This window comes from Protomyctophum parallelum (assembly GCF_964188405.1).
Source record: "Protomyctophum parallelum genome assembly, chromosome: 1".
Classification (NCBI taxonomy): domain Eukaryota; kingdom Metazoa; phylum Chordata; class Actinopteri; order Myctophiformes; family Myctophidae; genus Protomyctophum; species Protomyctophum parallelum.
Window position 1 is genome coordinate 92,589,709 of NC_139697.1, and position 72,089 is coordinate 92,661,797.

At 41.3% G+C, this 72,089-nt stretch overlaps 4 protein-coding genes across 8 annotated transcripts in view; all 4 read left to right on the forward strand.

Annotated features, from left to right (window-relative positions):
- Window positions 1-3,565, forward strand: part of cux1a (cut-like homeobox 1a) — a 282,358-nt gene extending 278,793 nt beyond the window's left edge. Inside the window, 1 exon segment of the mRNA XM_083781531.1 lies at window positions 45-3,565. Within this exon segment, the coding sequence (XP_083637657.1) occupies window positions 45-705 (661 nt within the window). The 3' untranslated portion in view covers window positions 706-3,565.
- A 7,377-nt stretch (window positions 3,566-10,942) lies between these two features.
- LOC310872512 (uncharacterized protein) lies at window positions 10,943-16,988 on the forward strand. Of its 2 annotated transcripts, XM_083784427.1 has the most exons (7): window positions 10,943-11,044; window positions 11,891-12,019; window positions 12,760-12,855; window positions 13,377-13,485; window positions 13,534-13,625; window positions 13,778-13,924; window positions 15,004-16,988. In XM_083784427.1, exons 2-7 carry the CDS (start codon window positions 11,902-11,904, stop codon window positions 15,840-15,842), a joined length of 1,401 nt encoding a protein of 466 aa, XP_083640553.1. In that variant the 5' UTR covers window positions 10,943-11,044; window positions 11,891-11,901; the 3' UTR covers window positions 15,843-16,988. The 2 variants fall into 2 exon arrangements, with proteins under 2 accessions (XP_083640553.1, XP_083640552.1); XM_083784426.1 differs by having other exon boundaries at window positions 13,377-13,625.
- Window positions 16,989-19,305: 2,317 nt separating this feature from the next.
- LOC310855520 (uncharacterized protein) lies at window positions 19,306-20,742 on the forward strand (the record flags this gene model as incomplete). Its single annotated transcript, XM_083760551.1, has 3 exons — window positions 19,306-19,360; window positions 19,508-20,374; window positions 20,722-20,742. The coding sequence occupies exons 2-3, from the start codon at window positions 19,526-19,528 to the stop codon at window positions 20,740-20,742; spliced, it is 870 nt and encodes a 289-aa protein (XP_083616677.1). The 5' UTR covers window positions 19,306-19,360; window positions 19,508-19,525.
- Window positions 20,743-21,362: 620 nt separating this feature from the next.
- On the forward strand, window positions 21,363-36,669 carry LOC310875566 (uncharacterized protein). 4 transcript variants are annotated; one of them, XM_083788843.1, is made up of 9 exons: window positions 24,358-24,601; window positions 25,406-25,502; window positions 25,696-25,820; window positions 26,196-26,362; window positions 29,636-29,747; window positions 32,658-32,766; window positions 32,917-33,044; window positions 33,609-33,902; window positions 34,795-36,669. In XM_083788843.1, exons 1-9 carry the CDS (start codon window positions 24,409-24,411, stop codon window positions 35,700-35,702), a joined length of 2,133 nt encoding a protein of 710 aa, XP_083644969.1. In that variant the 5' UTR covers window positions 24,358-24,408; the 3' UTR covers window positions 35,703-36,669. The 4 variants fall into 4 exon arrangements, with proteins under 4 accessions (XP_083644972.1, XP_083644969.1, XP_083644970.1 ...); XM_083788844.1 differs by having other exon boundaries at window positions 26,199-26,362; XM_083788845.1 differs by lacking the exon at window positions 25,406-25,502.
- Window positions 36,670-72,089: the final 35,420 nt, after the last annotated feature.

The following is a 72,089-nucleotide window of genomic DNA, read 5'->3' on the forward strand; positions in this document are numbered from 1 at the left end:
GTAGCAGCACTGTAGCAGTCACGCCGCCGTCTCTCCCTCTCCAGGTCTCGGATCCGACGCGAGCTGTTCATCGAGGAAATCCAGGCGGCGGCCGGCGAGGGCGGCCGCTCTCCGTCGAGCCGCGTGGCCAAGGCCAGCGAGGGGGACAGCTGCGACGGCACAGAGTCTGAAGGCACGCTGGAGAACCGCACCGGCCTGGAGCTCAACGCCGCGGGCGGGTTGTCGTTGGAGTCTGACCAAATGGAGGAAGGCTCCGCGGGAGCCAGCAGCAGCCTCCTGGCCGGCCTGTTCAACACTCCCGACGGCGGTGGCCACACCTCGACGTCCACGGTGGTGGCCCGCAACCCCCGCGACAGTAGCCTGCGCAAGAAGAAGGCCGCCAACCTCAACAACATCATACACCGCCTGGAGAAAGTCGCCAGCAAGGACGAGCCTCACGAATGGGAGTTTGGATGCGTGTCCCCCTCCCCCCCCTCCTTAACAGCCACAACAGCAGCGGAAATAAGAGATCCCTATTTTTCTAGTGCCCTGACTGCACAGTTGAAGGCCAAGCCTGGTGCAGCGCTGCTGGGTGAGAACCGGCGTCTTCTAAAGACCCTTTCAGAGCACGGCGGCGTGGACGAAATGGTCCGGTCTCGCAGCCCACAGCAACCAGGTTTGGTTCCAGACATAATAAAGGAAGGAAAAAATGAAAATAGCACTTAGAACGCAGAGCCCTGCTGGCCACAGGGCCTTAACACCGTCGGCCAAAGGTGCGCAAGAGACGTAGAGACACTGCACTACTTGCAAAGAAGTGTCACTCCACAGGAGGAGAGGTTTTAAGCAATTTTATGAGTGTGTGTGTGTGTGTGTGTGTGTGTATGTATGTGTGTGTGTGTGTGTGTGTGTGTGTGTGTGTGTGTGTGTGTGTGTGTGTGTGTGTGTGTGTGTGTGTGTGTGTGTGTGTGCGTGTGCGTGTGTGTGTGCGTGCATGTTTCTTTGAAAGATTCATTCGCCACCTCAAACTTTGTTCACTCCGTGTGTTTTCACCGTTTAAACTTCAATATAACAATGTCCTCCCTTCCCTCCCCCCAACTGGTTTTCAAATGTATATTTTCTTTCTTTTTCTTCTTACAGTTGCAGGTGTTTGACTGTTATTAGTGATTACCATCAAGAAATTAAGCTTAACAATAGTGACAAGCCAAGAATCAAGACAAGAGGAGTGACATGCAGACATTGAACCACAAGTCCATCCTATAACTCGCCATCTAATGGCTTTGGAATTCTCATCAAACTATTGACTCGGTCGAGACGGAATCCACATTCATATCAAATTCTTTCTCTCCTGCGAGAAAGGAGAAGAGAGAGACTTCTAATGCAATCGGGTTGCCACTGAGAGATTGCACAGTCGTTTGACTCTAAACAATACTAGTTTTGACTCCTGAATCTTTGAGAAAGCAAAAAAAAAGAAAAAGTGAGAATACTAATCACCTGTTTTTTTTAAGGAATGGTAAAACAAAATATCACTTTAAATTCACCTTTCTTTTAATGCATAACATAGAATGCAATGGTCACGTCAGGAAAGGGCAAAAAAGAAAACCTTTTCTTAAGTGTTCTTTCTTATGAGTAGAAGCTCTTTGTTAAGTAGTGCATATTTCTGTCATAGCTTTAACGGTTGCCTCGGGTGCCATTTTTTTGGGTGCCGTCTGTGGCAGGTTAATTTAATACTCCGCATTTTAGGCCAAATTCAGGTTTGAGGGGGAAAAAATAACAGAAAAAAAAATAACAAAAAAAATAAACCTTAGTTGGCATATTTTAAAATCAAAGGCAATGGACATTGCTTTTTAACCTCTTTTAACTACGGAATAGCAAAACTTCCACACACTATTCAGACCTCAGAACCCGCGGGTGTGCGGCGGGGGGCCCGAGGCCCCCGCGAGTCACGGCTTCGGCCCCAAGGAGAAACAGAGGCATTTCATTGGATGAAAAGGCCAGGAGATGCACAGCTCACTTTACGGAGGTTTCCAAGTTTCAGGCTCTATCTGCTCTCAACTGTGTCCGTCGCAGTTGTGTGTTTGTGAGTGTCCATTGTTTAGGAGAAAAGAAAAGATGGACAGAAAGGAAAGTAATTCCCGAGTTCCTCTTAAACCATGTTTATACGTTGTCGTACGATGGTGTATAAATGAAGCGTTACTCATTGGTCCTGATATGCAACATACAAGGAGACGAACAGGCCTGCAGCAGAGCTGTCCGCGTACCTGACGTGTCCTCGTTTAAAAACCCTTCCAGATACACTCACCAATTGTGATTTTTTTTCTTTTGCACCTCTTAACAGAGGTTTCAGAGGTCTTTACCTACCAAAATGATGCCAAGATTGTTCACAACAGCCTGGACTATGAATTTAGAAAAGAAAACCAAAGTATCGTCCAAGGAGACATTGTCATTTGTCATCGAATGAAAGTTCAACTGAACCCCGAACCTCGGATGAGTGTTTAGCCTGACCTCAAAAGAACAAGCCCTGCTTTTCAACATGAATGTCCGGCTTAACACAGATTTGGGTTTGGGGTTTAGTTTAAGAATTGAGTCCCATGTCAATTGATGTTGTCACTTCTCAAACATGGCCATGTGGAGTTATTTATTTTTATTAAATTTTTAAATGCATGCCGGTTGAGTACTTACCGTGTGTATCGGCCGCAGTCGCATCGCAAAGCGATTTTTATCTCAAAGGGTGGAAGACAAATTGACACGAATTGAAGTCACAAATAGACGTTTACCAAGAGCCCCTCTCCTGCCATTTATAGGTCAAGAAGATTGAACCGTTTAAGCCCTCTATACTTTGTCATAATGACAAATGGCAAAAAAATACATTAGTTTTAGTTTTTTGAAAGATGTTAAAAAGTTTCCCAAAACAGGAATGCCAGGGTTAATGTGGTTACACAAAACCCTTCCTCCTTCACTCCTCTCCCTCCCCTTGTCCTTCTAAGCCACAAGCTCACAGTGCCTGCCTGCCCACTGCCTCTCTCCCTCATGGATTTACATGTTTGTGTGAGATTTCTCTTTTAATATGCACACCGAGTCTATTGCCCTATACCGCATCCTGCGTTCCCTTGAGAAAATGTGTTTGTGTGTGAGTTTTCTAAACGTGTCTTTCTTTTTCTACATGCACAACTCTCACCCTGTTTCCTCCTTCGTAGTGGCATCGCCCCCCCCCCCCCCCCCCCCAAGCAGAAACATGGCACAGTAGGTCTCGTTTTTTGCCATAATAATACTCACGTTAGTTGTCTTCATCAAATTATTTATTATTTTTTCTTTTCTTTTTAACAGTTTGGCTCTGGTTATTTATAGGTGCTCTATTTTACATTTTAATGTCTCATATTTCATTTCTGTTTTCTCTTTATTATTATTATTTCAATTATTATTATTATTATTATTGTATGGAAGGGATTATAAGGGGTGTCGTTACATTTTTGTTGTTGTTAGACTGATAGACTGCCGGCAGTATTTGGGTCATATGTACAAGATGTAGGTGTCATACATGTATATTAAAGAGCTAGACTATTTCATATTTCATAGTGTCCTTTAGGTCAGTGTTAAACGTTCGGCCATGTATGGATTTAGCAATCAAGGTGTCCTTGCATGGTTTCACTCCCCCCCCCCCCCCCCACACACACACACAAACAGCACACATAATATAACTCTCAGTGTTAATTTAAGCCTGAGAGTGTCCGTAAGGGTCCATTTGCTTCCATTTGGACACTCTCAGGGTTAAATTAACCCATAATTTTTTACTGTGTTCTGTACGCTTAGCATACCAGACCTCCCTCACAGCCAAAAGTCTGGCAAGGAGGGACTTCAAATGCCATTTGCACCTGATCATATTTCACTCAGAGCTTGAGTTTTATGACTAAACCGGTCAAATATTTAAATGGAGATGACAGCAGCTGTGCAGTGGAGAATGAGAGCATCCAATCGATGCACTGACTGACTCCCTCGTTCTTGGCTGTAGAGAAAGCAGGGACCAGACTCTGAGCTTAGAATAACGTTCTTGTCGCCGGGCAGAAACCTCTTATCTCCACATTCTAACCGTTTATGTTTTTTTCCGTAAATTAACGCCCTGCTTGTCACAGAAACGTGTCAAAAATAGCAGATGTTCAAGCTTGAAACCGCGACGCACTTTGAGCTCGAATTTGAATGTTTTGGACACATGAGACTTCCATGCGACAATCATTTGACGATTTATAGCCTCCGAGCAGACTAGCCGATGGTGTGGGGCTACATCCAGATGTTTCACTGTAGTTAGATCCAGATGTTCCACTGCAGCTGCTGGACGCTCACTGTGGCCACCTACTCTTTCTTAACGCAGTGCTTCTCACACGTGTCAAGGACCCCCAGAAGAGACGATGTTTGTTAAAAACATTACGATGTCGGTATTATTCAAATATTTTAAGCTTGTAGATCTGCTATTTTTTTTGATTGGCCAACATTTAAATGGACAAAGTGGTTACAATGATTGTGATGCTATGTTACCTAGACCCCCTGAACCCTCCGCCATGATTCTCAAACCTTTTCATTTCTAGGACCCTCATTCGATACAAATGTTAATCTCTGGGACCCCAGTTTACCATGTGCAAAATCATCAGTGTTAACTTAACTCTGAGGGTGTACAAAGTGTTGTACACTGCACTCAGAGTTATAGACCTACTGTATAAGGGTCCTATGTGGACTCCCTTGGCAGTCCCCAGACCCAACCTTGAGAAGCACTAATCTCTATAAGCAGACATCTGCGTATAGAGAGAAATCGGCTACTTAATTGGTATGTCCCGTCATAAATTCCGTGTGTCAACTCCAACTTCGTCTGTGGCCACAGCGAGCAGCCAAGCGCTGGAAGCAGAATTTCCAGAACTAGCCCAATTTATATCATTTATTATTCTCCTCAGAGGATAAATCGTCATCCATAAGAAAAATAACGAAAGAAAGATCTGAATTCAGTCGAAACACAGTCAGAATTTGTTCCTAATAGTTTATTGTGATTTCTTTTACGCATTTTGTACTCTTCTGCAGTAGCTCTGTTTTAAATAAGACATTCAGATCAGAAAATGATTATGGACAGAATGTTGTGATCTATAATTATGGCAAGTCATTCTATAAGCGGCTATGTCGATGTTTCCGCGTAGTTTGGGGCACCACCTGTGTGGTCACCTGTTTAGTTCACGTGATAGAAAGATAGCAGGTAGGACTGCTTAGTAACTGCCAATCCAACCCAATACATCAAAAATGCAAATGAGACAGTAAGAAGCACACCCCACACCCACAGCAAAATATATATAATTGGGTGATTGGCACCTTGCAAAAGTTAGTTATTTGCACAGTCGCTGCACATTTGCTTCCTTTCTTTACGTGATGGTGACACAGGCAGATGTCAAAGACACAGTGTACCATTCACTTTTAAATTGTGATTAATTTTTTTCTTTTTCTTTATCATGTTGCTTGCTATATATTGTTGTTGTCTGGTGGAAACCTTTTATGTCCCAAAACCGGTCCTTTTTTAAACAGTGAAAATAGCCGATCTACAAGCACACGCCTCGCAATGCTTGTAGATGCTTTTCACTATTTTTGTGCGACACTCTTGTGTGATGAAGTACGGCCTAAATCTTACAAAAGAAAAAAGAAAGTAGAAATTTGAAACTTGGGCGATATGAGGTTTCTGCCCGATTTAGTAACAACTAAAATGACACGGATGCTTTCCCGCATTGAAAGGTATAACAAGTTAACAACATATAGGCTTTCCAGGTCTTGTGATTCTGCACTGGGGTGGTCTCAAGGCAATGAAGATGCCATCATACCTACAGTACTATGGGCTAAAAGCTCAGCAGACCCATGCTGCGACAACTGAGTCTTGAAGCAGATCAGTGACCTTGAGAGGCTTTTGGGCAGGAGCTGTAGCGATGGAGGTCGCTCCTCTGCTGTTCAAGACACTTCTAGAAACCCCCAATGCCTCCCATGCCCTATTATTAAGCCCATTTGAATTGGTGCCTACTTTGCTTTCGGTACACTGCATAATACGAAGGATTCATTTAACTCCCAAAATGTAAACGTTTTACACGTTCAGAGTTAAATTGGCACTCCCACGTTACTTTGCAGTCACCATTGTGTCCAGTCCGGTTCCAAACCAGGCTTTCTTAAGTGCCATGCCGCAAAGCAGGCCGAGCCACGGCAGTCCCTTCCAACTGGCCTTCATTTCCCCCATTCATTGATTTTAGACTGAAAAACAGAATTGTATTTTGATAAAAGCACAAAGTTCAATCCATTTGACATAAACTGTAATTGATTGTCATCGTAACATTATCGTTCAGAGAGCTCTTCCAACTATAAAAGAAAACTACGCTTATTCGTGTGTAGGAGTTCTTTCCTCCAGATGACCTTACACTCCCCAGAGTGCCTTTGTGTGCCATGCTGATAGTGTTAAGACATTGCCAATTATCTAGCGCAGTGAAGATTGCCTGATTATATGCGTCTTTCCTTTTTGGAAATTTAATTCAGTCTCCAGGCTTGCGACTTCCCTTGCTTAATTCTGGCCCCTCCCAAACGTCAATTGTCAGATAGATGTTTTCATCTGTCTGCTCATTTTGTTGTAGCGGCCATGCGGTGTAGCCTGTTGCTCTATATCCGTCTGTCCCTCTGTCTGATGTTGTAGAGCTCAGTGTAGTCCTGCAACCATAGCTGAGTGGGTAAAAAGGCCGTCAATTGAAAAGTCGCCGGTTCGACCCTCATCTCACCAAGTATGTATAATGTGTCACAGTGTCCACAAAACAATACATTTTACCCATAGACACTTAGCAGCTCCATGCAGCTATCTGCTGGGTTAATGCAGAAAAGTAATATTCCCTAAAACTCTCTTTCCTTCCCCTTTAAAGGTTTCAGTAACAAAGGTGTGAGAGAAGGTGAGAGAGGAAGTGTAGGAACTGCCTCCATATTGAAAACCCTAGCGATGCAAATCATCTCTCAGTAGGCCTACTCAGTGTGTTGATCGTGTGCGTGATTACCCTGTTTTTGCCCGTAAAATATACTAGTAGATTAAGGCTTTTGCATAAGCTACATTTTACCATGACTACTCTTGACTCCTTTTAAGATTAGAGTGTTGTTGTGCATGATGCCACGTTTTTAGAAGACTGTATCCCTCGCAAGGGATCACATCCAGCCTCAGTAGAAGAGTCTACGATGACTGATGGGAAAAAAAGATAAGACGTTACACTCCCGATAGAGCAATAATATTCATAGTGGACCAAAATAAGGCTTGATTTCCTTGTTTGCATTATTATTATTATTATTATTTTTGTCTAGCATCTTCTTGTGTCCATTAATTATGTTGTGAGGCATTAGAGAGCGAAGAGGTTGATCCTCTTTTTCTGTTGCTTGCATCAGTGCGAGTGTCTCATGCTGCGCCGTCGACAGGGAAGGGTTATCGTTTCGTTTTCGTCTGCTTTGTCGACATGCCACCGTCTGCCAGTGCCTGGTATAGCTTCCTGAGCGAACGGGTTATGGCTATGAGTGTCATGAAGGACAGAGGGGACAGGATGTATCCGGGTCAACCCTGGAGCAAGCACCCAAAGCAACACTGGTTTATACAAAGGGCATTTTGCATGTGTTTGTGCAGGCTTTCAAGCTTTTCATTCTGTTTCCTTCTGTGTTATAAGGTTTGTTTGTTTTTGCTGTTGTTGGAAAAAGAAAAAAAGACAAAAAGAAGAAAAAAAAAGGATGTTCCATTCAAGTCTGACGTTCAGTTAAATCGGTTGGAAATTCTATTGTAGAATCTTTGTGATTCTTTGGACAAATTTCAGGAATTTGCCTTTTGCAAATATTTTTCTAAATAACTAAAGCAGATTGCTATCAATATTATATACACTGTCATATAAAATTGTACAGATGAATTATATCCTCATAGCGAGTTGTTAAGCATTAATATGTTTTTTGTTTTGTTTTTGGTATTCATGTTCAAAGTATTGGTAGTATTTCTCTAGTCGATGTGTTCACAGCTTTTTGGTTTTTCTGTCCCATTTCAAAACTAAGGAAACCTCACGCATTTTTAAAGGTCATTTGTAAAGAAAACCTGCAGAAGTAGTAAAGAGTTTTAGCTCTAGTTCCAGCGCTTGTCTCACGATACCGTGTGTATGTCATGGATTCACGTTTCTTATACGATCCACCCTTTCATTTTACACCTTACTATTGTTAAGAAAAAGCTACACATGAAGACCTATGCCTTGATTTACATAGAATCGTTACATGTTGGTGTAGCACGTCAAGCCACGTCACGTCATGTCACCCTCCAGTCTTTAAAGACTAGCTGTTTTTGCCACAATGTGTGATGAACATTTTACTTGGTGCCCTGGCTGTTGTTACTGTCTAATCACCACAGTAAAATCTGTCGTTTAAACTGTGTGTATACAAGTGGACTCTGGTCCATTTTTTACACTTTCTGACTTAACTACTTAAACCCCGTTTAAAATCTTAGATCTACAAGCTCAAATGGTAGATCTGCAATTTTTTTGAACATTTCTGAAATGTTTTCAAAATGTTGAAAGTGGCTAAATAAGCGGTACAGATTTTGCTGTGCAGGACTCTGTCGGGTATGAAAGGCATCTCAAAGATTAAAAAAAGGGGACATTTTGGTTGATATCTTTTTGGAAGTTGAAGTCGGGTGCCAAGACTTGACTTTCATTCCAACATCTACCATAAATGTCTGATAGGCATTGTGCAATGTCTACATTAAGAATGTCTGTTATACCTACCAGACATCATTGAGATGCCAGTCATTGAGGTTTGCTTTGTTTTCTTTGTAAATGAATGAAATATGAGGAAAGATTTTATACCAAATATAGATCATTTTAGATACTCTTTCATTGGTTTATTTTATTTTTTTGCGTCCAATAAATAACTTTATTCATAACGTCTTTTTTTTTTTTGGCAAGGGCCATTACGCCTGACCATATTTGTACAGCTATAAAGTAGCTTCCATGAGAATTAAATTTGTGCAATGATATTTCTTGTAAACGCTAAGAAATGATTTATTTTAAACTAAACTTCACATTGAAGTTCCCCTAAATGTTACAAAGGAAAACCACCTTTGACCAAGAACAAGTGTCCCTGATGATGAAAAGTTTGCTAAGTTTTAATTCACCTTTTGACTTTTTTTTTTTAACTTTTGATTGGTACCATTGGTGAAGGCGCCCAGTGTGGTTTTATGGAATTTCACGATGGCATTGTGTGTTTTTGTTTTGTGTGTTACAGAGCATTGTACAGTTCCTTGGTAGTTTCGGAGGACTCTGTCCTTTCTAATTTTTTGTGTGTTCTTTTCATTTGTACTTACTGACCCGGGTGACCCCCCCTTTTTTTTTAAGTGAGGACTCATCCACCACGTCCGCTATGGTTCTTAAAGTCGTATCTCTCAAAGCTCAGGTGGAAATCGCTTTTTGGAAGATATTCCTTGCGTCACTAACGATAAGGCTGCCACCTCGCCTCCCCTCTAGAACCGAGCAAGGTGTCAGCTGGTCTATTTTTTATATTCAGATATTGTAGACCATATCGTGGTCATCAGCAATGAGAGGTTGATTCCTCCTTCACAGACCTAAAAATAAGTTCTCTTGTAATCCTTACGAAGAGTGTCTTTTTTTTTAAACGTCTCTGGTCATTTTAAAGTCATTTTCACAAGCTCTGTTCTCAGCACTGTACAACAGACCCTTATACAATATGGAGAAGCAATATCACTGTATGAAACTCACTATGTATTATTATTGTTATTATTATTATTATTATTGTTATTATTATTCACTAGCACCCTAGGTGTGATAATTGAAGTAAATATCTTTTTTACAAACAGTGTTGCTGTGTGGTGTTTTTTTCCTTTTTTTATGCCTTTTTCCACATTAATTGACTCAAAGCACTTACTGTAGGTCTCTCTCTTAGAATGTCAACACAAAAAAAACTATAAATAGAACATTTCAAAACCAAAACTAGCGACGGCTCCAGAAAAGAAAATTGTCAGTCAAAGTCAGTCAATTGTGTGTGTGTGTGTGTGTGTGTGTGTGTGTGTGTGTGTGTGTGTGTGTGTGTGTGTGTGTGTGTGTGTGTGTGTGTGTGTGTGTGTGTGTGTGTGTGTGTGTGTGTGGTGTGTGTGTGTGGGTGGGTGGGGGTAGTAACGTACCGTATCATAATGGTTTAGGACTTTTTTCATTGACACAAATGAATAAGCCCATTGTTAATAACAGTGACAAGGAACGTGTGTGTCACTGTTATTCACTGTTACTTTTTGGGGGGGGGGGGGCCTGAGCTTGAGCCTGTTCAGTGAACGGAGCCCAAATATGGAAATGGCTGATGTCATTGTAGTGAGTGATGTCATAGACTGGCACGATGCATAAGTACACAAACCTACAGCAAGACATCATTGAAAGAAGGAGATGCCAGCACACAACAAATGTCCTTTTTCACATTGTTTATTTATTACCTCTGGCGAGATGAGGTAATAAACCATGTGAAAGGGACATTTGTTGTGTGCTGCCATCTCTTTCTTTCAATTTTGTATTTTTGAGCCTTGCACGGTGCACCTACAAGAATATACTCTTTCTTCTAATTTGGAGTGTTGCGGGTTGTCTTTTTTCCTCTCAGTAGTAGTAGTCAGACAGTAGTCGACCTACTATTTAATGTTAGTATTAAGGACAATTTATAGCCTCCCATACACTACAAGAGTTCTGTCATTAAGATTTTGGAAAGATTTCTAAAATACTATAAACTAGTATACTAGAATGTAGTCTTTTAAAAAAGATTTCCAAAATCTTGTGTTCTTGTCAGAAATCTTAAACCAGCAAGCTCAGTACATACTCCCGTACAGTAGGTGACGGCATGCAGCTAAAAGTATTCCATAAAAGTAAAGGAAGAAGAAGCCACTTCCTGGCCTCTATGGTAACAATAACAACAACACAACCACCACACAATGCAGCTCTCACTAAACAAATTAGACCAGAAGCCTATTACATTCCAGTTGGAACAAGACTTTTTCATGGTGGTATCAGAGGTATGTAGCAAATCATTAACTCGTCTCTAATGTTTGTCTCCCCAGTGTAAAGATGTAGCATTTTGATGCTAAACTCATAAAGTCCTCAGTCGCCACGACTGATTTCAGTCATTTGGATTCTGGAGATATGCCAGCATTTCTTCTAAGCCAAAGTACGGTAGTCTATTCTACAAGCTCTCAATTGAGAGCTTGTAGAATAAACTACTTTGGCTTATTTAATTAGATCCTACGTTTGAAGTGGTCAGACTAGCATTATGTGCAGATTGCAGAAACATCTTCCATAAATTAAAATCCTAATCGTCAGTCTCAGTGGGTCCTAATTGGTTCCCAGCTAAATCATTTTTCTGCTGTGCTGTCTCTCCTTTTTCTGTATTATTAATCCACATTATGTCCTTATTTACTGCTGTAGCTGCATGACGATTGAATTTAACCCTTTTGTTCATTCTTTTTAATACATCAAGGAATCAACACGAAAAAATAAATAAAAATAATACATTTATTTGATTATATAAATAATCAAATAAATTAAAGTCTGATAACTCTGATTAAGTACTTTAGTCCCGTGTTCTTTGTACAACGGTGTCCAAAGCTTGCTGCTGCCTTTGAGTTACCTTTCTTTTTTATTTTTCTTTATCTTTTGCATTGTAATTGTACTTGTTATTTTTTACTTAATTAATGTTATGCATCCTAATGTCATCGCCTTGCCTGGGCTGGCCTAGGATGAAGTTGTAGCGCCGCCAGTGCATAGTAGTCAAGTAGAGAGTTGTGAGAATGGAAACAAAAAATGGACATTAAACATAAAACCTACAATGATGATTTTGTTCCTTCCTTATTGCCAATCTACAGCCCCTAGAGTTATGCTACTGAAGGCAATAATAAGGCATCAGAAATGTGAAGAGATCTTCGAGGGAGATGATGAGAAATACAAAGCCGTTGGCCCGTTTCCATCAGCAGAGAACCTCCAGTGCACCTCAGGTAAGTTCTACCTCCTCTGTAGTTTCTCCAAAGCCTGCAGTAGGGTCGCTTTGCCTAAAAAATGGCAACTAAAAAATACGGGGAAGCAGCTTTTTGCTTCTACGGGCCATCGGCATGGAACAAGCTCCCACTGTACCTTCGTCAGGCAGCCTCTGTAGACATTTTTAAAGCTCAGCTCAAGACCCACCTCTACAACATTGCTTTTAAATTATCTTTTATTTTTTGTTATTCACGTCCTCACTGTATTGTATTGTATTTTTTAATGTCGTTGACTTAGTCTATCTGTTCTTATCTTTGTACCACTGCCTTCTCCTGATTTGACACTGCGTTATTGTCCTATTGTTTTAACTGCATGCCTGTTTTAATGCTGTTTTGTTTTGCTTTTGTTTTTATTATCTTTTTTGCTCTGTAAAGCACTTTGAGCTACATTTAGGTGCTATATAAATAAAGTTTATTATTATTATTATTATTATTATTAGGACTTAGGACCTTATAAGACAAAATCGAATATCGCAGTATGTTGGACCAAATGCATCTATCGATATTGTGACGATAATTTATTTATTTTGTAGATGGGATAGCTATTTTTTTTTTTCAAATAGTGTAGGACCCTGGGGGACCCCAGTCAACTAAGTACAGTATATAGCTTTTAAGTGTCTAAATTAAAGGTGTATATTAAAAGTTATTTTAAATGTGACTGCTCCATTTCTTCCTTAGCTTTGACGATGATGACCCTCCAGTGAACCATGAGAATCTCTCCCAAACAGAAGTGCTGCACCCCATTCATCTAGACATGGAGATGGATGGACACAAACCCTTCACATGGAATATGAACAGTATAATTAAACACTCACAACAGCCTCTACTGGGGAGCTTCAAAATACTGATTTATTCTTAGTTGCACGTCAGTTCCGTGCACTGAAAACAGCTTGTTGCTTGTTGGATAAAGTAACACAATATATCAATTGTACTATTCCAATCTGTATTTTGAGCTGAGAAGTTTTCTTGATAAAACTTTGAAGCCTGATGTCTTAGGGCCGATTCATACTCCTATTTTAGAGCCGAATAAAAGTCGGTTCGGCGCTGAAGAGCCTACAATTTGACGTCATTTGAGGTTCGGGGGGGCGGGTACCGTCCTAAAGTCGGCTCTTCGGTGCTACTGAAAATTTCTGACGAGCCGAAATCATTTCGGCACTACAGCGCCGAAACAGCGGTAAAATAGGAGTATGAATCGGCCCTTAGAACGTCAGCTCTCAGAAACACCTGCGATTCCTCATTGTGTACATGGAACATGGAAATAATGTATTTACATTTTAAGAATCCAGTGTTCATTATCATGTTATTTTTCTGCTTCTAGACACCCAGCACATGGTTGTGTGTAAAGAGGAGGATTCAACTGAACAGGAGAGGAGCCCCAGTCTGGTCAAGGAGGAACCAGAGTCTCCACACATTAAAGAGGAACCTGATGGGTCAATGTTACTAGCAGTGAAAAGTGAAGATGATGATGAAATCTCTTCACACTGTTCTGAAGTTGAAATTGAAGTTGAACTTGACTCTGACACTGAAGTCACTGAAGACAGTGATGAGTGGGAGGAGACCAGTGGAGGTCAGTCAGTAAATGTGGAAGGACACATACTGTCATTGAGCAACAAGTCAAACAATCTATTTGACAGACACAACTGATTTCCTTGATATGATCCAAGTGATGTCATGTAATATATTCATAGTATAATATGTTCAAACGTTGCTCCTTCCTAGGTGATGCATCTTATTCTGCTGTGGCATCTAGCATTCCTACTGCCAAGTCACAACACCCACAGACCAGCAGGGCTCAGGAACACCCACTGCAGCGTGATGAACCTTCCATTTTCCTTCTTGTTGGTGTTGTTCCAGCCAGCACCAACGGTAACTAACCACTAACTAACTCACTGTATTGAAAATGGTTCAACATCACGGAATCTAGTTGGAAAGAAAGTTTGTCACAAATGTATCACAGACAGAAATGATAAGATATTACAAGGAATCCATGATTTTTTCCCTGATACTTAGGCAATGAGACACGAGAGGGATCGTTATAAGCATCATAAGCATCACCCTACTTTTATACAACGTTTACCAACTGAATGTAACATAAATTTATTCATATTGTAGGGTAAGTCACGTTATGCTAGTGTCATCTTCATTTCCTTATAAATACATGGGGTCTGAGCCAACCAGCCAACTTGAGCTAATGGAGCTAAATGGAGATTGTGATTTCACAAACTAATAATAATAATGTGTCGTGGTGTGTGTGTGGCACAAGGTTAAAGGGTCTACTGTAGGAGGAGATGTACAGTATGCATCACTGGCTGCTACTGTATGTATAAATGTGCATTACACCTCGAGCAGACGGTAACGACCAAAGCTTTTAATTAAGTGGTTGGTTCAGACTTTTGTTTCAAAAGTGGCACGTTAATCTTGTGACCCTCACCACAGGATTTGAAAATCCCCAGCTCAAATGATTAGTATTACCACCGCTACCAATAATAATGATAGGAAGAGCCACAACAGTAGTGATGTAATCATCCTGCCTGTTGAAGATCAAACATATTTAATACTTATCGGGGTGATCCTGATCGACTGTGAGCAAATCAGGAGGTTTAAGATTGGATCTTTGACCCGCTCACATGTGACTAGGATGATAATCTTGCAATATAATCTCTGTCGATCAGCTGCGAACAGGGAAAATGGAGCTGACGAAGATTATCTTGCAGTGTGATCCTAGCTTTAGCCAATAGACTATAGAGAAGCTACAGTTAAATGCTTCCCTTCAAATCGTCTACTCTGCTCTGATTTTGATGTGGAACACATCATTATAATAATTTGTTGTTTATTCCTTTCATGTCATTGTAATTAATCTGTTGCACAGATCATGGAGTGTGAAGTACTCCACATGTTTAATCTCTCTCTCTCTCTCTCTCTCTCTCTCTCTCTCTCTCTCTCAGGAGTGGGGTCCCAGTCTGCCCAGACTCAGGTCTTCTCCTGTTCAGAGTGTTCGTACGCCTTCACATCTCAGGTCTTCCTCTATAGACACATGAAGAGGAACCACAATGACCTCTACTGCCAAATGCTGAGGAATGGACAGATCACCTCAGCAGCCTGTCAGCAGATCATCAGCTCTGTAACCACCAGTCAGCAACAAGGAGACACAGATGAACCAATATCTTACAGTCAACAACAGTTTACCAAGACTTTAAGTCAGCCAGGAGGAGTGAAGACTTACACGGACTCTATGAATCGCACGGGAAAGAAACCCCACATCTGTAAACATTGTGGCAAGGGTTTCCTTCGGTTCTCTAACCTGAAGACACACGAACACGTTCACACTGGAGAAAAACTTTTCCACTGTAAACAGTGCGACAAGAGTTTCAGTTGGTCGGGGGACCTGAACAGACACCGGCTTGTCCACACAAGAGCAAAACCTTTTCACTGTAAACACTGTGACAAGAGTTTCAACGAGGCAGGCTGTCTGAAGAAGCACCAGCGTGTCCACACTGGAGAAAGGCCTTTCCACTGTACATGCTGTGACAAGCGTTTCAAGTTGTCCGGTCATCTGAAGTCACACCAGCTCATCCACACTGGAGAAAGACCTTTCCACTGTAAACTTTGTGACAAGAGTTTCGGTCACTCAAGTGGCCTGAGCAGGCACCTGCGTATTCACACTGGAGAAAAGCCTTTCCAGTGTAAACACTGTGACAAACGTTTCATTGAGACAGGCGCTCTGAAGACGCATCAGCGCGTCCATGCTGCGTCCGCGGTAAATGCCGTGGCAGACTGTCAGTGACTCAGGTATATGCGTGCTGGGCCCTCACCTCTACTCCGCTGTTTCCCCAAACACTGGGTCTGGACCCATTTGTGGGTCGAGGACACATTTGGGGGGGGTCCCTACATTTTTGTTTTTGATTATTTTTGAATTGAAAACTATTTCAGAGATTTTTTTCAGGAAGTAATACTTACCGGTACTTAGAAATGGCCTAAGTAAGTAGTAACCACTTACTTATTTATTCAATTGGGGTAATCTGTTCATTATACTTTTCATTATCTCTTCACATTCATTTTGTAATGTCATCATTAATCATAATGTTTTTGTTCATTGAGGTTTGGCCTTATACTGTAAATGGAAATGTGGCTTTTTACTTTGTGTTTCCTTAATTATTTTTAGACTAGTCGTGTAGTCTGTTACAAAATAAATTTGTAAATGTTTCAAAAATACAGACATCCTCAGGCCTTACTACAACAGCACCATATCGATTGATATGATAGAATACTTTATTAGTCAGAATAGAAATTGTAAAATGGTACACCTTCCTTCCTTCTTTTTTACTATGTCAACACTCGGCAATAGTGGAAGTTAACCTTTTTGTGGACTATGTGGTTGAACCTGACAATGCGCTGATATTCTTTTCCCAACTTAATGTATAATATCATGGTAAATAAATGGTGCATCCAAGGCGCTTTACATACATTGTGCATTACATTCACCCATTCACACACGCATTCATACACCGATGGCGGAAGAAACCATGCAAGGCACCAACCAGGTTCAGTGTCTTCGACTCTTCAACTCTGGGGGAGCCCGGGTTCGAACTGGCAACCTTGTGGTTACCATCCAGTCACTCTACCTCTGAGCCACCGCCACCCCATGCTCAGTATCTTTTCCCTCCTTAATGTCTAATATCATGCTCAGTATTACATGCTAAGTATGTTAGCAGCATCTTATGTCTTGTACAAATTTAATTTAAATGATTAAGTCACACTGACTATCAAGGAAAAGAAAAATCATGGCACTTCATGTGAAAAAGGTTGCCTATCCCTGCTGTAAACTTAAGCTAAGCTATGCAGCCTGTGTGTCTTTTTGTTGATTTCTTTATTTCCCCCTTGCTGCCCCTGTGTCCCCCCTCGCCCGGAACATGTACAAAAACCCTGTTCCACCTGTAGATCTGTGATGTGACAATAAAACCGATTCTGGAGAACAAGTTGACAACATTTCATTACACCTGGCTACTGATCTAAATCGCTATTTTATCCCCAATATAAAGTGCTTTGCAGTAATCCAGTGTTAATAAATGCATCACTAATGCATAAAGTAAAGTAACAGCTGCCATGGCATTTTGTGGATGTATATAATTTTTAGCTGGTGTCACACCAAATAGAGCCACAGGGGGGCATCATTTGCTTTGTTTCAAAAATATTTCAGTTATTTCTCCACGGTACCAAACATTATGAAAAAAGTGTTGCAGCAGGTGAATCTTTACAGTGGCCACAATGTATCAATGTGCACATACAGCTTTGATCGTTTGTATTGGTCCAGTAAATGTGTGTGTCATGCATATAGAAATAGATTATTTAATTTGTTTGATTCCATTCTGAACATAGGCCTACGCCTACCTGGCTGGTTGAAATTCCTCTTCCCACTTTATTATAATTTCCAAAATGAGGAGTTCGTGAGACAATATTTGTGCTATTCTGGCATTACTGAGACTATGTCAATCCTTGACAGGTGGCAATGAAAGAAATGTAAGTCTTAAAAGCTCCATAACTGCAGATAACTGAACAAAACAAATGTTGGGTACTGGGTATATTAAAGTTCTGAACTATAGTTGGTCAAAAGGAAACAAAATGATTATCTATGGAACGATTAATACATGAAGGAATACTACCATTTAACTGCCATACACCAAAGGCATGCTCCTCACATGAGGGCCAAATCATATAGTCTTCATAGCCATAGAAATAAAAATAATTATAATAAACTTTATTTGTTTACCAATTTTCAAAAGCAAGTTTATAACTTTATAAGTTTTTTACTTTTTTCTATTTTCATGCCATGAAGCCTTGAATTTATGGAGATGTTTTTATCATTTTTATATGCCGAATATATTTGTTTTGGTGTGTTTGTGTGAGCCTATACCGGTACAGTAGGTGGCGGTATGCAGATAACAGCATTGGTTGCAACCCACCATAAGCCACTTCCTGTCTGCCGCACACACAAGACAAGTCCTCATTAAACAACACAAACAACACATTAGAGGAGAAACCTATTAAACTACTCCAGTTGGAACAAGATAGAGACTTTTTCATGGTGGGATCAGAGGTATGTCGTTAATGAAATTAACTCGTTTCTGATGTTTGTCTCCCCAGTGTTAAGAGAGTGTTAGAGCTATGGGTATCAGTAGTTTAGTATTCAATTGAGTTGTGCTTTAAATGTACTGTAATTCTGCAAACTGTTAAATACTTAAATCAATCAATCAAAAGTTGCATGGCGACCCTTTGGTGTGGTTTGTTTGGTCTTAAAGCTTCAATGTAGCATCTTACTCCTTGATGCTAAACGGCTAATGTTAGCAATGCCATAATACTAGCCCAAACATTTAGATTCTCGTAGAGGTTTTTTTTCGATTCTGACGAATCTCAGAATCGAAAAAAACCTCTACGAGAATCTAAATGTTTGGGCTACCATAATACCATGTTTGATACACACATAGTACAGCTAACAATAATGTAATAAAAGTAACATAATGAAATGTAACTGTTTCCATCTCTATTTCACGTTACTGCTGAAACTCTGGTTTAGGCATCAGAATGTGAGGAGGTCTTTGAGGGCAATGATGAGAAATACAAACCAGTTTCCATCAGTACAGAACCTCCAGCTCACCTCGTGTAAGTTCTGCCTCCTGTAGTTTTTTCCAAAGCCAGCAGTAGGGTGGCAGGACTGAGTGATGGGGTGGCTTCTCAGCTTGTCGGATGTCAGAAGGGTAACAAGAAGACTTGCCCTGTTTCTGTTTTCCTCCCAGAATTTTCCCCAGTGAGGGGTGGGAGAGGCTGGACAGCAGACGGCTGGACTTTGAATTTCTCTAACTATAAACTTTCATGACAGCAGACAGCCTAAGTACAAATATAATTTATATTTATTCATATTACAAAGTTTTATGTGCAATGATGTATTTAGGGTTTCTTCCTGGAGGCTGAAACCTTGACAGTCAAACAGTAATATAGTGACATCACATTATCAGCCCCTCCCCTAACCCCTCCCCCTTTATCATACAACTACAGCTGTGGGTGAGGCTTAAGTTCAGGTGGATTTCACCACCCATCAGGCAAACCAGGCATACTTAATGACTGGTGGGTGTGCCCGCATAAAAACGACATTTTAACAAATACTTTTTTGAAAATAAATCTTCCTCCTTATATAACAATAAGACCTGATGATCATGTTTTAGGGTGGACGTAGAATACGCACATCGACAGGCTGGGTGCTGGGCTAAAAGAAACTTAAATGAATTGGATGGAGCCCGCACACCATAGGTACTAGCAAGACGTTCTTTATTTAAATACTGACATGTTTTAGGGTGGGAAAAAATCATGGCACTCCATCTTTAATAACTGTTAATAAATATGGATTTACATTCAAGGAATCCAGTGTTCACTATCATGTTGTTTTTCTGCTCCTAGGCACATGGCACATGGTACATGGTCCTAGGCACATTGTGTGTAATTTCTGAACAGGCGCGGAGCCACAGTCTGCTCAAGGAGGAACCAGAGACTGCACACATTAAAGAGGAACCAGAGACTACACACTTTAAAATGGAACCAGAACCTCCTCACATCAAAGAGGAACAGCAGGAGAGGTGCCTCAGTCTGATCAAGGAGGAACCAGAATCTCCACACACTGAAGCTGAACAGCAGAAGTTACTTCTTAGACCGGAGGAGCACGAGGGATCAATGATGACATTACTAGCAGTGAAATGTGAAGACGATAGTGATGATGATGATGATGATGAAGACATCTCTTCTGAAGTTGAAATTGAAGTTGAACTTGAATCAGGCTCTGAAGTCACTGAAGAGATAACCGACAGCGACAGTGGCAATAACTCTGACGAGTGTAGCCTGGAGGAGGGCAGGAAGCGCTCCTACCTCCAAAACCAACGTGGCAGTGGTGGCAGTCTGGGCAACAACATCTCCTCCACGACGTGCTCCAGCTCGCCTGGGACGCCCGCGCCATCCTCCGGCACCACCTCGGCCAACAGGTCGGCCTCCTCGATGAAGAGGAAGCGGCTGGCCAAGGACAGCGACGCTTATAAGGTGAAGCGGGAGCAGAACAACGTGGCGGTGCGCAAATCCCGCGGTAAAGCCAAGGTGAGGAACATGGAAACGCAGAACCAGGTTCTGGAGCTGGAAGCGGAGAACGCCTGGCTGCAGAACCGCTTTGAGCAGCTGAGCAGTGAGGTCACCACCCTGAGGAACATACTGTCTGCTATCGGAAAATTAACAGATTCTGGCGATTCATTAACTGAACAATGTTGGTCAGAGTTTTGGGGGGTACAAAATAATAATAAAGGTTTTATAAAACTTTAAAACAATTATATTGATTGTCTGGTCTGGTTATCCTATATTAAGATGGGTTTACAGTAAGTGAGAACGGGTGGGTGGATGTGGAGGATGGACCACATTGTCATGGTGACAGAGACTGCTGTTTTATTAGCAAGCAGTCTATATTTTGTTGGTTTATTTTCCCTCTCATTTATAATGCACTGAAATGGGACTGATTGCTGTCCACAAGATATGTAAGTGGACAGGTGACAGCAGAGCTACACACAGCATTGCTGCAGGATTTGTACAGTATGGGTCAATATGACATGAAATCCATCTCTTTTGTTGTGATGTAGTTTGCAGAATCAGAATGTTAGACATTCTCCATAATTTATAGTTTCCACGAGAAGGGAGGTAAATCCACAGCAGGTAAACCATGCAAGGTTAAATCCATGTCAGGAATACGGCGTTGGGACAACCAGTGACAGCTTGCCTGCTGAATTCTACCTTGAGGGAAGCTGCTGCTCACCCATAAAGATATTTAACACTAAAAAGTAACATCTTAAAATGTTTCCTGAAAACATACAGGGAGCCAGTGATTTAAAATTGATATTAAACATTTAAATTGTTTAATTGTTTTATTACTATAAACAAGAAGTTGAAGGATTAAGTCTGATAATGAAGTACTGTGCATGTTCTGTATCGTTTACTTTACATTACAAGACAATAGCCTATATATATTATTTTTTTAACATTTGGACAACATGGACATATTTATATTGAGGTGCCCAGATGACCCTAGTGCCAACCTATAAGGATTATAAAGTATTGATAAGAGTAAAGTATTGATAAGAACACACCATAAGTAATAGATGAAGAATACACTTCCTGTCTGCCGCCTTGTTCCTGGAACCGGAACGTTTCTCCCTACCAACCAAAATGACGTAGATGTACCATGCCTTATTTTTATGAACCTTGGCTGTCGCACACACAGCTGTCAGCAAATAAGCAACCACATGATAACAACAACACCACAATGTTATCCTCATTAAACAACGCATTAGAGGAGAAACCTATTAAATTTCAGTTGGAACAAGATGGAGATTTTTTCATGGTGGGATCAGAGGTATGTAGCAAATAATTAACTCTTTATTAATGTTTGTCTGTCTCCCCAGTGTAAAGCTTCGATGTAGCATTTTACTCCTAGTTGATGCTAAACGGCTAATGTTAGCAATGGCACCATCATTCCATGCACAAATAGTACTAATATATACCGTACCGCACCGTATAGCTATAGTTATTACATTATTGTTATTGTAGCAACAATAACAATACTGTAATAACTACCGGTATGTATGAAGTGTAACTGCATCTGTATTTCACGTTACTGTTCCGTGACTGGAAAAATGAAGATGGTGAATGATCTAAAGTTAATTCACTACTACTAGTAAACAGTGAATAGGATTATTAACAATGGGCTGCAACTATATGATCTTATAGTGATTGTTTACATACTACTCGACTAAATCTGATTACAGTAGCTATAAGCAATAATAGCAATATTTTAATGACCTTTTCTTTTTTTGGTATTCAGACAGCAATGGGTAAAACGCTCCCAAAACAAATGTAGTCTCTATGACACATCTAGGGGCCACAATCAGCATTAAAGGATTTTCCTATAGCCTAAGCTTTGTCATTGGTCGGAAAAAAGAGATAACCCTAGAATGTCTGTGATCATAGGCTACATGCAGGTCCATCTAAATGAATTAGAATATTGTGTAAAAGTTCATTTTCTTATATATATATACTTTCTTCCAAGTATATAAAACCCCTCAGGTTTTAATCTTGATGATTATGGCGCACAGCTCATGAAAATCAAAAAATCCTATCTCAACAAATTAGAATATTTTACGAGACAACTAAAAAATATATTTTTTTAAATGAGAAATGTCGACCATCTGAAGTGAAAAGTATATTAATGTATGCAGTCAATTGTCTGGGCTACTTTTGAACAAATTATTTCATCAACGTGGTGTGGCATGGAGGTGATCAGCCTTTGTGTTATTATGGAAGCCCAGGTTTGCTTTGATAACAGCCGTAAATGCATTTTGTATTGTTGAGTCTCATGTCTCACACCTTCCTCTTGACAATACAACCTAGATTCTCTGTGGGGTTCAGGTCAGGCCAGTTCGCTGGTCAGTTAAGCACAGTAATACCATGATCAGTACACCAGTTACTAGTAGTTTTGGCACTGTGGGCAGGTGCCAGGTCTGCCTTAAAAGGAAGATCAGCATCAGCATCTGACCAGCCAACTGGCCTGACCTGAACCCCACACCCACAGAGAATCTAGGTTGTATTGTCAAGAGGAAGGTGTGAGACATGAGCCTCCAAAATACATTTATGCATTTACGGCAGTTATCAAACAAACCTGGGCTTCCATAACACCTCAGCAGTGCCACATTCTGATCACCTCCATGCCACGCCCCATTGATGAAATAATTTGTTCAAAAGTAGCCCAAACCAAGTATTGACTGCATAGATTAATATACTTTACAGATGGTCGACATTTCTCGTTTAAAAAAAAACAAACATTTTTTTAGTGGTCTCATAAAATATTCTAATTTGTTGATAGGAATTTTTGATTCATGAGCTGTACATAATCATCAAGATTAAAACATAAAAATGTTTTAAGGTTTTATTATGGAATTATATTATGGAAGAAAATGAACTTTTACACAATATTCTAATTCATTGAGATGGGTCATATATTCCTGTATACAACACAGCCATAGATCGGATGCCTCTGCTCCCAGTGAGCAAGGAGACATGGGCGGCATAAATGTGCTCCACGCTCCGTTTGTACTCACCCAATAAATAATTCCAAAGACGTGGAGTGAGATATTGTTTTCTAGTTTCACATCCATGTAAAAGTTCTGGCAGAAAACGCTTGTTTATTCAAATATCTCCACTTTTTCACGGGCTGCACAGTGCACACGAACAACATTTTCTCTGGGCGAGGGGCCCGGGGAAAGTCTCATTGCTAACCCAAGAGGGGGACATCATGAAACCCGGACGTTATGCAGGAATGCCTACTGAGTGGCAAAAACTACTTTCTGGCCTTGACAGCCCATACATCTAAACAGAAAAGTCCTATCTGATTGTATTAAACAATGTTAAACTCAATTTGCCACTCGATTTGCCATTCACTTTATGCACACGCATACCCTCTATAGGCCTACCTACTTGCCATGTATGTAACATCCGAAGCGGGGGCATTATAGGGCTATCACAGAGACTACATTTGTTTTGGGAGCATTTAACCCATTGCTGGCTGTCTGAATACTAAAAAATGTAATTAAAATGTTTAGATATTATTGCTTATAGCTACTTTAACTTGAGCCCTATTTTATATTGTTGTGTAACAATTACGAAAATAGGCGATCTAAAGGCTCACAACAAATATTACATTTTCATCAGAACTCTTACTTTTTATCAGCAAGCCTTTAAACTTCTATAGAGCAATTATTTGTATGCAAACATTGGCGCATCCAAGCCAAGTCGAAGTAATTCACTTACAATAAAGTGTCCTGTAGTTTGACTGTTTAGTTCAACATGTGTTTCTACTAGAATGCAGTTAGCCAAACATCCAAACACTTTGCAATTTGGATCAATGGGATGTCAATGGAGGGTATTGCAACTCCAGATTCATCCCAGAATAAAAGATCTAGTGTTGCAAATTGTGGCTAGAATGCAGTATTTATAATGCAGAAAGAGAGAGGTTATTTATACGGATGACAGAGTTAGGAGTGGAGGCTTTTTCAGTTTTTTCTTTGTTTGGCCACAGTGAGAACCACCAACTGATTTCAAAGGCAGTACTGCAGTTCCTACATAATACTGGACTATAGGAAGATCTAGGTGATTAAACCACCATACCAGTGGAGGGCAGTAATCCGCCTCGCGGCCTCTCTACACTGCCGGAAATCAAAAAGAAGAAGAAGACTTTCTTCTGACTCGGTTTGGGCAGAAGATACACGTTGTGAATAATGTCGTGTTCTGCAGTGGGGTGTCGGAACCGACCAAGCAATAATCAAGGTCTTCATTTTTACCGGATACCATCAAAGAAGACTCCATTCAGTGCTAACCGCAGGCACCTTTGGCTGCAAGCTATCCGAAGAACAGAATGGACAGAGGACCTCATTAAAAATGCACGACTTTGCAGTGCGCATTTCATATCAGGTACATTTACTAAGCGACATCATGCATAACAGAATTCAGGTTTTATTTAACGACGGAGTGCCATGATTTTGTTTTCACCCTAAAACAAAAAAATCATTAGGTAGTATTATAAGGAGGAAGATTTTTTCTAAAAAGTGTACAGTATTTGTTATAATTATAATGTCGTTTTTATGTGGACAGACTGGTGGGACACCCCCACCAGTTCATTAAGTATGCCTGGTTTGCCTTGTGGGTGCTCATCCACCTGAACTGAAGCCGCACCCACAGCTGTTGTTGTATGATAAAGGGGGAGGGTTTAGGGGAGGGGGTCCTAGTGTGATGTCACTATATCACTGTTTTTTTCATTGGCGCCTGGCGCGTTTAACTGCTAAGGTTTCAGCCTCCAGGAAGAAACCCTAAATACAAAGGGAAAACATCATTGCACATAACAACCACACCAATGGGTCTAATGAAGTACTGACTGTCACCTTATAAACACAAAACTGGGAAAAGAATCATGGCACCCCATCTTTAAATATATGAATGCAGATGTATGTTATGTATCTGCATTCTGCATTGGAGTCGGGACTCAAGTAGCCTTAGCTCTTGTCCACAGCTATAAGGACTTCTCCATGCTATGGACCAGAGTAGCCCCTTTCGGGACCCTCGGTTACCTTTTCTGTATTTGGGACGTCAGTACCGACATCCCAAACACAGAAAAGGTAACCGAGGGTCCCAAAAGGGTTTATGGACCAGAGCTACAGTACCTCACGTATATATTATAAAAGTTTCAGTGACAGTCAGTAAAGAAAACGTATTTTATAGGAGCAGCATCTATGACCTATGAGAGTCCCGACTTTGTGCCTTCGATCTTCCGTCATGCAAGGAAAGACCCCAACAAATCTAAAGCCAAACTTGAGAGGTAAACATTCTAACTTGACCAATAGTTGCTCATTAGATTATTATTTTTTGTCACAGCTGTGGGTAATTCAACGAGATTAGTAGCCCAGTCTTCTTGACCTGAGTTTGCAGAGATATGCAAAGCATTCTTTATTCTCTTTTCATTGTGTTATATGTATAAAATAGGACATATAAGTACTAACTCTTCTCAACAGATTTGAGGGGAAAAGAAAAAGGGATGATGAACCTATTAATCACAGACCACTGATGGATGGTGGTGACCCACAGCAGCCCATAACAGATGAGGTGGCATTGGATTCCACAGTGGAGCCTTGCACTGGTGGTAAGAACTAAGAACCTCAAACACCTTTGTCCAGGAGTCTTCAACGATTGAATGAATGATTCTGACATGATGCAACTGTCCTGATACTGAACTATAGTAGCTCTATCATCATGGTTACTTGTGACATTGGTTTGCCTGTTTTCACGTCATCTTTTTCTTATTACGGTTGAATTAATGTAGTTTACTTGTTATTTAGCTTTGTAGTGTACGTGGTCTGCTCAATGTTTATCAGTCCCCCACCTCAAAATGTCTATTTTTCAAATATATGCTATGCACAGTCAGCTAGTATGCTCAGCCATTTTTTGAGAGCTGAAGTATAAAATTGGTATAGCAGGGGTTAACCACGTACAGTAATCCTCTGTTCTCTTTCAGAAGCCACTGTCCCAAAGGCTGTCTATGATGATCTCCAGCTCCAGTTCAGCCAGATTTCCACAGAGTGTGTCAACCTACGCTCAGACATCAACAAACTGAAAGCTGAAAAAGAGCAACTAAAAGAAAAACTGAGAAAGTTTTCCTACAGCTCAATCAAAAGCAAAGTGGCAAGTGTTGTGTTCTTCACAGGTCTAACCAGTGTTATTTTTGAGTGGTTGATCCTAAAAGTTAAACCTATAGCGTTCAGGTTGTCTGCCTCTATGAGCCTGGAGGATCATCTATTATTATTATTATTATCTATATTAATGAAGCTCAGATTGGGTCTCAGGAACAAGGATCTCGCATTTCGATTCAATGTTACTGAATGTGAGATATCGAAAATATTAAGAAGATGGCTCCCTGTTATGAGTCAGGTTTTAAAACCTCTCGGCTTAAAGTTCTCCGTCCTGGGGACAGATTTCCATCTTTCATAGGGACCATTTATGAGATCAGTGTAGATCCGCAAAGAAATGTGTAGGCTACAGTGTAGCGTTGGCCGTGGTGTGAATGACATGACCGAAGCAGTCACAACGCAGCAGGCTTGCTATGCTAGTCAAGTGATCTGAAGCTGAAGGGGCAACAAAATGTGCCAGCCAATACTCTTACTCATAATAATTTTCTCTGCGGATCCGCTGGTAAATAACCGAGCGAGTGTGTGCGCGTCCACTCTAGTTGCATGCATGCTGCTCAGCGCTCAAGGTGCCGTGTCATTAGTCAGAAGGTTCATTGTTCCGAAATTACTATCCCTATCTCTAACCCTAACCTAAACCTAACCGCAAGCACGGGAGCAGTGCATGTTCGGACTAACGGGACTTCGGATCTATGGGCAGTTTCTGCGCTCAAGCAGGCAAGCAGCTCCTCTTCCCTGCTTCAGCCTGCCCTGGTCTAGCAGTGAGAAGTGTTATTAGGACCAACATTAAGACAAATCAAAGTTATCAAACGGCGAAAGTAGCGATCTGCATGAGGAAACAAGTAAACTTTTGTGGGGATCTTGTACAGCCTCCGAGTGGTAATGTTTGATGTGAGTGTGACCGGGCCATGTATCCATACAGCAGCATAGCTACATGTCTTTGTGAATAGCAATAGCACTTGTGGTTACAAGTGAAGTTTTCTATTGAACGATCGCGGCTGGATGTTTTGCACATGTTACATTTGACGTTGTTTTAATGTGTTAATGCTGTTTATAATTCATAGCATTATTATTCACAGCCTATTTCTTTAAAATAATTATTAGAAGAAAAACAACAAAAGTGTTCTACCCTCCCCTTTTTTTTCTTTATAAATTATTTGTTTATTGTCATGAGTTGTCACCATCCGAGTTGGCTTTGTCAGGGCCTTACAGGTCTTTAAATAAATACTTTCTGAAACGTCTATGGAAAAATGAATTGGAAATGTTCTTGTGGGCTGCTCGTTGGGGGCGGGACTGCAACGCTCTATAGACCACATGGTTTCACTTCAAAGTTTTTATGTTTTTTATTTAGAGATGCTCCGATAATCGACCACCGGTCAGAGATCGGTGGTCGGCAATTTTTACAGGTATAAATGTCAATCAGAGATATATAATGTAATATCATTTTGCATTTTTGTGACAGGCCTAAACATTCTTCCCTTCCTAGACAGAGTCCACACACAAGAACAGTTTTGATGTCGTTTTGACATAATTATAATAATTTTGGAAATATTCAAATTTGCTTTTTACGCACAAGATCGGTATCGGCCATATCGGTATCGGCCGATCATGAGGGAAACGATCGTGATCGGAATCGTCCCCAAAAAACCTGATCGGAGCATCCCTGTTTTTTTTTTGGTTTTTTTGCATCAATTCTATGTATTGTCTTCTGGCCATGTCCTCCTTTTCTCTTCCCCAAAGGACGGCATTGCAGTTCAAATCAACATCATCGTAATGCATTATATCTTTGACTAGTTTAATTTGAGATGAATCCGTTTTCACTGTGCATGTGCGATTAAAGGTATTCTTCCAATTCCGTGTGTGTGCCAGGGCTCCGATTGCGGTTCTTTAGTTGTAACCTCAAGGTTTACACACTGCTCATGCGTTAACCTCTTTTTTTTAGTTTGTTAAAATGTTAATTCACTCCTCTCCTGTATTTAATTTAGGTTAAGGCCCCTCAGATCTGTATCATACAGACCTACTCTGCCTGAGTGTCACTGTCAGAGTCCTCTGTTTCTGATGCTTAGTCACTGTTGTCCATAGCTGTGAGAATAATTGCTTTAGGTGCCATTGTTCTAATTTCTAATATCATCTGTCAACACTGGGGGAAATATGCAGACAATTACCGGGTGGCAGAAGGGTATCGGTCCTCTTAGGCTTCTTCAAACTAATTTCACTCAATCTGGTTGGCTTCACCATTCTCTTTGAGTTTGAGTTGTTCCACATGCAAGGGCCAGTGGTACAAGAAGATTCTGTCTTTCCCGTTCTGACCATAGACTGTAAAAAATATGGACAAAGCGTTCCCCGGGTCTAACATGAACGTAAAATGAAGCCTGTAATAATATGCTAATTCCTGATGTAAGTCGCCATCTTTGGTACCAGCTGGCCATTGGCTGGCTCCGTTTTGTATACCAGCTGGTCATTGGCTGCCCAGACAACGAGGCGGGACTTCCCCCCTTCTTCTCCGTTGGTTTTTATTTTGACTCGAGTGGGAGGGGAATCCCGATCATAGACTGTAATGGTAGCCACGCCCCTCAGAACATACGCAATGTTTTTTTTTCTTTATGGTCATTTTTTTAATTAATGGGACCATAATTTTCCAAAAAGAATATTATGACATTAGAAATGAGACTTTAAACTAGTGACTGGAAGAAGAAAGTATTCATGACCATGTTTATTAAGGTAATACAGTCTAGGTGAAGTTGGGCCAAAATACATGGGCCTCTATGGAGCTATGGGGCTTTTTGGGTCCGGTCCAGCGCCACAACAGGCCATTATATGAACTACCGATTTCAAATGAGGCTTCACGAAATATCTGGCTGACTGCCCCCCTGGTTCTGACAAACGCCTCCCCTTAGGCTTAGAACATCAGTGCAGCTGCATGGCTGCAACCTGGAATTAACCCATCAGTAAAACATTGTCACCATTGCATTTGTACTATCTACACTACACTACACTGTGATGCATTGTGAGCTTGTAGATTTACTATTTTTGCTATTTTGAACAGAAGAAATGTGAAAGTGGTTATGTCTTTCTGTGTGGGTTTATAAATATTGAGTCAATTATGGAAACTCTTAATAAAGAGCTTGTGACTAAATAATAAGTACATGATTGGATCCATTGGAAAACAGGTAGACCTTTTCCACCAGTTCTGTGAAAGGTAACGTGCTGGACATGTACAGAATAGTTTTCCTCCTGGCAGTGACAATACGTCTGACTGTGTCTCCTCCAGGTGGGAAACTACCTGCGTATGTTCAGAGGGTCTCTGTACCAACACTACCCGCTCTTATGGAGGAGGAAGGCCTCGGTCCAGGAGAGGAAGAAGATTGTTGCTTCATCACAAAGTGAGTTTATGAGCTTTGGCCTTTGTTTGAAATAATTATGGGAATGTCTGAAACACTGTCGCTGCTCCTCACTCGCTGCACCAGTCGCTCTGAATTACATTTTATTCAATTTAACAAACTTAACGCTGTTAATTACTTTTATTAGTGAATTAATTTTCTCCTTTCTCCTAATGGGAAGATCGAAGACTTCAGACCATAAGCGCTATATTTACAGTTACACAACTTGGAGAGGAGGTTCTTAATAATTATGAAAATTAAGTGAAAAAATAATTACATCAGTCAGCCTTGCAGTGGCACTATAACTGCCAAACTCTTGAACCATAAGTCGTAAAAATAAAACCCTCTGGATTCCTTGAGTCATGACGCATTTCCCCATACAAGTTTTTCCACCATTTAGATTTTTCTTCAAAACATTTTGTTTTTGCTCTTCCACCTACAGCTTTTGTCCAAATCTCACAAATCTGTACACATGATCACTGCAAAATCAGTGGGAGGGGCCTCTATTTCCGAAGGTGTCAAGGCAACCACACTTTGCAATTTCCCCAGAAAGGCACCTTTCCTGTTATACTTGCCCAACAGGAAAGTGCCTCTGAGACCAAAGTGATTACACCTCAAATTACATATATCAATACTATGATATATTGAATAGCATTACCCACACTGTACATAATTTGGTGTTCAAGGACTAATCCGATATATGACAACAAAACAATATAAAATTGGATTTCACATAATATATAAGCACTCCGTCCGTGTGTCCGTCCGTCCGTGTGTGTGTGTCCGTCCGTCCGTCCATATGTGTACAGCTTATCTCTGGCACCGTTAACGCGATCGATGCCAAATTTTGCACACACACTCCCTGGATGCCAACAATGAACCTCTGCCCCAAATTTTCCAGAACTGCCTGTTATAGCGCCACCAGGTGGCCGACTTTTGAAAAACACATGTTTTGATATCTCTATAGTCATATGTTCAAGCCGGAACTGTCCAATATTTTATATTCCATCCTAATAAGGGCCTTTCTCGGCCCCACCCTTCTCCCATTGTTTATATTCTTTTTAGTTTCCAATATGGCCGAAGCACCAGGAGGGGGTGGGGTGGACGTGAGCGGGCGGGGTCGACATATGCCCTTTCTGGGCTGCATTCAAGACACTTGCCTTGTGTCTGACACCTGACTTGTGTCTGAACACAGCTTTGATGGATGTGTTCTGCCCTCCCCCCCTCCCCCCATCAAACAAAATGTTTGGTCAAACCATATGGACTTCCATTGGAAATGCATTGGAGCGGCCATTAAACACAGACACAAGACAAACGCAAGACAGGTGTCTTGAATTTGTGAATGCAGCCCAGTAAGGGCATATGTCGACCCCCTCCTGGTGTTGCGGCCATCTTGGAAACTAAACACAATATAAACAAAGGGAGAAGGGTAGGGCAGAGAAAGGCCCTTATTGGCTAACATTGGCTCAAATCATGAACGCAGTGTGCAATTTACGTAAAATCTTTCACAGACTTTCCTACTAGGTTGAGGACTATATCCCACCCTTTTCACATTGGCCTGTTATAGCGCCACCAACAGGTGGATTTTTGCAAAACACATTTTTGGAACAAAATGCCTCAAATCATCCAATTGCCATCCAAGGCGTAAGAAGAAATGGCACCCTTTTCACATTGGCCTATTATAGCGCCACCAGGAGGCCACAACCTGACCTGCCCTGGTGGAGACCTGTGCCCCGAGGTGCACTTTATCTAGTTTTTATAATCTTTACCCCTTTTATGCCAATTGATTCCTCCCCACACTCACATTTCTGTGTCCACACACTGCTGTTGTATCTTACTGACACACCTGCCAGTGACGAGCCCCCACTGGGAGACATAGACCCTTTTTCCTAATCCTTCCGCCCTAATCCTCCCGCGGTTGCGGTTGGATATGGTAACCGCAAGGTTGCCAGTTCGAACCCGGGTTCCCCAGAGTTAGTGTCGAAGTGTCCTTGAGCAAGACACTGACAAAGGCAAATGTCAGTCTCGACTCTCTAGCAGAGCATTAGAGACCCGTTTCAAATGCTTGGTAGGACATTAAACTTATGGATTTCAACTAAGATTATAGAGTGTTATTACTATAACTGCCTAAGCAATGCATATTACCAACATTATGTTATGAAGAAATGCACACATTCTGCTTGCTATCATGCTGCTTTCACACTAGCAGCCACAAAAGCTACAAAACGTCCAAGCATGCAGTGCAGCAAATAGCCTCTGAATCTTTAGACTCACTAAATTGAAGAAAGGACTCATAGTCAACCTCCGGGGGTCCTGGGATGCAATACTGTACTCAATACTGTGCTCTATGGTTGTTGAAGTAGGACTCATAAAATGTCCCCGGGACCCCATCTAAAAGACCACTGGGTCTCATTACATTACATTGAAAACATCACTGAGCATGGTCAGCTATACGTGGTCACTGAGTCATTGTTGAAGTGTTTGTGGCAGGCATTAGAATGGAAACACAAATTGACATTAAACCTTGTGCTGTTTCACCCAACGTGACTCTGTGTCCTAATTGGGCTCCACAGCCAGCTAAACTCTCTCCCATAAGTCTCCTCCAAGGAACAGGCAGATGTGTTGTACATGGACCGGATTTATTATAGAAAAGTGTAAAACTGAAACAAAGAAATACAGAAAGGCACATATCAATACACAAACACATACAAACAGCTTGTATTCTAAGTATTGTAAACGGCATCCCAGAAATAATACAGTACAAGTAGGCCCAAAGCCTGAACTTCCATCACTGACATGGATGGCAATGAAGTTACACACAAATGTTACTTGGAACACAATGCAGAACAAAAACAGGGAATATGTTCCATGACAAACCTACAATATTTGTTTTTCCTTTCCTAATGCCTACAGCTACAGAAGTTATTCTGCTGAAGGCATCAGAATGTGAAGAGATCTTTGAGGGCAATGATGAGAAATACAAAGCAGTTTCCATCAGCACAGAACCTCCAGCTCACCTCAGGTAAGTTCTACCTCCTCGGTAGTCTCTCCAAAGGCTATTTAGGACTGAGTGATGGGATGGGGTTCTCAGCTTTCCAAAGATAAGGTTTAAGTGTCTAAAGTGTGTATATTGAAATGTATTTTAAGTGTGAGGGTTCCATTTCTTCCTCAGCTTTGATGACGATGACCCTCCAGTCAACCATGAGAATCCCTCCCAAACAGAAGTGCTGCTGCCCATTCAACTAGACATGGACATAGATGGACACGAACGTCCAGATGCCTGCACATGGGAGATGAACGGTATAAGCACTCATTATCGCTGCATCAACAAGTTTCACTACAACTAGAGATTCTAAAGCCAAAGACACATCAAACTGACTTGTCCTGACTATTGCATTGGCATTTTAGATTAAAATAATTAATGCATTAATGGCATGAACTTTGACATACGTACTCATAATCATACTGTACAAACGGTACCAACAAACCCTGTTCTAGCAAGTCTGGCCTTAGTTTGATGTGTCACGGCTTTGGAGAGCTGTTTTCGGGGCACAAAACTGACAAGCAACTAAGTATAAATCAGGCTTCAGAAACTACCAATATTTCATGTAGCAGAATTAGCAATATGTTGCGTCGAGTAACAAAGTATATGAATTGCTTGCCCATTTTGAGCTGAGGTTAATTGCTAAACCTTTGAAGCCTAATTTCTCAGAAGTTCAGTTTTCAGAAACACCTCAATTATCTCTAGTTAGTAACTGTTTGGACAATGATACTTATTTTTGTACATGGAACATGGAAGACAGAAGTATTGCATTCATATTTAAGGAATCCAAGGTCACTGTCATGTTATTTATCTTCTCCTAGACACCCAGCACATGGTTGTGTGTAAAGAGGAGGTTTCTCCTTGGAGAGACTGGAGCCCCAGTTCTCTCCAGGAGGAACCAGAGCCTCCACACATTAAAGAAGAACAGGAGGAACTACTTATAAGACCAGAAGAGCCTGGTGGATCAAAGATGACATTCCCAGCAATAGAATGTAAAGATGATGATGATGATGATGACAACTCTTCACACAGTTCTGCAGTTGAAATTGAAGTTGAACTTGAATCGGACACTGAAGTTACTGAAGACAGTGATGAGTGGGAGGAGACCAGTGGAGGTCAGTCAGCTTTAAACATAATGTAATCAACACCAGATACTAAATGTGGAAGGACAAATATTGTCCTTGAGCAACGCGCTGTCCCAGGACTAAATCCCTTAGTCACCCCTCACCAACCTTAATCCAGTCGGAACAATGCTATGTCTAACCAATGCTATGTCTAACCAAAGTATGCCTCCCCTTTTGGGGTCCAAGACACAGCTGGGCTTTTTGATCTTTAGCTCCGGTGAACCCCTCCATCAAATATCGAACAAAATTGATAAGCGTTCTCGATCCGCCATGAACGTTGAACAGCCCTGACTCAAAATCACCCCTATTACTTGCAGTGTGATCCCAGCTTTAACGAATAGATTATAGAGAAGCCATGGAGGGTTAAATGCTTTTCTCCAAATGGATTTCCTGCTCTGCTCTGATTTAGACCGTTCCCGAAATGCCAAAAGGCTGAAGCCTGTAGGCATTCTTGAGGGAAAGTACTTAATGTGTTGTTTCTATATGATTTTGATGTGCTGTATCCATTTCTGCCGTATGCCGAGTGATACAAGTCACCATTTTGTCAGAAATTGAGAAATGAGCATAATCAACCACAAAAAAATGGCTATAATTCTGATAAATAATTGTACATAATGTGTTGTTTCTATATGATTTTTATGTGCTGAATCCATCATGCTTAATTATGCTAATTAATCAATTTCTGACGAAACGGTGACCCGTATCACTCGGCATACGGCAGAAATGGATTCAGAACATAGATATATAGAAACAACACATCAATTACTTTTCCTCAATAATGCCTACAGGATTATTTTCTAAAGGGTTTTTAATCAATTTTTTATTTTTAATCTCTTCTCTCTCTCTCTCTCTCTCTATCTCTCTGTGTGTGTCTGTCTCTCAGGAATGAGTTCCCAGTCTTCCCCAAGTCAGGTCCTCTCTTGTTCCGATTGTCCAAAGGCCTTCACATCTCAGGTCCTCCTCCATAAACACATCAAGAAAAGCCACAGCGACCTCTACTGCCAGATGTGGAGGAATGGACTGGTCACCATAACACCCTTTCAGCAAGTCACAAACTCAGTCACCAGCGAGAAGCATGGAGACACAGATGAAATGAGATCTTACAGTTATCAACAGTTTACCAAGATTTCAAGTCAGCTAGAAGACGTAAAGACTTACACAGACTCCATGAATTACACAGGAAAGAAAATGCACATATGTAAAGAGTGTGACAAGAGTTTCACTCGGTCATTTGACCTGAAGACACACCAGCTTGTCCACACCGGAGAAAAACCTTACCACTGTAAAGACTGTGGTAAAAGGTTCAGTCAGTCAGGCGGCCTGCAAAGACACCAACGTGTCCACACAGGTGAAAAACCTTTCCATTGTAAAGATTGTGACAAGAGTTTTGGTCGGTCATTTGACCTGAAAAGACACCAGCTTGTTCACACCGGAGAAAAATATCTCCAGTGTGAACACTGTGACAAGAGTTTCAATCTTCTAAGCAGCCTCACGAAACACCTTCGTGTCCACACAGGAGAAAAACCCTTCCGTTGCACACAATGTGACAAGAGCTTCAGTCAGTCCTGTAACCTGAAGTCACACCAGCGTATCCACTCTGGAGGGAAACCTATCCATTGTAAACACTGTGACAAGACTTTTAGTCGGACAGGTTATCTTAAGAAACACCAGCATGTCCACACGGGAGAAAAAAACATTTCAATTGTAAACACAGATGACAAGAGTTTTGATCAGTCAAATGACCTTAAGATACACCAGTGTGTCCATACTGTGGAGAAGAATATGAGATAAAATCTCATTACTGCTGCCTACCCAGCCTCTGCTTTGTCTGCTTTATGATCTATGAACATTTTAGAATCTGTTAACCCCCCCCCACCCAAAATCATTATGTTTGAAAACCTTTTTGCACGCACGCACACACACACACACACACACAAACACACACACCATTTTTGATAATTTTGCATTTGGTTCAGTAGGTTCGGTTAGGTATAATAGTCTGAATTGGATCAGTCCATGTCATGAACATAGATGATGACTGAACTCTTCCTCTCACAATGTTTGATCCCATTATCCACCTGAAAATACATGGTTCTATTCTGCCCAGTTTGTTATTAAGGCCTTGTTATTAAGGCCATTATGGTCCATATTGATTGTCGACAGAGGTGGCAATGAAAGAAATTAACTAAAGGTCTTATACTTTCAAAGCTCCGTAGCTACAGATACCCGAAGAAGTTGTTTATGTGTATACAATGTTGAAATAGACTAGTTGGTCAAAGGAACCAAATTTATTATCGATGGAAAGCTAAATACAGACACGGTTACCATTTACAGTAACTACCATATATCACTGTCCTCACACAAGGGCTAAAACATGTTTTTTATTTATACAAATGGAAAAGGAAAACAATAAACTGAAGGCAAATCCTCAGTTACTGTTACACAATGGTATTGGAAGTGCTTTTGAACAAGGATGTGGTAATAGAGGCTAGAAGATGAAGACGTGCAGGAGCACTCCTCAATCTGTATCCATCATGTCTGACGTTTATGAGAACTGAATCAATAATAAATATCATGTTTCTGATATTGGTGGACAAGTAATAAATCTTATTTGCTTGGTAATGTTAGACAGTAGACACCATTATTGTTCTTTGTAAGAAGATCATTCGTAATCATGGAGTGTTCTTATTCCAAGTTACACGTTAATCACAACTGTCATTTGTTATTTACACTTAATCTCAATCATCCCTCATTAAAGGTCCCATAAATTACACAATTTCACTTTTTCTTAGTTTTTGCATATTTCGGGGAGTTCTGTGGTGTGCATTCTATAAAACACATTTTAAATACATTTTGAAAACTCAATTTGATTAGATTTTTCTGGTCTGGTTATATATATGTGTTCTTGAACATTCATCTTCAACCCCTTATCCGTAGTCTGGTCGCATGGGGCAACAGCTCCCCCAGGGTGTTCCAGACGTCCCTCTCCAGAGCAACATTAGTGACTTATCCTGGGGGATCCCGAGACGTTCCAAGGCCAGTGAGTCGATGTGTTTCCTCCAACTGCGAAACTGTGAAAGCTGTTCTTGAACAGCTGTTTGATTTGCTGGCCCTTGTTATGTAACGAGGGGCAGCTTGCAATAATCACACACCAGGGAGAGAATATTTTGATGTAGGACACGTTAGTCCAAATCGAATCCACATCAGGTAGGTCTAAAGCCATATTGGGAAGTGAATAACTTTTAGATTTTGTATTTGAGGAATTTTACTATTTAATTCCAAAAACATAATTAAGAATTTGGAAATATTCTAACTATGAATCCATGCCTTACTTAAAACCATTTCCCTAATGTAGTATAAGTATATTATGTTATACATTTTGGGGGTCAACAAATAGCCAAATTAACGTTGAGGTTCCACTCTCTCTTCCTTGATGCACTGCCCACTCTTCTGTTACCACCATGCACGACTGTCTAGACCTGGCTGGGTGGGGTCTGATTAATTTTAAAATTAAAGGTTAAAATTTAAAGGTTGAAATTTAAATGAATTTGTCGGGCAGGATGGGCTTTGGCTCATTACAACTCAAGCATTGCACATTGAACTGCTGTAGCAACTGCCACACAAGTTATATATGATTTATTTTAATATCAACATTTAAAAGTACGTTGTATTATATAATATTTCCAATTTACCGCCACCTGTCAAGGGCTATATATTCTGTGCTGTCTATTTTGTGATTTTGTTATTATTTGGGGGGTTTTAAAGACTATGTTTATGATTTGATATATTTTGATTGACACGGGTCTGGAGTTGGACTGACGCCCATAAAGTAGGCGGAGGTTACCGGCCTGTCGGGTAGACCTTAGCTCTGTTCCATGATAGCTGCTCTCCTAATGCGTTTCTGTGCAGGGCAGAATCGTAGAAGCAGTAGAAGGCTATGGACCAGAGCTAGGTAGACCTGAGAGATACAGACAAACAAACAGGGAGTCTACGAGGGACCAGGGGCCTATTTCACGAAACTTGGATTAGAGATTAAGCCGGGCTTTAACACATATCCTGGCTTAATATATCCTGGATCAGTGCTTAACCGGTTTCATGAAAGCTGGTTGATCTTGCCAGATTAATTTAACCAGTTAACCTGGATATGTTGAGGCTTGATTCGGTTTCATGAAAGTGATGCTACATAAGTTACCATGGAAACTAATGCTTTGGACTTAGCCTGCTCCGGACCAGGCTAACAGCCAGGTTTAACCTAATCCTGATGTCTTTACTGTTCATTAAGCAGTCAAACTGATCACAAACCAATGATGTTTTCCAGATTTATTCAATTATTATGGGTTTGTGTTGCCTTATTTGTATCGGTCTGCATTAAAGGACTAATTTAAGCACTATATAAAATCAAATAACCAAAATATATAGGCTGCACAACATCATGACAGCTTGTGAGCTTGTAGATCAGCTGCTTTTGGTGAATGTTCCCCATGAATAGGTTTGCTGTCGTGCAAGTGCACGGTTAAGAAGAATTATTATATTATTATTTTTTATTTTTGTAAAAGTGAAAACCACTAAATATTACCATTACTCATTGTTTTACAACATATTACCATTGTAACGTTTCACCCACTACTAGTCCTACATACTTACACCTAGAAACCCCATTCAAACCTATTTAGGTTCATCCTACGGTGGACATGTGTGCCTGAAAAGGAATCTTTGAAATGTTTCATAGTTTTAGAAATATAGTGCTTTCAAATTTGAGACATTTATAGGCAGATAGTGGCACTTCAAAAAATCACTTTCACCTAGAAACTCCATTCACACTTTGTAAAATTCAGCTTACTGTGGAGACACATGCTGGAACTTTTTACTTTGAAATGTTTTGTAGTTTCTGAGTTATTTAACTTAAACGCCCAATGCATTCTCAATGGCAATAGCACAAACTTTGGCATGCTACATGAACCCATGACCCGGCCCTGTCTGGGCAACAACCCCCTTCCCCAAAGGTAGCTCCCTCAGAGGAGGGAGTTATGGCCAAATATCACAATGCGACAATATCATTATGCTTACAATATTAAGAATTCAGTTTTAAGTTAATAGTAGTGGTAAAATGTAAACTATATTTTTGGGGTAGTTAATCATTCAGTCTATCCACTATTGAGAGTATGTTCTCTCTTTAATTACAGCAGCAATATTTATTTTAGAAGCTTAAGTCCTTGTATCAGTAAGTCTTGAATAGATTAGTAAAGATAATGAGATATACAGAAGGGGGCTGTAATGCAACTATTAAGGATGCAAACTGCCTTAATACCCCATGAAGAAGAAGGATCAGTAAATCTGTGATCCACATAAGGGGTCTAGAGACAAAAAGCCAGACTGTCTATTAAGCCAGGCTTGCTGATCCCGGCTCGCCAAATCCACCAATTCTGAGCCTCGCTTGGCTTTAGTGGAACGGAATAAACCAGGCTGTAAAGATCAGGATTTAAAAAGCCTGGCTTTGGCCTAAATCCTGGATTCGTTAATCCAAGTTTCGTGAAACAGGCCCCTGGACACGTTTGTTCTCTAAACATCTCGTTAACTAACTATACTACAGTAGGTGGCGGTATGCAGCTAACAGCAATCGTTGCAACCCACCCTAAGTAATAGAAGAAGCCACTTCCTGTCTGCCGCAAACAGCAACTTCGGCAAGCAAGCAAGCACGACAACAACAAAAACACCACCACACCACCACAATGCAGTCCTCATTAAACAACACATTAGAGCAGAAGCCTATTAAATTCCATTTGGAACAAGATGGAGACTTTTTCATGGTGGGATCAGAGGTAGGCTTGTAGCAAATAATGCATTTGTTTCTAATGTTTTGTCTCCCCTTCAAGTTGATGCTAAACTACTACTGTAGCAATGCCAGTCATGTCAAAACTCACTTTTTAGTACTGGCAAGCATTTTAAGCCCTTTTGATTGATTGATCTATATATTTCACTGTAGAGTGAGACAGTGAGTAGACAGTATGTGGAATCGGTACATTTCAAAAGAAAGCACAATACAAAAACTGCTACTTTGAGGACGAAACCATGAAAAGCACTAACTTGTTTACATCAGGGTGGTCCCCCATTCTCAATTCATCAGAACATTTATTTTAAAGACGTACAAATATACACTTCTATGAAAAACAGGAAATCATCATAAAGAATAAAGGAAAAAAAGGGAATAACACTGGCCTGTGTAATTAAAAAAAAAAAAAAGAGTCCTCCCCCCAATCCCCTTCTCCCCATACTGTCAGTATGGGAATTAAGGAGTGGGGGTACTTTGACTTTTTCTTTTTTTACAGGGGCCAGTTTCGAATTGCAGCCCTCCTCTTTGAGAGTGGTTTTGAAGGAGTCTGGGCATTCTATATGACTTTCTGAATTTTGGTACCCTCAAGCGTTATTGTCTCCACCAGCCGAAGGCTAGGGGGAGAGTATGTTTTGCACTCCGTCTGTCCGTGTGTCCGTGTGTGTGTGTGTGTGTGTGTGTGTGTGTGTGTGTCCGTTAGCAGCTAATCTCGGCCACCGTTAACCCGGTCGATGCCAAATTTTGCACACACACTCCCTGGATGCCAACGATGAACCTCTGCCCCAAACTTTCCAGAACGGCCTGTTATAGCGCCACCAAGAGGCCGCTTTGTGCAAAACAAGTTTTTGCACAGTACACCTACAGATTTTGTCCAAACATCACGCAAATTGGTACACAGTCTCTCTAGAGCCATTCAACGAAACCAGTCTTTCAGATTTCCAGAACGGCCTGTTATAGCGCCACCAGGAGGCCGCTTTGTGCAAAACAAGTTTTTGCACAGTACACCTACAGATTTTGTCCAAACATCACGCAAATTGGTACACAGTTTCTCTAGAGCCATTCAACGAAACCGGTCTTTCAGATTTCTCAGACTCCATCCTGATTGGTTAAGATTGGCTTCCATAGTTCACAGGAGTGCTCAGTTTCAAACAAAATGCTGCAAATCATGAACACATCGCGTGATTTCCGTGAAATTGTGCACCCACATTCCCACTAGGCAGAGGACGAAATGCCACATGAACAATTTCAACTCAGCCTCAAGGTGGCGCTATAACTGGCCGAAAAGTGTTTTTACCTCTAACTGCACGGATCTGTGGATAACTTTGTATGCCAACTCCCTAGAGGCCAAGGAAAAACCTTTGCCTGGAATTCTTCACATCTGCTCATCCTGGTGGAGACCTGTGCCCAGTAGGGCACTTTTTCTAGTTCATAGTCTGGATTTTCGGTGGTGAGGTGTCAGACCACCGAAATACAACATGACTTTACGAGCCGTGGTGAAGAGCAAACCACCGCCCAGCCCTTCTCTCTGTTTTTACTCATCATTTTACTCACTCATTTTAATTTATTTGTTATATTGCTTCTCTCAAATTCTCTCTTCCTTGACTTCCGAAGTCCCGCTTCCCACGAGTGGCCAGCTGCACGTCCTAGTTATTGCCTCTGATTGGCCGACCTCGCACATGCTTTAGAATGGAGTGTGGTGGATGTTTTGAATACTGTCGTGTTTCTCAAATGTCTGAGCCCAGATACAGCAAGGTGCAGCTAGCCAATCGTGATGCGGGAGGTGGGACATGGGAAGTCAAGGAAGAGATAATTTGACAGAAGCTAAATTTAAAAAATTGATTAAAAATACTTTACGGCAACACCGATTAGCACTGATTCACGCAAGTTTTGCAAGCCCATTGCAGCGTTATGCTTCTTTTTTTTATCTCACCAACACTCAAGCAACGTTATATTAGTCTGTGACCAGTGGTACCAGTCCGTACCATGGATAGTGGATTGACATACAAGCGACCCTAGTTACCGACGTCCCAAATATAGAAAAGGTATTCCTGCATTGTGATTATCAAGTGTGCTGTAAACATTACAATGCAGCAAAGACATAAGGGTGACTGTGTCTCCTCCAGGTTGGGAACTACCTGCATATGTTCAAAGCGTCTCTGTACCAACACTACCCGCTGTTATGGAGGAGGATGGCCTCAGTCCAGGAGAGGAAGAGGTTGAAGAAGACCATTGTTGGTTCATCAATTGGTGAGTTATGCAGCTTTGTTTTGATTAGATACAATAGGTATCACTGGTGCGACCATGCAAATAATACCGTATCTCGCTCAACATTATAATGCAACTATTGGATGCCAACTGCCATAATAACCCACAAAGAAGGATCAGTAAATCTGTGCTCCACTGCATGGTCTACTGATAAAAAGCGTCCATGTGCATTGAGGCAGGCTTCATGATCCTGGCTCGACAAATCCGCCCATTCACACCCTCGCTTGGCTTTAGTGGAACGGAATATACCAGGCTGTACGGACCAGGCTTTAACAAGCCTGGATGTGTTAATCCAGGTTTCTTGAAATAGGCCCCTGGACATGGAAAGATCCATGGTCACCGACACCGACAATGCACCATAACAACAAAGCTGAACTTTTATTTTTGTGAACAGAAATGCTACATTAAACCGCAATTATATTGTTTTCTGTCCTATTGCCAATTTACAGCCCCTAGAGTTATGCTACTGAAGGCATCAGAATGTGAAGAGATCTTTGAGGGAAATTATGAGAAATACAAAGCAGTTTCCGTCAGCGCAGAACCTCCAGCGCACCTCAGGTAAGTTCTACCTCCTCTGTAGATTCACCAAAGCCTGGTGTGTGTGTGTGTGTGTGTGTGTGTGTGTGTGTGTGTGTGTGTGTGTGTGTGTGTGTGTGTGTGTGTGTGTGTGTGTGTGTGTGTGTGTGTGTGTGTGTGTGTGTGTGTGTGTGGAACGAAAATGGCACATTTTTGTTGGGGAGGGGGGAGAGAGAGAGAGAGAAAATATCTAAGTAAAAAGAAACACCTGAAATCGCTGTTCATTTTCCTCATAGGCATTTCTTAAAGTATTTATTTAAAGACAGTTACACCGCGGACAAAGCCAACTCTGATCGTGACAAATCATGACAATGAACACAATATCTTGGGCCGATCAAATCATTAGAAAGAAGAAAATAAAGGCAGGAGACAACACTATTTGTGTTGCGGCGTAACCGTCTTTAAATAAATACTTTAAGAAATGCCTATGGGAAAAATGCATTGGGTTTCATTTCCTGGGCCACTCGTTATAGAACAGAGCCTTCATTAGTATCAGTGGTAACAAACACCTAGGGGACACCGGTTAACTATAAGTACAGTAGGCCTATAATTATAGGTTTTAATTGTCTTAAGTGTGTACGTTAAAATCAATTTCAAGTGTGACTGCTCCATTTTTTCCTTAGCTTTGATGATGATGACCCTCCAGTGAACCATGAGAATCTCTCCCAAACAGAAGTGCTGCACCCCATTCATCTAGACATGGAGATGGATGGATACAAACACTTCACATGGGAGATGAACGGTGAACACGCAATATCACTGCTTCAACAAGTTTTACAACATTCAATTAAAGCCTGATTCATACTGTAGTTTTGTGTGCCGAAAACATGTCTTAGTAGTCATTAATGTAATAACCTGTAGTTATTAACAACTGTAATACCATGGAGTTATTAACTGTTTGTTTTGTCTAAGCAAGAGATTAAATATGTTGTACAACAAGAAAAATAGAACAAACAAAGGACCACGGCAGCGTTCCCTTCCTCTATTCAATAGAAGAAATCTATTTGCCTTTTAGGGACCCAGTGTTCACCATCATGTTATTCTTCTGCTCCTAGACGTCCTGCACGTGGTTGTGTATAAAGACGGCATTTCTCCTGACCAGGAGAGGAACCCCAGTCTGTCCCAGGAGGAACCAGAGCCTCCACATATTAAAGGGAACCAGGAGGAGTTACTTCAAAGACCAGAGGAGCCTGGTGGATTTCCCTTACTAGCAGGGAAAAGTATAGATGATGGTGATGCCGTCTCTTCATACTGTTCTGACGTCGAAGTTGAACTGGATTCTGACTCTGACACTGAAGTCACTGATGACAGTGATGAGTGGGAGGAGACCAACGCAGGTCAGTCAGCTTTAAACACACTTGAAATCACACAAGACACAAAGTTACTAGTTTAAGTACATTTAAGAGTAAGACTATATTTCCCTGTTTCCACAAAGGAAAATAATAATCCATATGACACAATTACGCTGCTTCTTGAATGAATGAGCTCTCTGTCAACGGAGAAGTGAAAGGCTCCATGTGGCACTGTTGTGTTACATGAAAATCAGTAACCCATTATGCTTTGCAGTCTGGTGATTGCGTAATGATTCTAATGTACGGGATTCAATTTTGGTGTGACACACACAGCTCTTGTTTACATTCTGTTGTCAACACGTGTGCGAAATGCTCCGGTTCGGTCTCTATCCTTTATAGCTCCGAAGGTACCGAGGTAAATGGAGAGGAGTTGTAAGGTGGAGGTGAGGGAGGCGTTGTATTAATAGTAATAATTAGCAGGCCAGCTTTCTGAACAAACTGGCATGTTAAAGATTGGATCTTTGAACCGCTCACAATGGGGTAATCTAAAAACAGCCGGGAAATCACCCTGATTATTCTGCAGTGTGATCTTTAGCCTATATTAAATGTTTCCCGTCAAATGGCCTACTCTACTCTGATTTTGACTACAATAATGTTTTGTCCATTATTGTCACCTCTCTCTCTCTCTCTCTCTCTCTCTCTCTCTCTCAGGAGTGAGGTCCCAGTCTTTAATTCATCTGGAGACACATCAGCATATCCACCCCAGAGACCGTGTCCACCACCATGTCCACACTGGAGAAAAAACATTCCAATGTAAACATTGTGATAAGAGTTTCCTTTGGCCAGATGCCCTGAAGAGACACCAGCGTGTCCACAGAGAAAAACGTTTTCCTTGTAAACTTTGTGACAAGAGTTTCCCTTGGCCAACTGCCCTGAAGAGACACCAGAGTGTTCACACTGGAGAAAAACCATTCCAATGTAAACACTGTGACAAGAGTTTCCTTAGGCCAGATGCCCTGAAGAGACACCAGAGTGTCCACAGAGAAAAACCATTCCAATGTAAACATTGTGACAAGAGTTTTAGTGATTCAAGCTATCTGAGGAAACATGAACGGTGTCACACAGGAGAAAAACCATTCCAATGTAAACATTGTGACAAGAGTTTCCTTTGGCCAGATGCCCTGAAGAGACACCAGCGTGTCCACAGAGAAAAACGTTTTCCTTGTAAACTTTGTGACAAGAGTTTCCCTTGGCCAACTGCCCTGAAGAGACACCAGAGTGTTCACACTGGAGAAAAACCATTCCAATGTAAACATTGTGACAAGAGTTTTAGTGATTCAAGCTATCTGAGGAAACATGAACGGTGTCACACAGGAGAAAAACCATTCCAATGTAAACTTTGTGACAAGAGTTTCCCTTTTCCAAATGCCCTGAAGAGTCACCAGTATGATCACACTGGAGAAAAACCATTCCAATGTAAACACTGTGACAAGAGTTTCAGATTTACAGGTAATCGAAAGAAACATGAACGGCGTCACACAGGAGAAAAGCCATTCCACAGTAAACACTGAGTTTAAATGATCCTAGTACTCTTAGGAAATACCATAGAAACAACATTCCATTGTAAATTTTGTTTAAAACAGTTTCAGTTGCTCAGGTGCCCTGCAAGTACACCAGCTTATCCATACTGCAGTAAAACGTATTCCTTGTAAACTTTCTGACAATAGTTTCAGTCGGTCAGGTGACCTGGAGAGACATGAATGTGTCCATACTGAAGTAAAACCTTTCCCATGTAAACTTTGTGACAAGAGTTTCCCTACTTTTGCCATCTGAACTGAAGAGACACCATTGTGTCTACACTGGAGAAAAGCCTTTCCACTGTAAACATTGTGACAAGAGTTTTACTGATTCGTTTCAGTCGGTCAGCTGACCTGAAGTCACACCAGTGTGCTCATGCACAGTATACAAAGTGACAGTTTGACCCGAATAGACACCAATCTGTCCACATTGTGGAGAAGAATATGAGATAAAATTTCATTGCAGCTTCCTACCCATGTAAATCCTACTTTCTGAACCTTTAGAGATTGCTTATCTCCACCCCCTCTATCAGCCACTATATCATTATGCTGGGGTGTTTTCCTGGGGTGTTTACGTTGATTCCACTGTTTATGATGATATTCATCCCTTGCAGGGACGTTTTTGTCAGTGTGGGAGGGGGGCTTGGCAGGAGCTCAGACAAAACTTTTTTCCTTTCTTTAAAAAATAAATACTCTTATATTATGCTGGGAAGATCAACGTGTTGACTATTACCCACAGTTTATTTTATTAGAGGTCAACTCCATAAGATGGCATATCTGAAGTTGACATCTGTCAGAGTCTGACGGAGTTAACAAAATGATATTTTAATTTAATACAATTTGAACATTGGATTTAATTAAATTTTTGGTCTGGTTATATGTTAAAATGTGTTCTTTAACAAGCTTGGATTGTCATGCCCCTGTTACATATAGGCACTCCTTGTAATAATCACAGAACATATCCTCAGGGAGAGAATAGGTTCTTGTATAATAAGTTGCGGTTGACCCAGCCCAGCCTGTGTGTTTGACATGCAGGAGACTGCATGCCGGATGACACCTTTTGTTTAAGTCCTGTTTATCATCATCACTGACATCGCTGGACATATGTCCAGCTCATGCAGCCACACCCTGTTCTCAGGAACTGGGGACCCAGTTTAAATATTACCCACAGCTGTTATAAACACCTCAACAGTGGCTGTTGAGGTGCCACTTTTCAGATGGTCAACATTTCTGCATCTTTTTTTTTAAGGTTAAAGGTTAAAGGATTAAAGGTTAACTGGAAAATTATTATTAAACTTCACAGAAAATAAACTTCTTTGAACATTCATGAAAAACAACAAATGGGGGTCACTTTAAGTTGTTGACTTGAAAAGTCCCAGTGGAGTTCCTATTCAGTTCTAAAGGGAAATCTAAAGTCTCTTCCTCCAATTTAAGGAACCAGATTACCACATTTGTGGGGGGAAGGGGGGGGGGGGTTCAGAGTTCCGGGTCGGCTCGCCAGGTCTGGGTACCATCCAGTACCAGAACCATCCATGGAAGGGAATCCTTTCAGGACACAAAAAACCTGACCTGAAATGCCAGGTGTCAAAATCAGTCTTTGTTTCAAAATCACTGTTGTACAACATCAAATAAACTATCAATTCATGAGTAAATAACTTGATTTGATCAGGATCAAGTTATTTATACATGTTTCCCACTAAACAAATCAGTTTCTAGCATTGTTCTTTCAGATATGTTTTTGCGCGTTACGCTTTTTATTGTTTTTTTGAAGGGACAGACAGTAGGCTGACAGGAAACGGGAGATGGGGGAAGACATGCAGTAAAGGCTGTGTCGGGCTTGGGAGTCGAACCCGCGGCACACTGCGACTGGATCACCAGTCGGGTGCCCAGACGGTTACGCCACCGCCTGGGCCTCTAGCGTTGTTAAAGCCCTTTAAACTTGGCTCAACCAAGGGCTCATAATAAGACACAAAGTCAGATCAAAAGTTTATAAAAATATTACAAATGTATTTAAAATCCAGCATTGCAAAACAGGGACTGATGGACACCCAAGACCACAGAATGAATTAATGACAAAATGACTGAATGACTAAAGGAATGAAGTGCTAGAATGAATGACTGAATGAATGTGTACACAACAAGAATACTGAATCACTGTAAGAATGAAGGGCTAAATTAATTAACAAATGCCAAAATCAATAATAAAGATAACCCTAAAGACCTAACTAAGCAGCCTAAACATCTCGTTAACTATAAGCTATAGCTACAACAGACACTATACTACAGTAGGTGGCAGCTAACAGCAATCGTTGCAACCCACCATAAGTAATAGAAGAAGCCACTTCCTGTCTGCCGCAAACGGCAGCAACTTCGGCAAGCAAGCAAGCACGACAACAACAAAAACACCACCACAATGCAGTCCTCATTAAACAACACATTAGAGCAGAAGCCTATTAAATTCCAGTTGGAACAAGATGGAGACTTTTTCATGGTGGGATCAGAGGTAGGCTATGTAGCAAATAATGCATTTGTTTCTAATGTTTTGTCTCCCCTTCAAGTTGATGCTAAACTACTACTGTAGCAATGCCAGTCATGTCAAAACTCACTTTTTACTGGCAAGCATTTTAAGCCCTTTTGATTGATTGATCTGATATATTTCACTGTAGAGTGAGACAGTGAGTAGACAGTATGTGGAATCGGTACATTTCAAAAGAAAGCACAATACAAAAACTGCTACTTTGAGGACGAAACCATGAAAAGCACTAATTGTTTACATCAGGGTGGTCCTCCATTCTCAATTCATCAGAACATTTATTTTAAAGACGTACAAATATACACTTCTATGAAAAACAGGAAATCATTATAAAGAAAAAAGGAAATCCCCTTTTCCCCATACTGTCAGTATGGGAATTAAGGGGTGGGGGCACTTTGACTTTTTCTTTTCTTTTTTTACAGGGGCCAGTTTCGAATTGCAGCCCTCCGTAGGTGCTCTTTGGGAGTGGTTTTGAAGGAGTCTGGGCCTTCTATATGATTTTCTGAATTTTGGTACCCCTAGGGTCCCTCAAGCGTTATTCATAGTCTGGATTTTCGGTGGTGAGGTGTCAGACCACCGAACTACAACATGACTTTACGAGCCGTGATGAAGAGCAAGCCACCGCCCAGCCCTTCTCTCTGTTTTTACTCACCACCGCTCAACGTTATTTCAGCTCCGGTGGTCACCTCACCACCGAAAATCCAGACTATGAATGAGCCTTTACAAGTTTATCCACTCTCCAAGAGACGCAGCTGTACCACTGTCTGTTCACGGAGACCTGCGTGGTCGCTTGAGTGTTGATGAGATGTTTCAAAAGATGCATAAAGTTGCAGTAGGAGACTGCGAAGACGTGTGCGAAGCGCCATTAATCGGCGTTGCTGTTAAAGGGCCACTTCACCCCTTTGCAACCAGATCTTATTTTAATGATGTTTGGGAGACAAGAAACACTTTCTTGGGTTTTTACGTGGGTATTGGGTAATATGTGTTTTTTAGATATTTTAGTATTTCAAAGTGTCCATGGGCTCCATGATGTCATGGACAGTTGGACACTGGGCTCACTTCCTGCATGTATGGGCTGGGAATTGAACCAGGGACTCGCAGCGAGTCCCTGGTTCAATTCCCAGCCCATACATGCTCTGTTACAGGTGTTAATAATTACAGGTTATTACATCATTGTCGACGATTTTGTCTTTGTCCCTTCCCTGCCAATTAATAAGGTCTCCAAGCCAGATATACTGTATTATTTTAGAGACCATTAACTCCCGAGCACCGGAAGTTAACAACAGCTATGCAGAGTTAGTCCCAATCTTTTTTTTAAGTCACCCAAACGTAAATGTTGTCGGTAAGGTCCCTTGAATGTCTCCACTGGTACCACTGTCTGGTGTATACAGTAAGTAATATAACATAGCTTGAGTGTTGGTGAGATGTTTAAAATATACATAAAGCTGCAGTACTTGTGTGAGTGTGAGTCGGCGCTAATCAGCGTTGCTGTTAAGTCCTTTTTTAATCTATTTTTTAAATGTATTTTTTATATTGCTTCTCTCAAATTCTCTCTTCCTTGACTTCTGAAGTCCCGCTTCCCACGAGTGGCCAGCTGCACGTCCTAGTTATTGCTTCTGATTGGCCGACCTCGCACATGCTTTAGAATGGAGTGTGGTGGATGTTTTGAATGCTGTCGTGTTTCTCAAATGTCTGAGCCCAGATACAGCAAGGTGCAGCTAGCCAATCGCGATGCGGGAGGCGGGACATGGGAAGTCAAGGAAGAGAGAATTTGACAGAAGCTAAATTTAAAAAAAATAGATTAAAAATACTTTATGGCAACGCCGATTAGCACCGATTCACGCAAGTTTTGCAAGCCCATTGCAGCGTTATGCTTCTTTTTTTTTTATCTCACCAACACTCAAGCAACGTTATATTAGTCCGTGACCAGTCAGTGGTACCAGTCCGTACCATGGATAGTGGATTGACATACAAGCTACCCTAGTTACCGACGTCCCAAATATAGAAAAGGTATTCCTGCATTGTGATTATCAAGTGTGCTGTAAACATTACAATGCAGCAAAGACATAAGGGTGACTGTGTCTCCTCCAGGTTGGGAACTACCTGCATATGTTCAAAGCGTCTCTGTACCAACACTACCCGCTATTATGGAGGAGGATGGCCTCAGTCCAGGAGAGGAAGAGGTTGAAGAAGACCATTGTTGGTTCATCAATTGGTGAGTTATGCAGCTTTGTTTTGATTAGATACAATAGGTATCACTGGTGCGACCATGCAAATAATACCGTATCTCGCTCAACATTTCATAGAAAAATGTAATTACACAACACAAAGTAAGCAAAGCATACTACCGTACCTTGTTTTATGAATAAAAGCATACGTTCTTCTTTCACCCTTGCAGCCACAAAATGAACAAAACATCAAAGCATGATCAACCGAGCGGATTACACCAGTGTCAGTCTACTCTATGTGGATTATGCAGTCGTCACGCACTGACATTTTGCACCTAATCCCATGTACAATGCACTGACGTGTTGTTTTTTTCTAGCACCTTAACTAATGTTCATAAGTATAGCATGCACAGTATACATCTGCTGCTATGCTCACGCACATTTTATATATTTAATATGATCTTTTCATTATGACATTTAAATGACAACATCATAAAAAATAAAAAAATAAACATCATGACAAGTAGTTAAATGTAGATTATATTTTTTGGCATAGTCTATCCACTATTGAGAGTATCCTCTCTCTTTTATTACATCAGCAGTATTTCTTTTTGTGGGGGGCAGACTTTTGTTCGACATAGCATTGGTCCGACTGGATTAAGGTTGGTGAGGGATGTGTTAAAACGACCAGGATTAAGGTTGGTGACTGGATTAAGGTTGGTGAGGGATGCGCTGCTTCCGTGGAAGGTTATGGTTAGGTTAGCGTTTGAGGTAAGTTGTCGTTCGGACCAATGGTATGTCGGAAATAAAGCATGCACCATCTTTTAGTAGCTTAAATCCTCGTATCAGTAAGTCTGTGGGATACTAAGTAAAGATACTGAGATATACAGAAGGGGGCGGTAATGCTACTATTATGGATGCCAACTGCCATAATAACCTACAAAGAAGGATCAGTAAATCTGTGCTCCACTGCATGGTCTACTGATAAAAAGCGTCCATGTGCATTGAGGCAGGCTTCATGATCCTGGCTCGACAAATCCGCCCATTCACACCCTCGCTTGGCTTTAGTGGAACGGAATATACCAGGCTGTACGGACCAGGATTTAACAAGCCTGGATTTGTTAATCCAGGTTTCTTGAAATAGGCCCCTGGACATGGAAAGATCCATGGTCACTGACACCAATGCACCATAACAACAAAGCTGAACTTTTATTTTTGTGCTACATTAAACCACAATTATATTGTTTTCTGTCCTATTGCCAATCTACAGCCCCTAGAGTTATGCTACTGAAGGCATCAGAATGTGAAGAGATCTTTGAGGGAAATTATGAGAAATACAAAGCAGTTTCCGTCAGCGCAGAACCTCCAGCGCACCTCAGGTAAGTTCTACCTCCTCTGTAGATTCACCAAAGCCTGGTGTGTGTGTGTGTGTGTGTGTGTGTGTGTGTGTGTGTGTGTGTGTGTGTGTGTGTGTGTGTGTGTGTGTGTGTGTGTGTGTGTGTGTGTGTGTGTGTGTGTGTGTGTGTGTGTGGAACGAAAATGGCACATTTTTGTTGGGGAGGGGGGAGAGAGAGAGAGAGAGAAAATATCTAAGTAAAAAGAAACACCTGAAATCGCTGTTCATTTTCCTCATAGGCATTTCTTAAAGTATTTATTTAAAGACAGTTACACCGCGGACAAAGCCAACTCTGATCGTGACAAATCATGACAATGAACACAATATCTTGGGCCGATCAAATCATTAGAAAGAAGAAAATAAAGGCAGGAGACAACACTATTTGTGTTGCGGCGTAACCGTCTTTAAATAAATACTTTAAGAAATGCCTATGGGAAAAATGCATTGGGTTTCATTTCCTGGGCCACTCGTTATAGAACAGAGCCTTCATTAGTATCAGTGGTAACAAACACCTAGGGGACACCGGTTAACTATAAGTACAGTATAATTATAGGTTTTAATTGTCTTAAGTGTGTACGTTAAAATTAATTTCAAGTGTGACTGCTCCATTTTTTCCTTAGCTTTGATGATGATGACCCTCCAGTGAACCATGAGAATCTCTCCCAAACAGAAGTGCTGCACCCCATTCATCTAGACATGGAGATAGATGGATACAAACACTTCACATGGGAGATGAACGGTGAACACGCAATATCACTGCTTCAACAAGTTTCACAACATTCAATTAAAGCCTGATTCATACTGTAGTTTTGTGTGCCGAAAACATGTCTCAGAACTTCAGTTTTCAGAAATGCCTCTAATAACAAGTAGTCATTAATGTAATAACCTGTAGTTATTAACAACTGTAATACCATGGAGTTATTAACTGTTTGTTTTGTCTAAGCAAGAGATTAAATATGTTGTACAACAAGAAAGATAGAACAAACAAAGGACCACGGCAGCGTTCCCTTCCTCTATTCAATAGAAGAAATCTATTTACCTTTTAGGGACCCAGTGTTCACCATCATGTTATTCTTCTGCTCCTAGACGTCCTGCACGTGGTTGTGTATAAAGACGGCATTTCTCCTGACCAGGAGAGGAACCCCAGTCTGTCCCAGGAGGAACCAGAGCCTCCACATATTAAAGGAAACCAGGAGGAGTTACTTCAAAGACCAGAGGAGCCTGGTGGATTTCCCTTACTAGCAGGGAAAAGTATAGATGATGGTGATGCCGTCTCTTCATACTGTTCTGACGTCGAAGTTGAACTGGATTCTGACTCTGACACTGAAGTCACTGATGACAGTGATGAGTGGGAAGAGACCAACGCAGGTCAGTCAGCTTTAAACACACTGGAAATCACAAGACACAAAGTTACTAGTTTAAGTACATTTAAGACTATATTTCCCTGTTTCCACAAAGGAAATAAATAATCCATATGACACAATTACGCTGCTTCTTGAATGAATGAGCTCTCTGTCAACGGAGAAGTGAAAGGCTCCATGTGGCACCGTTGTGTTACATGAAAATCAGTAACCCATTATGCTTTGCAGTCTGGTGATTGCGTAATGATTCTAATGTACGGGATTCAATTTTGGTGTGACACACACAGCTCTTGTTTACATCCGTTGTCAACACATGTGCGAAATGACAGAGATTGAGAGAAGATGGATAGTTTATGCTTTAGTAAGGCTGTGGAGGAGATCAACGTCAATGCAAATTGGTGAAGCAGCTTAATTATTTCGGTGCTGGTAGCATAAATGTAGTTAACCTCTGCCAGCGCCTGTGTTCACTTTAAGATAATCAGTTTCCTCCCTGCTGTAGCCCCGTGCACACACTCACTGTAACCATTGGCTAGCATTAGCGCACACTACAGTGTTTACCTGTCGCCAGAAACGTTTACATGTCGGGACCACGCCCCCAGTAAGGCTATCCAACGTTGAAGATGCCACTACCTACTGGCGAAATGAGGAATTGCAGCACTTTAATGGAGGTGGAAGGACGTTCACGACATCACGCGTGTAAGCCCGGACCTCAAAACTGGGCCTTGGGCTAGGCTAGGCTAAACTTCCGCTCGCTCGAGCCATTGAGTTATAATTATACTTCCGGCAACTTCCACTGAAATGAATATCGGGGGAAGCGGGGCTAATGCTCCGGTTCGGTCTCTATCCTTTATAGCTCTATGGTCGGGACTCAACAAAGTCACAAATGACATCAGAACTTTGGATAGATGACGCTCATCAAGGACAGCACTTGTAGATTCCGAGTTATGGAGATTTGAAAATCCTGCTTTGAACAGAGGTAAATGGAGAGTTGTAAGGTGGTGGTGAGGGAGGCGTTGTATAGCAACCAGATCAATGTTAAAAGCTGCTCTGGGGCTCAACCACTTCATTTACGGAGTATAGGTGGGTACGAATATATTCGTACCTCGCAAAAAAAGAGTTAAGCCCAGCAGCTCCACAACACTGGTAGGCCGCTTTTTTTCTTTTTTCTCTAGAGGGTGGGTTTAAATTATTTGTCTGCCACTAGGTGGCAGCAAAGGGTAGGTAAGCCTTGCCAGGGCATTTTCGCTAAGGTTACTTTCATTTTCGGTTTCCTGGCTCTGAGACCGCCATTGAAAGGCTAAAGTTAGCATTAACTCACTATGTTTATCTTTCGCCAGAAATGTCCGATGTTCGGATCTGATTTGTGATTTCCCAACCTTTTTTGCATCGCACCCGACATGCTAACGGAAATCAAAGTAAATAATGAGGAAATAGCCTTGGCAAGGCTTACCGACCCTTTGCTGCCACCGTGTGGCAGACGGAATTAATAGTAATAATTATCAGGTCAACTGTCTGAACAAACTGGCAGGTTAAAGATTGGATCTTTGAACCTCTCACAATGGGGTAATCTTTCCGGCTAATATCTCCCGATCAGCCTCGTACAGGGAACAGCCGGGAAATCACCCTGATTATTCTGCAGTGTGATCTTTAGCCTAGATTAAATGTTTCCCGTCAAATGGCCTACTCTACTCTGATTTCGACTATAATAATGTTTTGTCCATTATTGTCACCTCTCTCTCTCTCTCTCTCTCTCTCTCTCTCTCTCTCTCAGGAGTGAGGTCCCAGTCTTTAATTAATCTGGAGACACATCAGCATATCGACCCCAGAGACCGTGTCCACCACCGTGTCCACACTGGAGAAAAAACATTCCAATGTAAACATTGTGACAAGAGTTTCCTTTGGCCAGATGCCCTGAAGAGACACCAGCGTGTCCACCGAGAAAAACGTTTTCCTTGTAAACTTTGTGACAAGAGTTTCCCTTGGCCAACTGCCCTGAAGAGACACCAGAGCGTTCACACAGGAGAAAAACCATTCCAATGTAAACACTGTGACAAGAGTTTCAGCTTTACAGGTGATCGGAAGAAACATGAACGGCGTCACACAGGAGAAAAGCCATTCCAATGTAAACATTGTGACAAGAGTTTTAGTGATTCAAGCTATCTGAGGAAACATGAACGGCGTCACACAGGAGAAAAACCATTCCAATGTAAACACTGTGACAAGAGTTTCAGATTTACAGGTGATCGGAAGAAACATGAACGGCGTCACACAGGAGAAAAGCCATTCCAATGTAAACATTGTGACAAGAGTTTCCCTTGGCCATTTGGCCTGAAGAGACACCAGAGTGTCCACAGAGAAAAACTATTTCCTTGTAAACTTTGTGACAAGAGTTTTAGTGATTCAAGCTATCTTAGGAAACATGAACGGTGTCACACTGGAGAAAAACCATTCCAATGTAAACACTGACAAGAGTTTCAGTGATACAGGTAATCGGAAGAAACATGAACGGCGTCACACAGGAGAAAAGCCATTCCACAGTAAACACTGAGTTTAAATGATCCTAGTACTCTTAGGAAATACCATAGAAACAACATTCCATTGTAAATTTTGTTTAAAGTTTCAGTTGCTCAGGTGCCCTGAAAGTACACCAGCTTATCCATACTGCAGTAAAACATATACCTTGTAAACTTTGTGACAATAGTTTCAGTCGGTCAGGTGACCTGGAGAGACATGAATGTGTCCATACTGAAGTAAAACCTTTCCCATGTAAACTTTGTTACAAGAGTTTCCCTAAGTTTGCCATCTGAACTGAAGAGACACCATCGTGTCTACACTGGAGAAAAACCTTTCCACTGTAAACATTGTGACAAGAGTTTTACTGATTAGTTTCAGTCGGTCAGCTGACCTGAAGTCACACCAGTGTGCTCATGCACAGTATACAAAGTGACAGTTTTTTACCCCGAATAGACTAGAATATGAGATAAAATCTCATTGCAGCTTCCTACCCATGTAAATCCTACTTCCTGAACCTTAGAGATTGCTTATCTCCACCCCCTCTATCAGCCACTATATCATTATGCTGGGGTGTTTTCCTGCAGAAAGACTTCCCTGTATTTTGGTTTTGTTCCACTGTTTACGTTGATTCCACTGTTTATGATGATATTCATCCCTTGCAGGGACGTTTTTGTCAGTGTGGGAGGGGGGGCTTGGCAGGAGCTCAGACAAAACTTTTTTCCTTTCTTTAAAAAATAAATACTCTTATATTATACTGGGAAGATCAACGTGTTGACTATTACCCACAGTTTGTTTTATTAGAGGTCAACTCAATAAGATGGCATATCTGAAGTTGACATCTGTCAGAGTCTGACGGAGTTGACAAAATAATATTTAATACAATTTGAACATTGGATTTAATTACATTTTTGGTCTGGTTATATGTTAAAATGTGTCCTTTAACAAGCTCGGATTGTCATGCCCCTGTTACATAACTAGGCACTCCTTGTAATAATTACAGAACATATCCTCAGGGAGAGAATAGGTTCTTGTATAATAAGTTGGGGTTGACCCAGCCCAGCCTGTGTGTTTGACATGCAGGAGACTGCATGCCGGATGACACCTTTTGTTTAAGTCCTGTTGTTTATCATCATCACTGACATCGCTGGACATATGTCCAGCTCATGCAGCCACACCCTGCTCTCAGGAACTGGGGACCCAGTTCAAATATTACCCACAGCTGTTATAAACACCTCAACAGTGGCTGTTGAGGTGCCACTTTTCAGATAGTCAACATTTCTGCATCTTTTTTTTTAAGGTTAAAGGTTAAAGGATTAAAGGTTAACTGGAAAATTATTATTAAACTTCACAGAAAATAAACAGCTTTGAACATTCATGAAAAACAACAAATGGGGGTCACTTTAAGTTGTTGACTTGAAAAGTCCCAGTTCAGTTCCTATTCAGTTCTAAAGGGAAATCTAAAGTCTCTTCCTCCAATTTGGAGAACCAGATTACCACATTTGTGGGGGGAAGGGGGGGGGGGTTCAGAGTTCCGGGACGGCTCGCCAGGTCTGGGTACCATCCAGTACCAGAACCATCCATGGAAGGGAATCCTTTCAGGACACAAAAAACCTGACCTGAAAGGCCAGGTGTCAAAATCAGTCTTTGTTTCAAAATCACTGTTGTACAACATCAAATAAACTATCAATTCATGAGTAAATTTGATGAGTTGATTTGATCAGGATCAAGTTATTTATACATGTGTTCTTTATACATGTTTCCCACTAAACAAATCAGTTTCTAGCATTGTTCTTTCAGATATGTTTTTGCGCGTTACGCTTTTTATTGGTTTTTTGAAGGGACAGACAGTAGGCTGACAGGAAACGGGAGATGGGGGAAGACATGCAGTAAAGGCTGTGTCGGGAGTCGCACACTGCGACTGGATCACCAGTCGGGTGCCCAGACGGTTACGCCACCGCCTGGGCCTCTAGCGTTGTTAAAGCCCTTTAAACTTGGCTCAACCAAGGGCTCATAATAAGACACAAAGTCAGATCAAAAGTTTATAAAAATATTACAAATGTATTTAAAATCCAGGATTGCAAAACAGGGACTGATGGACACCCAACCCACAAGAGTGTGTGATTCTACTCAAACTGTCATTGATCTCATTCTGACCTCGGACAAATCCAGAATCTCCAAGAAAGGGGTTATTGTATGTGGGCTCAGTGATCATTTTATGATTTTCTGTACCCGCAAAATGCAAAAACTAAAGTTTGACTGTCACAAAACAGTCATATCTAGGGACCTCAAAACCTACTCTAGTGAGGCCTTTAACCTTGAACTGGAGAGTCTGGATTGGTCCGATGTGCTCAGGAGCTCACTAGTCGAAGAAGCATGGCTTGGCTTTAAAACCAAATTTACATCAGTACTAAACATCATGGCTCCTTTGAGAACCATCAGGGTCAAAACCCGCTCGGAGCCATGGATGAATTCGGACATACTGACTGCAATGAAAGCCAGAGACAACAAATGCTCTGAACTTCTTAAATGCAAGTCCATGCTAGCCAAGCGCTTCGACAGTAATCTCCAAACCAAACTGTGCAACCTAAAAACCCAGTGTAACAAGCTAAGAAACGGTGTAATTGCCATGACCAAATCTGCCAAATGTAACTTTATCAATGATAAAGCCGAGGAAATCAAAAACAATCCTCGGGAACTCTGGAAGTTACTAAACAACCAACTAGGCTGTGGTCAGAAACTAAAAACCAGGTTTACTAACATAAACATCAAATCGAATAACACCCTCATCACTGACAAGCTTGATGTAGCCAACCACCTGAACATCTTCTTTACAAACATTGCAACAAAGCTGGTTAGCAAACTGCCCTCCCACTCTGGGCGTTTTGGTGTAGAGCACATCAAAGCCTTCTACAAAAACCTTGGTGTTTGTAAAGATGATTTCAAAATGGCAATGGTAACAACCGAGGAGGTACTTAAAAAACTGAGTGCCCTCCAACCCCACAAGGCCACTGGCCATGACAATATCCCCTCCAAATTTCTCAGAGACTCAGCCTTTTCCATAGCTCCAGTCATCACCCACATAGTTAACCTCTCCATCAAACAGGGACAGGTCCCCCAAGATTTTAAACTGGCCAAAGTAACCCCCTTGTACAAAAAAGGGAGTAAATTAGAACCCGGCAACTACCGCCCTATTTCTATTCTAAGCTCCATCTCGAAAGTGATGGAAAAAATAGTCTATGAACAGGTTGAAAAGTATCTTGCCACTAATAAATTGCTGTACGAGTTCCAATCTGGTTTCAGAACATCCCACTCCACTGACACATGCCTCCTCTATTTGAGCGACCACATCAAACACGAGGTGGACGCTGGAAAATACTGCGGCATGGTCATGCTGGACCTCCAAAAGGCTTTTGACACCGTGAACCACTCCATACTGGTTAACAAGCTTAAAGCTATTGGTTTTGATAGCACATCAGTGAGCTGGATGCAATCCTACCTGGAGGGGAGAGAACAGATGGTGGAGGTGAACGGAACACTGTCCCCTCCCCTCCCAGTGAGCTGTGGCGTCCCACAAGGAAGCATACTAGGGTCTTTACTGTTCCTAATATATGTTAATGACATGACTTCAGCTTGTGACTGCAACTTGTTCCTGTTCGCAGATGACTCAGCACTGCTGGTCTCGGACAGGAACAAACTGCAGGTTGAAAAGACCCTCAGCTCTGAACTCGGTAGAATCTGCACCTGGCTCGCTGATAACAAACTATCCTTACACCTGGGAAAAACTGAATCCATCCTCTTCGGATCAAATAGTAATCTCAGCAAGGCAGATGGCTTCTTGGTTAGAGTGGGTGACAATATTATCACACGAAAAGATCAAATTACCTACCTAGGTTCCATCCTGGAGGCCAATCTTTCCGGTGATAAGATGGCCACCAGGCACCAACGTAATCAAAAAAGTCAATCAAAGAACAAGATTCCTTTACAGGATCTCCTCACTGGTCAGCAAAAACACCTTGAAGACCTTAACAGGAGCCCTCGTACAAGGTTTCTTTGACTATGCATCCACCTCTTGGTACCACAGCACCTCAAAGGCCCTTAAAACAAGGCTCCAGACCTCCCAAAACAAACTGGTCAGGCTCCTACTTGGCCTCACCCCCCGAACCCACCTCACCCCTGCCCACTTTGACAGGCTGGGATGGCTTAGGTTCGTCGACAGAGTACAGCATCTTGCAATGGGTCTGGTCCACAAGATTCGATACACCACCAAGATACCCATGTACCTGTCTAAATACTTCCTTAATGTAAACGAAGTCCACACCCACAACACCAGAGGGAGTGCAACAAACCATGTACAACCCAGATTCGGCACAAACAAGGGACTAAATTATTTTCGCTCCTATGCCACCAAAATGTGGAACGCCCTACCAACAGTCATTAAGACATGTGAATCCCTTGACTCCTTCAAAACCGCTCTCAAAGGGCACCTACGGATGGCTGCAATTCGAAACTGGCCTCTGTAAAATCTGAATCCCCCCCACCCCCCCCACCCCATTTTCCCTCACTGTATATTGTATCTTTTCCCTTTTTTGCTTCCCATATGATGAATTTAGCTATATAGAAATGTCTATTTGTATGTCTCTAAATGTTTGTAGGCCTATGTCTTTAAATGTTTTGATGAATTGAACAATGTGGACCCTGTTGTAAACAAGTGTAATGCTTAATTGGGTCGTCCACTCACAGTTGACAGTCTTTGTATTGAGTTTGTGCTTAAAATGTACTGTAAATTCTACAAACTGTTAATAAATATTTCAATCAATCAATCAATCAATCAAGACCACAGAATGAATTAATGACAAAATGACTGAATGACTAAAGGAATGAAGTGCTAGAATGAATGACTGAATGAATGTATACACAACAAGAATACTGAATCACTGTAAGAATGAAGGGCTAAATTAATTAACAAATGCCAAAATCAATAATAAAGATAACCCTAAAGACCTAACTAAGCAGCCTAAACATCTCGTTAACTATAAGCTATAGCTACAACAGACACTATACTACAGTAGGTGGCGGTATGCAGCTAACAGCAATCGTTGCAACCCACCATAAGTAATAGAAGAAGCCACTTCCTGTCTGCCGCAAACAGCAGCAACTTCGGCAAGCAAGCAAGCACGACAACAACAAAAACACCACCACACCACCACAATGCAGTCCTCATTAAACAACACATTAGAGCAGAAGCCTATTAAATTCCAGTTGGAACAAGATGGAGACTTTTTCATGGTGGGATCAGAGGTAGGCTATGTAGCAAATAATGCATTTGTTTCTAATGTTTTGTCTCCCCTTCAAGTTGATGCTAAACTACTACTGTAGCAATAATGCCAGTCATGTCAAAACTCACTTTTTACTGGCAAGCATTTTAAGCCCTTTTGATTGATTGATCTATATATTTCACTGTAGAGTGAGACAGTGAGTAGACAGTATGTGGAATCGGTACATTTCAAAAGAAAGCACAATTTCTTAACTTAATACATCAGGGTGGTCCTCCATTCTCAATTCATCAGAACATTTATTTTAAAGACGTACAAATATACACTTCTATGAAAAACAGGAAATCATTATAAAGAAAAAAGGAAATCCCCTTTTCCCCATACTGTCAGTATGGGAATTAAGGGGTGGGGGTACTTTGACTTTTTCTTTTTTTACAGGGGCCAGTTTCGAATTGCAGCCCTCCTCTTTGAGAGTGGTTTTGAAGGAGTCTGGGCATTCTATATGATTTTCTGAATTTTGGTACCCCTAGGGTCCCTCAAGCGTTATTCATAGTATGGATTTTCGGTGGTGAGGTGTCAGACCACCGAACTACAACATGACTTTACGAGCCGTGGTGAAGAGCAAGCCACCGCCCAGCCCTTCTCTCTGTTTTTACTCACCACCGCTCAACGTTATTTCAGCTCCGGTGGTCACCTCACCACCGAAAATCCAGACTATGAATGAGCCTTTACAAGTTTATCCACTCTCCAAGAGACGCAGCTGTACCACTGTCTGTTCACGGAGACCTGCGTGGTCGCTTGAGTGTTGATGAGATGTTTCAAAAGATGCATAAAGTTGCAGTAGGAGACTGCGAAGACGTGTGCGAAGCGCCATTAATCGGCGTTGCTGTTAAAGAGCCACTTCACCCCTTTGCAACCAGATCTTATTTTAATGATGTTTGGGAGACAAGAAACACTTTCCTTGGGTTTTTACGTGGGTAATATGTGTTTTTTAGATATTTTAGTATTTCAAAGTGTCCATGGGCTCCATGATGTCATGGACAGTTGGACACTGGGCTCACTTCCTGCATGTATGGTCTGGGAATTGAACCAGGGACTCGCTGCGAGTCCCTGGTTCAATTCCCAGCCCATACATGCTCTGTTACAGGTGTTAATAATTACAGGTTATTACATCATTGTCGACGATTTTGTCTTTGTCCCTTCCCTGCCAATTAATAAGGTCTCCAAGCCAGATATACTGTATTATTTTAGAGACCATTAACTCCCGAGCACCGGAAGTTAACAACAGCTATGCAGAGTTAGTCCCAATCTTTTTTTTAAGTCACCCAAACGTAAATGTTGTCGGTAAGGTCCCTTGAATGTCTCCACTTGTACCACTGTCTGGTGTATACAGTAAGTAATATAACATAGCTTGAGTGTTGGTGAGATGTTTAAAATATGCATAAAGCTGCAGTACTTGTGTGAGTCGGCGCTAATCAGCGTTGCTGTTAATAAGTCTTTTTTTAATCAATTTTTTTTAATTTATTGCTTCTCTCAAATTCTCTCTTCCTTGACTTCCGAAGTCCCGCTTCCCACGAGTGGCCAGCTGCACGTCCTAGTTATTGCCTCTGATTGGCCGACCTCGCACATGCTTTAGAATGGAGTGTGGTGGATGTTTTGAATACTGTCGTGTTTCTCAAATGTCTGAGCCCAGATACAGCAAGGTGCAGCTAGCCAATCGTGATGCGGGAGGCGGGATATGGGAAGTCAAGGAAGAGAGAATTTGACAGAAGCGAAATCTAAAAAATAGATTAAAAATACTTTACGGCAACGCCGATTAGCACCGATTCACGCAAGTTTTGCAAGCCCATTGCAGCGTTATGCTTCTTTTTTTTAATCTCACCAACACTCAAGCAACGTTATATTAGTCTGTGACCAGTGGTACCAGTCCGTACCATGGATAGTGGATTGACATACAAGCGACCCTAGTTACCGACGTCCCAAATATAGAAAAGGTATTCCTGCAGTGTGCTGTAAACATTACAATGCAGCAAAGACATAAGGGTGACTGTGTCTCCTCCAGGTTGGGAACTACCTGCATATGTTCAAAGCGTCTCTGTACCAACACTACCCGCTGTTATGGAGGAGGATGGCCTCAGTCCAGGAGAGGAAGAGGTTGAAGAAGACCATTGTTGGTTCATCAATTGGTGAGTTATGCAGCTTTGTTTTGATTAGATACAATAGGTATCACTGGTGCGACCATGCAAATAATACTGTATCTCGCTCACCATTATAATGCAACTATTATGGATGCCAACTGCCATAATAACCCACAAAGAAGGATCAGTAAATTTGTGCTTCACTGCATGGTCTACTGATAAAAAGCGTCCATGTGCATTGAGGCAGGCTTCATGATCCTGGCTCGAGAAATCCGCCCATTCACACCCTCGCTTGGCTTTAGTGGAACGGAATATACCAGGCTGTACGGACCAGGCTTTAACAAGCCTGGATTTGTTAATCCAGGTTTCTTGAAATAGGCCCCTGGACATGGAAAGATCCATGGTCACCGACACCGACAATGCACCATAACAACAAAGCTGAACTTTTATTTTTGTGAACAGAAATGCTACATTAAAACCACAATTATATTGTTTTCTGTCCTATTGCCAATTTACAGCCCCTAGAGTTATGCTACTGAAGGCATCAGAATGTGAAGAGATCTTTGAGGGAAATGATGAGAAATACAAAGCAGTTTCCGTCAGCACAGAACCTCCAGCGCACCTCAGGTAAGTTCTACCTCCTCTGTAGATTCACCAAAGCCTGGTGTGTGTGTGTGTGTGTGTGTGTGTGTGTGTGTGTGTGTGTGTGTGTGTGTGTGTGTGTGTGTGTGTGTGTGTGTGTGTGTAACGAAAATGGCACATTTTTGTTGGGGAGGGGGGAGAGAGAGAGAGAGAAAATATCTAAGTAAAAAGAAACACCTGAAATCGGTGTTCAATTTTCCTCATAGGCATTTCTTAAAGTATTTATTTAAAGACGGTTACACCGCGGACAAAGCCAACTCTGATCGTGACAAATCATGACAATGAACACAATATCTTGGGCCGATCAAATCATTAGAAAGAAGAAAATAAAGGCAGGAGACAACACTATTTGTTTTGTTTTTCTTCTTATAAATTATTTGATCGGCCCAAAACATTGTGTTCATTGTCATGATTTGTCACGATCCGAGTTGGCTTTGTCCGCGGCGTAACCGTCTTTAAATAAATACTTTAAGAAATGCCTATGGGAAAAATGCATTGGGTTTCATTTCCTGGGCCACTCGTTGTTCTGAAAGGGGGAGGGACTGCGACGCTATAGAACAGAGCCTTCATTAGTATCAGTGGTAACAAACACCTAGGGGACACCGGTTAACTATAAGTACAGTATAATTATAGGTTTTAATTGTCTTAAGTGTGTACGTTAAAATTAATTTCAAGTGTGACTGCTCCATTTTTTCCTTAGCTTTGATGATGATGATGACCCTCCAGTGAACCATGAGAATCTCTCCCAAACAGAAGTGCTGCACCCCATTCATCTAGACATGGAGATGGATGGATACAAACACTTCACATGGGAGATGAACGGTGAACACGCAATATCACTGCTTCAACAAGTTTCACAACATTCAATTAAAGCCTGATTCATACTGTAGTTTTGTGTGCCGAAAACATGTCTCAGAACTTCAGTTTTCAGAAATGCCTCTAATAACAAGTAGTCATTAATGTAATAACCTGTAGTTATTAACAACTGTAATACCATGGAGTTATTAACTGTTTGTTTTGTCTAAGCAAGAGATAAAATTTGTTGTACAACAAGAAAGATAGAACAAACAAAGGACCATGGTAGCGTTCCCTTCCTCTATTCAATAGAAGAAATCTATTTGCCTTTTAGGGACCCAGTGTTCACCATCATGTTATTCTTCTGCTCCTAGACGTCCTGCACGTGGTTGTGTATAAAGACGGCATTTCTCCTGACCAGGAGAGGAACCCCAGTCTGTCCCAGGAGGAACCAGAGCCTCCACATATTAAAGGAAACCAGGAGGAGTTACTTCAAAGACCAGAGGAGCCTGGTGGATTTCCCTTACTAGCAGGGAAAAGTATAGATGATGGTGATGCCGTCTCTTCATACTGTTCTGACGTCGAAGTTGAACTGGATTCTGACTCTGACACTGAAGTCACTGATGATAGTGATGAGTGGGAGGAGACCAACGCAGGTCAGTCAGCTTTAAACACACTGGAACTCACACAAGACACAAAGTCACTAGTTTAAGTCATTTAAGACTATATTTCCCTGTTTCCACAAAGGAGAAAAATAATCCATATGACACAATTACGCTGCTTCTTGAATGAATGAGCTCTCTGTCAACGGAGAAGTGAAAGGCTGCATGTGGTAGATTCCGAGTTATGGAGCTTTGAAAATCCTGCTTTGAACAGAGGTAAATGGAGAGGAGTTGTAAGGTGGTGGTGAGGGAGGCGTTGTATAGCAACCAGATCAATGTTAAAACTTAAGCTGCTCTGGGGCTCAACCACTTCATATACGGAGTATACGTGGGTACCTTGCAAAGCCCAGCAGCTCCAGAACACTGGTAGGCCAGTTTTTTCTTTTTTCTGCCACTAGGTGGCAGCAAAGGGTAGGTAAGCCTTGTCAGGGCATTTTCGCTTTTATAAGTTTACTTCAGGGAGGCAGTCAGACAGATATTTTGTAAAGCCACTAAGGAAATCGGGATTTCCTGAAAATTCATATAATGGCCTGTTGTGGCGCTGTCATTGGGCTCAAAAAACCCCATAGCTCCATAGAGATCCATGTATTTGGGCCCAACTTCACTAGACTGTATTACCTTAATAAACATGGTCATGAATACTTTCTGCTTCCAGTCACTAGTTTAAAGTCTCATTTCTAATATTTTTTTGGAAAATTATGTTCCCATTTATTAATAAAAATACCATAAAGTCGCATATGTTCTGAGGGGCGTGGCTACCGTTACAGTCTATGAACGGGATGCCCCACCCACTCGAGTCAAAATAAAAACCAACGAAGAAGAAGGGGGGAAGTCCCGCCTCGTTGTCTGGGCCAGCCAATGGCTCAGCTGGGCCCAAACGGATCTAGAAAGATGGCGATTTACAATTCAAGGACTGACAGGCTTCATTTTACGTCCATATCAGACCCGGAGAACGCTTTGTCCATATTTCTTTTTACAGTCTATGGGTTACTTTCATTTTCGGTTTCCTGGCTCTGAGACCGCCATTGAAAGGCTAAAGTTAGCATTAGCTCACTATGTTTATCTTTCGCCAGAAATGTCCGATGTTCGGATCTGATTTGTGATTTCTTTCCCCCCTTTTTTTGCATCGCACCCGACATGCTAACGGAAATGAAAATAAATATGAGGAAATAGCCTTGGCAAGCCTTACCGACCCTTTGCTGCCACCGTGTGGCAGACGGAATTAATAGTAATAATTATCAGGCCAACGGTCTGAACAAACTGGCAGGTTAAAGATTGGATCTTTGAACCGCTCACAATGGGGTAATCTTTCCGGCTAATATCTCCGATCAGCCTCGTACAGGGAACAACCGGGAAATCACCACGATTATTCTGCAGTGTGATCTTTAGCCTAGATTAAATGTCTCCCGTCAAATGGCCTACTCTACTCTGATTTCGACTATAATAATGTTTTGTCCATTATTGTCACCTCTCTCTCTCTCTCTCTCTCTCTCTCTCTCTCTCAGGAGTGAGGTCCCAGTCTTTAATTCATCTGGAGACACATCAGCATATCCACCCCAGAGACCGTGTCCACCACCATGTCCACACTGGAGAAAAAAGTTTTCCTTGTAAACTTTGTGACAAGAGTTTCCCTTGGCCAAGTGCCCTGAAGAGACACCAGAGTGTTCACACTGGAGAAAAACCATTCCAATGTAAACATTGTGACAAGAGTTTTAGTGATTCAAGCTATCTGAGGAAACATGAACGGTGTCACACAGGAGAAAAACCATTCCAATGTAAACATTGTGACAAGAGTTTTAGTCATTCAAGCTTTCTGAGGAAACATGAACGGTGTCACACAGGAGTAAAGCCATTCCAATGTAAACTTTGTGACAAGAGTTTCCCTTTTCCAATTGCCCTGAAGAGACACCAGAGTGTCCACACTGGAGAAAAACCATTCCAATGTAAACATTGTGACAAGATTTTCCCTTGGCCAAGTGCCCTGAAGAGACACCAGAGTGTTCACACTGGAGAAAAACCATTCCAATGTAAACATTGTGACAAGAGTTTTAGTGATTCAAGCTATTTGAGGAAACATGAACGGTGTCACACAGGAGAAAAACCATTCCAATGTAAACATTGTGACAAGAGTTTTAGTCATTCAAGCTTTCTGAGGAAACATGAACGGTGTCACACAGGAGAAAAACCATTCCAATGTAAACACTGTGACAAGAGTTTCAGTGATACAGGTAATCGGAAGAAACATGAACGGCGTCACACAGGAGTAATGCCATTCCACAGTAAACACTGAGTTTCAATTATCCTAGTACTCTTAGGAAATACCATTGAAACAACATTCCATTGTAAATTTTAATTTTGTGACAATAGTTTTAGTTGCTCAGGTGCCCTGAAAGTACACCAGCTTATCCATATTGCAGTAAAAGGTATTCCTTGTAAACTTTGTGACAATAGTTTCAGTCGGTCAGGTGACCTGGAGAGACATGAATGTGTCCATACTGGAGTAAAACCTTTCCCATGTAAACTTTGTGACAAGAGTTTCCCTAAGTTTGCCATCTGAACTGAAGAGACCTATCGTGTCTACACTGGAGAAAAACCTTTCCACTGTAAACATTGTGACAAGAGTTTTACTGTTTAGTTTCAGTCGGTCAGCTGACCTGAAGTCACACCAGTGTGCTCATGCACAGTATACAAAGTGACAGTTTTTTACCCCGAATAGACACCAAGAATATGATATAAAATCTCATTGCAACTGCCTACCCATGTAAATCCTACTTCCTGAACCTTAGAGATTGCTTATCTCCACCCCCTCTATCAGCCACTATATCATTATGCTGGGGTGTTTTCCTGCAGAAAGACTTCCCTGTATTTTGGTTTTGTTCCACTGTTTACGTTGATTCCACTGTTTATGATGATATTCATCCCTTTCAGGGACGTTTTTGTCAGTGTGGGAGGGGGGGGGGGGGCTTGGCAGGAGCTCAGACAAAACTTTTTTCCATTCTTTAAAAAATAAATACTCTTATATTATGCTGGGAAGATCAACGTGTTGACTATTACCCACAGTTTGTTTTATTAGAGGTCAACTCCATAAGATGGCATATCTGAAGTTGACATCTGTCAGAGTCTGACGGAGTTGACAAAATAATATTTAATACAATTTGAACATTGGATTTAATTACATTTTTGGTCTGGTTATATGTTAAAATGTGTCCTTTAACAAGCTTGGATTGTCATGCCCCTGTTACATAACTAGGCACTCCTTGTAATAATTACAGAACATATCCTCAGGGAGAGAATAGGTTCTTGTATAATAAGTTGAGGTTGACCCAGCCCAGCCTGTGTGTTTGACATGCAGGAGACTGCATGCCGGATGACACCTTTTGTTTAAGTCCTGTTGTGTATCATCATCACTGACATCGCTGGACATATGTCCAGCTCATGCAGCCACACCCTGCTCTCTGGAACTGGGGACCCAGTTCAAATATTACCCACAGCTGTTATAAACACCTCAACAGTGGCTGTTGAGGTGCCACTTTTCGATTGGTCAACATTTCTGCAAAAAAAATGTTTAAGGTTAAAGGATTAAAGGTTAACTGGAAAATTATTATTAAACTTCACAGAAAATAAACAGCTTTGAACATTCATGAAAAACAACAAATGGGGGTCACTTTAAGTTGTTGTCCCAGTTCAGTTCCTATTCAGTTCTAAAGGGAAATCTAAAGTCTCTTTCTCCAATTTGGAGAACCAGATTACCACATTTGTGGGGGGAAGGGGGGGGTTCAGAGTTCCGGGTCGGCTCGCCAGGTCTGGGTACCATCCAGTACCAGAACCATCCATGGAAGGGAATCCTTTCAGGACACAAGAAACCTGACCTAAAAGGCCAGGTGTCAAAATCAGTCTTTGTTTCAAAATCACTGTTATACAACATCAAATAAACTATCAAGTAAATAACTTGATTTGATCAGGATCAAGTTATTTATACATGTGTTCTTTATACATGTTTCCCACTAAACAAAACAGTTTCTAGCATTGTTCTTTCAGATATTCTTTTGCGGGTTACGCTTTTTATTGGTTTTTTGAAGGGACAGACAGTAGGCTGACAGGAAACGGGAGAGAGATGGGGGAAGAGGTAAAGGCTGTGTCGGGCTCGGGAGTCGAACCCGCGGCACACTGCGACTGGATCACCAGTCGGGTGCCCAGACGGTTACGCCACAGCCTTTAAAGCCCTTTAAACTTGGCTCAATCAAGGGCTCATAATAAGACACAAAGTCAGATCAAAAGTTTATAAAAATATTACAAATGTATTTAAAATCCATCATTGCAAAACAGGGACTGATGGACACCCAAGACCACAGAATGAATTAATGACAAAATGACTGAATGACTAAAGGAATGAAGTGCTAGAATGATTGACTGAATGAATGTGTACACAACAAGAATACTGAATCACTGTAAGAATGAAGGGCTAAATTAATTAACAAATGCCAAAATCAATAATAAAGATAAACATAAAGACCTAACTAAGCATCCTAAACATCTCGTTAACTAAGCTATAGCTACAACAGACACTATACTACAGTAGGTGGCGGTATGCAGCTAACAGCAATCGTTGCAACCCACCCTAAGTAATAGAAGAAGCCACTTCCTGTCTACCGCAAACAGCAACTTCGGCAAGCAAGCAAGCACGACAACAACAAAAACACCACCACAATGCAGTCCTCATTAAACAACACATTAGAGCAGAAGCCTATTAAATTCCAGTTGGAACAAGATGGAGACTTTTTCATGGTGGGATCAGAGGTATGTAGCAAATAATGCATTTTTTTTCTAATGTTTTGTCTCCCCTTCAAGTTGATGCTAAACTAGTACTACTGTAGCAATGCCAGTCATGTCAAAACTCACTTTTTACTGGCAAGCATTTTAAGCCCCTTTGATTGATTGATTGATCTATATATTTCACTGTAGAGTGAGACAGTGAGTAGACAATATGTGGAATCGGTACATTTCAAAAGAAAGCACAATGCAAAAACTGCTACTTTGAGGACGAAACCATGAAAAGCACTAACTTGTTTACATCAGGGTGGTCCTCCATTCTCAATTCAACAGAACATTTATTTTAAAGACGTACAAATATACACTTCTATGAAAAACAGGAAATCATCATAAAGAATAAAGGGAAAAAAGGGAATAACACTGGCCTGTGTAATAAAAAATAAAAAAAAGAGTCCCCCCCCCCCCCCCCCCCTCAAATCCCCTTTTCCCCATACTGTCAGTATGGGAATTAAGGGGTGGGGGTACTTTGACTTTTCTTTTTTTACAGGGGCCAGTTTCGAATTGCAGCCCTCCTCTTTGAGAGTGGTTTTGAAGGAGTCTGGGCATTCTATATGATTTTCTGAATTTTGGTACCCTAGGGTCCCTCAAGCGTTATTCATAGTATGGATTTTCGGTGGTGAGGTGTCAGACCACCGAACTACAACATGACTTTACGAGCCGTGGTGAAGAGCAAGCCACCGCCCAGCCCTTCTCTCTGTTTTTACTCACCACCGCTCAACGTTATTTCAGCTCCGGTGGTCAGCTCACCACCGAAAATCCAGACTATGAATGAGCCTTTACAAGTTTATCCACTCTCCAAGAGACGCAGCTGTACCACTGTCTGTTCACGGAGACCTGCGTTGTAGCTTGAGTGTTGATGAGATGTTTCAAAAGATGCATAAAGTTGCAGTAGGAGACTGCAGAAACGTGTGCGAAGCGCCGTTAATTGGCGTTGCTGTTAAAGGGCCACTTCACCCCTTTGCAACCAGATCTTATTTTAATGATGTTTGGGAGACAAGAAACACTTTCCTGGGGGTTTTACATGGGTAATATGTGTTTTTAGATATATTTCTTAGTGTCCATGGGCTCCATGATGTCATGGACAGTTGGACACTGGGCTTACTTCCTTCCTGGACTACAATTACCATAATGCTTTGGTCCACTGCTCCTCCTTGTGGATATAGGGGGAGGGCTGTCTTACTGAGACAACATGTAGTCCAGGAAATAAGTGAGCCCAGTGTCCATGACATGGAGCCCATGAAAGTGTTTCTTGTCTCCCAAACATTAAAATAAGATCTGGTTGCAAAAGGGGTGAAGTATTTTTAATCTTATTCTGAAGTTTTGGCTTCTCTGAAATTCTCTCTTCCTCACTTCCTCACTTCCCATGTCCCGCTTCCTGCACTGTGATTGGCTAGCTGCACGTTGCTGTATCTGGGCTCAGACATTTCAGAAACGGTTTTAAAGAGGAAGCATGTCCTCTTCTTATTTTGAAATGAACCAAAGCTAAGATCGGGCCATAACAGGAGTTATTAAATAGACCCACGACACAACAGCATTAAAAACATCCAGCATGTATGTGTTTGGCCAATCAGAGGCAGTAACTACTACTAGGACGTGCAGCTAGCCAGAACTTCAAAAATAGATTAAAAATACTTTAACGGCAACGGCGCTACGTTTCCGTGGTCTCCTACTGCAACTTTATGCATCTTTTGAAACATCTCATCAACACTCAAGCGACCACACGGGTCTCCGTGATCAGACAGTGGTAAAGAGAGTGAGAGTGGATTAACTTGTAAGGGACCCTAGGGTATCGCCGTCCGAAAATTTGAAAGGGACTAGGCATTAACATTTCTTAAAAGCTGTTGGTAGTGCGTTCCACACTTTCTATCGTATCCTTTTGATTGCTCACCCCTTTTTGATAATTTTTAATTACATTTTTGTTTTGTTTATAGTTTGTTATTGTGAAGCACTTTGAGCTTTGTCTCAACAGTTCAGAAGCATGATATGAAGTCAATAATTTTGTAATAGTGTATGTATTAGTGTTATTTTGTTGTTCTTTTTGGTATTTGTATGCATAAAAAATATCCATAAAGCTGCAGAGTCACCGCTAATAGTCCTGCAACAAACAGTCAAAAAGTGCTTTAGTTTTCGAGATACCCCTACCGGAGTTAGGACCAAACACAACATAGTTTTTCCTCATCTCTAAGGCCTCCCATACATGAAATGGATTCTTGTATAAAAATATTTTACTGCAAAAGTGGTGAAATTGTTATTTAAAGTTATACACCTCAAACTAAAAATAAAGCCTGTCCGTCTGGTGGTTGAGGCACTTAAAGGCATGTAGATT

Coding starts and splice junctions, on each gene's coding strand:
- LOC310872512 (XM_083784426.1), top strand. CDS start 11,902: ATGCTACTGAAGGCAATAATAAGGCATCAGAAATGTGAAGAGATCTTC. Junction 13,626..13,777: donor GTGGGAGGAGACCAGTGGAG/GTCAGTCAGTAA, acceptor GCTCCTTCCTAG/GTGATGCATCTTATTCTGCT. Junction 13,925..15,003: donor TGTTCCAGCCAGCACCAACG/GTAACTAACCAC, acceptor TCTCTCTCTCAG/GAGTGGGGTCCCAGTCTGCC.
- LOC310875566 (XM_083788843.1), top strand. CDS start 24,409: ATGTCGTGTTCTGCAGTGGGGTGTCGGAACCGACCAAGCAATAATCAA. Junction 24,602..25,405: donor CAGTGCGCATTTCATATCAG/GTACATTTACTA, acceptor CGTATTTTATAG/GAGCAGCATCTATGACCTAT. Junction 25,503..25,695: donor TCTAAAGCCAAACTTGAGAG/GTAAACATTCTA, acceptor TCTTCTCAACAG/ATTTGAGGGGAAAAGAAAAA.